Raw genomic sequence first — 69,932 nt, forward strand, 5'->3', positions numbered from 1 at the left:
CCACACCTGTATGCTCTCACTACTTAATCCACAGCTCCCACAAAAGTCCCGGACATAGTAGATGCTCAATAAATTCTTGTGCGGCAAGTGACTAAATGATCCCCACCTCCCACCTCCACTCGTCCCCCAAAGATAACCCAGTAGGATCCACGAGGCTCTCCAACTGAAACGAGGGGTTTGCAACCATAAAGCAATTTTACAGAGGCACGTCCGCAGCTCCTAGCTGCTCACTCAGTGTAGGAAGTTCTCCAATCACTCATCAGAAATCAAGTCCCACGGTCACTTTAGTGGACACTGTGGTGTTCCACTGGACCCCTGTCAGGGCAGAGGCACTTAACACATCCCCCGACCCCCAGATACCATGAGTTGGCTTCTGGCAGCTCATAGCACGTCCTCCTGGAATTGTCTACTGCCAATCCCTAAAGCTACACCCCCTCCTTGGGGGCAGCTACGTGCAATGTGGAGGACAGAGGCCAGACTGCTGCAACTCCGAGGGCCCAGCCCCAGAGCTTCCCATGGCATGGCCTGAAACTTTTGTGGCCACCACTCCCCAGCTCATCATCTCCCGCTGCTCCCCACACCCCTCCCAAGCGTGGGTCCTGAGAGTCCCCCCTCCCCAACTCCCTCTCAGAATCAGGCGTAAAACAGTCACCAATCTCCTTACAGGAGTTGGAAAGTCCAGACCCACGCAAAAGAAAACCTCTAAACCCGGTTTTATGAAGCCTTTCCCACTGGGGTTCAGTGGAAGTACGAAGCTTAGGGCTGTGTAAAGGGGACACTCGGCTTCTTTCGTGTGTGCCTGCCCCGGTGGGCAGGTTGTGGCTCCTGACTTGCAGTAGGTTGAATAATAGCCCCCAAAGCTATCAAGTCCAAATCCCTGGAACCTGTGTTAGCTCATCTAGAAAGAAGAGTCTTTGCAGATGTGACCACATTTGCAGGTGTGACTGAGTCTTTGCAATGGGGAGATTGTCCTGAATTATCTGGGTGGACCCTAAATGCAATCATAAGTGTCCGCAGGAGAGAGTGCCGTGATCACACAGGCAGAGATTGGAGTGATGCCGCCACCAGCCAAGGCATGATGGCAGCCACCAGAAGGTGGAAGAGCAGAGAAGCAGATTCCCCTCAAGATCCCACCCCCACCCCGAGGGGACACGGCCCTGCTGACACCTTGATTTCAGCCCAGTGAAACCAACTTTGGACTTCTGGCTTCCAGAGCCATGAGAAAATGAACTCCTGTTGTTTTTAGCCACCCAGTGTGTGGTGATTTGTTACAGCAGCTTAGGGGAACTGACTTGTGACCTCTGGGGGCAGGAGGGGAGTTGGGTGTTGGGGAGGGGAGGGAGCAGGAAAGTTTTTGCTCATGGGCACTGTCACAGACGGTCCCATGCTCTATGTATGGTGCTGGTCAAGTACATCAGCTGCTCTCTCCACGTGGGCTTCTCTGGCTCCATGAATGGGTGGGAGTCCTCACCTGCATTTACTTTGATGCAGGGGCTGCTGTAGCCACCAGCTTGTCTCTGGACCCTTTGCAGCCTCAGGCACTGTCGCTGCTCCAGACAGCTCTATCGGTCCAGTTCTGGGATGACCTCACACCAACTTCCTCTTGCACAAGGCTCCTTTTCTGGTCCACAAGAAATACTGTACACATTTTGCACCAGTGATTTGGGTGGGGACACAGATGGTTCTCTCCAGTGGGGCATGTTTTCACCAGGTTTACGAGCCCCCTTTCTCCCCAGTGTGAGGGCAGAAGCTTTGCACGTCCCCCCCCCCCAATCGTTCTCCATGACCCACGGGCAGAGAGCACCTCTTGGTGTTTCTGGGTATCTCAGGCTCTATGGAGTTGAGACCTGGCCTTAATTTTAAAACTCTTGAGTCATCACGTTTTATTTCCTATTAAGGATCCCAGGGTCCCTATGTCAGGGTCATAAAAGAAAACAAGCAGAAAGAATGCAGAGGGGACTAATGATTTCATTCCACAAAACCCATGGCTTATCCTGTGTGCCACACCCCGCTAGGTGGTCCAGGGCACAGCAGTAAGCAGGAAGTTGAGAGCCCGCTTCATGGGGCTTTGGGGCTGGTGGGCCGGAAATGATCAACGGACAGGGAGGATTTGCCCGCTTCTGGGCACATTGACACAACAGTCAAACCCTGTGTCCCTTTTGGGTTCTTGCACCCCCGCACCCCCCCCCCCCATCTGCTGCTTTTCTCTCAAAAGACAATATGAACAAGGATCCAATTCTTAGGCACAAGCAGGAACATCAGCCTTCAAAAAACCTCTGGTGCCTGACCTGTGGTGGTGCAGTGGATAAAGCGTCGACCTGGAAATGCTGAGGTCGCCGGTTCGAAACCCTGGGCTTGCCTGGTCAAGGCACATATGGGAGTTGAAGCTTCCAGCTCCTCCCCCCTGTCTCTCTTTCCTCTCTCTCCCCCTCTCTCTCCTCTCTAAAATGAATAAATAAAATAAAATAAAAAAATAAAACTTTTAAAAAAATAAAAAAAACCAAAAAAAAAAAAAAACCCTGGTAGCAAAATTTGCAATGTTCAGTTCAGCCATGGCAATGAGCAAATGAATGAATGAATAAATGAACGAACAAACGAGAGCTTGACCTCATGTACAAAGTGATTGTAAAACTTTATTGCCGCTTCTCACAGCAAAGCTGAGTTTGCAATGCCAGAACACATCTTGGGGTCGCTGGAGGGGACACAAGGGAAGGGAGCAGCCACTGTCTGGAGCCAGACACTGGGGAGCCAAAATGTCCCCAAGAACTCTTGCATTGCCACACTGCAGGAAACCGGAGCCTCTGGCCCGGAGCTTCCCAAGCGGGAGGACGGCTCAGGGCACCATGTGCCACCACTTGAAGGAGAAGGGCTGCCTGCGCACGTTGGTCCCGCAGTGGATCTCCCCGTGCTGCAGGTGGTAGCAGTAGAAGTCGTCGATGAAGGTGCAGTGGAGGCCCAGGGGCTCCAGCAGGGACCGCACCTTCTCCTCCAGGCAGCAGCGGCCGTGGATGACGGGCCCGAAGGGCTTGGGGATGCCCAGGTGCTTCCCCAGCACCAGCATGTTCACCTGCACAGGTGAGATCCCAGGTCAGGGGAGGCTGTGTGCAGCCTGCATCACCATCCCTGTGCCTCCTCCTCCTTCTGACCTTCGGGAATAACAGCTCCACTTCACAGATGAGGAAAACTGAGGCCCACATGGGTGAAGTGGACTACCTAAAACCACCAGCTAGTCTAGGACTTACAGTCAAGTCCTTCAGACTTCGGGGTCCAGGCTCCTCCCCCACCCACCATCACCTTCTGGCCAATTCTGTTACTCAGCTGAGCTTAGTTCAAATGCCACCCGCTTGTGAAGGTGCCCATGAATCCCCACGTTCCTCCTGTGTGTTCCCATAGCTCCAAGCACAGTGCCTGGCACATAGTAGGCACTTCATAAATATCTATTGAATGGATGAATGTGGTGACCTCTTTTGTAGCACTTTCTATCTGTTATAACTTATGCAAGTGACTGTGTCCTCCATTACATTGAGAGGTGACCTAATGAGATAGAAAGACCAGGAGTTTGGCTCTAGGCCAGTGTGGGTTTGAATCCCAGCTCTATCACTCAGCAGCTGTGTGATCTGAAGCAAGTCTCTCCCCGCCGCTGAACCTCATCCACAAAACAGCCCTACACGGTTCCATTGCTGTGACAATAAGGACACATATGCAGAGCACTGTGCTGGCACATAGTAGGGGCAGAGTCACTCTCCAGGGCTCAAGAGTCATTGAAGGGGACTCTCTGTCACCACTCAGACAGCGCATACTGAGTGCCCTGCCCTCTTACTTTCTCTGCCTATTCCACACTCACGCCCCCACCTCCCACTGTGGGCTCCTAGGAGAGTCCAGGTTTGTGCTGAGCCTTCCTCCAGGGGCCTCAGGCAGGGAAGGCACACAGTCAGCCCTCAGCATAGCTGATGACTGCTTTTCAGATGCCTCAGCCCCCAGCCGTGGCATCCGTTCTCTCTCTTGGCTGGGCTAAACAGGAGAAGAAACAAATGCTGGGGGCCAAGGAACCCTTTATTCTAAATGAAATCTCTTGCAGAACTTTAGCACATAAACCAGAACAAAGCTAAACCACTGGGTGTGAGGCTCTGCCTTGGAACCCCGAAGCCCTGGGGAACCCAGCTGGAAGACCACTGTGCGCCTTCCTGAACGTAACCCCAGCTCCAGCAGGAGAGGGTGGCTGAGGGCCCCCGCAGAACTGGGACGTTGCTGCCTGGCCCTGGGGTGTTCTTTGAAGAGACAGAGGAACAGGGCAGAGGAACAGGGAAAGACACAGTCAGTGATGTCAGATGGTGCTGGGGTCAGAGCTCAAAGTTCTCGACAAAGGTGGGACCCCCCCCCCCTGGAAGTCTACCCAATGGACAGGTGAGTGCCAACCCAAGCACTGCCAATCTTGCCTCCTCAGAGAGGCCTTTCCGGACCGCCCGGTCTGAAAAGGTGCCGCAACTATATGGTGAGAGTGTTTTGTCTGGTGCTTTTGTCTGCCGCTCCTACCTCACCCCCGGCAGGAAAGCCCACCCTGGCAGTGCATCCTAGTGGTTAGAGCATGGGCTCTGCAGCTGGACCCCTGGCTCTGAATCACACTTCTTGCCAGCTGTGTGTTCTTGTACCTGAGACCTGCCCTCTCTGTGCCTCATCTGTCAAGTGGGAGTGACGATAGTCTCTCGCTTTCAGGGTGCCTGTGAGATGCCCATGGGGCTCTGTAAGCCAGAGGGGACCATGAGAACCCCAAGGGGATGAGGAGACAACCAAGGCCCAAGGACCCACACCCAGAGCCCAGCTGGCCGCTTGCACTCAAGGATGCTGGCCAAGGTGGGCTGTCTCTGAAGGCCACTTCCTCACCATGTTTGGGAAAAGGGCTTCGGCCTTGAAGACCCCTGGGCTGTCGGGCTGGAGCTTGAAGAGCTGGGGGATGTCCACGATGTCCCGCTCCGTCAGGCCCAGCTCCCGCTTCAGCACCTCCCGGTTCCAGTCGATGCAGCTCTGGGGGGAGGGGCGGGGCGGGGCGGTGGGCGGGGCCAGCACAGGCAGTGTGGTCGGCCAGGGGAGGACCAGGGACAGGGTCAGGAGGGAGTGACGATCTCCTCCTTGTCTGCCCCCTTGCCCCACTCTCTCCTTGTCTTTCCTGTCACTAGGTCACTCACGCTTGGCCTCTCTCCTGCCTCTGTCTCTGTCCCTGTCTCTGAGTGGTTCACCTGTTTTTCCTGACTCTTTTCCATGTGTCACCTTGTGTGTTCCTGTGGTGGTGACTGAGCTGTCCCCTCGTCCTCACACCCACACATTTCCCCAAATCCCAGGCTGTGCACCGCTGAGCCAGCACGACGCCCCGGAAAGCTCTGCCTTGTGGGACGGGGACAAGGGCAGGGGTGGGGGTATCAGCTCTAATCTCAGGGAAGGGGGCTGTGGGTTGGGGGGCTTCAGCTCTGCCCAGGCTGTGGCATCGTCCTGGGCACCCAGGCCGGTACCTCCACATATGAGTTATGTTCTTTCAATTTCTTGTTTGACAGAATGTCCTTTATTTTCTGCTGTTTTTTTCCTGTCATAAAGAAAAACAAACAAAAAAGTGCAGATGAATTCAGAAGTCCACTTCCCTCATCCTAGTCAGCAGTGGGGACTCAATTTTCCCATCTATAAAATGGAGGAGCAATAATTTCTAACACACAGGTTTCTTGTGAGCTTCTGGGAGGCAAATGCCTTTAATAAAATATTTTATCAAGGTAAGTTCTCATTCAAACGGTCACTCTCACTCTTGAAAGTCTCTTATCACCAAAGGGATCTTGTTTACTGAAGAGCAAACAGAGGTCAGACCACTGCCCAATGCCACACGACATATTACAGATACTAGGTGAAAACTGTCAGCCACTGAGACTCCCCAGCCTCGAACCCTGGCCTGTATCTGTGGATTTCACTGAAAAAAAAAAGAAATTTTATACTGTTCTCTGGCCAGACTAAACTTTTCTTCAGTTTCTCGAAAACATCATGCTTCCTTCTGCCTCTGTGAGCCTTTGCATTCACTGTTCCCTCTGTCTGGAATATCTTTCTCCTTCTCATCCCACCACCTCAATCCCTTGGCCAACTGCTGCTCATCCCTCATGCCCTTGCTTGGTCTTTGCTTCCTCCAGGAAGCCTTCCTTGAGCTCTTCCCAGATATCCCACAATGCCCACTCGTAGTTGTTTTCTTTTTTTTTATATATATATATATATATTTTAATTAAATTTAATGCAGTGACATTGATAAATCAGGGTACATATGTTGAGAGAAAATATCTCTAGATTTTTTTGACATTTGATTGTGCTGTATACCCCTCCCCCAAAGTTAAATTGTCTTCTGTCATCTTCTATCTGGTTTTTTCGTAGTTGTTTTCTTGACTCACTTCCCCTGGACTGTGAACCCTGAGGGCCCTGTTCATGCAGCAACCCCAGCACTTAGCACAGTGCTTGACACATAGTAGGTACTCAGAAGATAGCCAATGCCTGAATGATTCCATCTGGCAATAGGAGACCACATGAAGGCCGAGGAGGGTATCCAAACGGAAGAATAAGGCATGGCCACTTACCCTTGATCCCGTCGAACAGCAGAGCCTCCCCGTGGCCCGCCTTCAGCTGCTCCTGGAACAGTTGGTAGCAGGACCTGGGGCTGGCCAGGAGCAGCCGGAAGCCCTGGAGGCGGAAACACTGGGGTCAGAGGCCAGCTTTGCCCATGGGGCTCCCAAGAAGGAGGGCTATGCAGAGGGTGCAGGGAGTATGGGCTTGGAGCTAGGTTGGCTGCCCCCTCCCTGCCCCCTCCTGGGAAATAGAGTCAGACATGTCAGGTCAGGCCTCCCAGGCAGAATACAGAGCCGGACTTGGGAACCCAGGAAGGAGGAACCCAGACTGCACCTTCTTGTGTACTACAGGAACGAAGCTCAGGAATTCGTCCACGTGGCCCACTGACAGCCAGTCGGAGTAGAGTTTCACAGGAGCCTGCACCCGCTGGGCAGCAAGGAAGTCCTGCAGGGCCTGGTGCATCTCCAGGCTCTTGTCGCTGCCCACACAGGAGAGAAGGGTGTTATGGGAGGAGGATGCGGGGAGGGGTCAGCAGGGAGGTCTCTGTGGGACTGGAGGCCTGGCAAAGGAGTCAGGAAAGGAATTCAGGAGCCTGGGCTGCCTTTAATTATATCCCTTACATGGAAGGAATTTAGGAATTTTTATCCCAGTTTTATTGGGGAAACTGAGACATGGAATCAGTGAGATAAATAGGACCAGAGCTTAGCCTCAGAAGGCACTGCCTGATGATTCAGCCTAGATGCTGGTGTGAATAAACATGGGGTTTGGAGCAGATCCCACCTGAGTTGGCGATCTCTTGTTAGCTGTGTGGCCTTGGGGATGTCCCCTCACCGTTCGGAGTTTCAGTTTTCTCTTTGCTCTTGCCTCCAAGGTCCTTTATGATATAGCCCTTTACTCTTCTTTTTGCTCAATCTGTTTTAGCCACCCTGGCCTTCTTGAATATGAAAAGTGCATCTCTGCCTCAGGGCCTCTGCACATGCTCCTTTGCCAGGAACCCTCTACCCCAGACCTTTATGCAGCCATGTCCTCCTTGTCATAAGGATCCAGTTCAATAGCCTCCTCTTCAGAGAGGCCCTCCCTGGTCACCCTAACAATGCCAGCTCCTCTACTGCTCCTTCCCTTTTTGTTCTCATCACTATTTGAAATGATCTTATTTGTTTACTTTTCTGTTTCTCCCCCACTACAATAGGGGCGGGAACTTGTCTGTCCTGGTCATGGCTACATTCCTTCCCACCTCCTAGCATAGTGCCTGGCACATAGTAGGTGCTCAGAAATATTCACTGGCTGAAAGAGTGTAAATGGCAGTGATGGAAGTTGAACTTGGGTCTATGGGGATCCTAAGCCTGAATTCCTTGCCTTATACTTTGATTCCTCTCACATGCCCTAAAGTTTGTTGAGCCCTCTTGGGTTGGGAGCAAGGAGGAAAGGTTTACACTCTGGCCTCTGCTTTTCCATGGCGTCCCCGGGTCCTGGCCACCCCTGGCTGCCCCCTCCTCCTTACCTGGGGTAGCTGCTGTCCCCGATGAGAATCCTGCCCAGTGGGTATTTCTTCTTCCCCACTGTGACTGGGGGGCTCACTTCCAGGTTCCCAAAAGAGTCGAGGCTGGTCACAACTTCGGGGGGGAGGCTTCGAGTCACGTAGCCAAAATCTGGACCCTGAGAATGGAGAAGCACGTGCCAAGAGTTAAGAGAACTTAGTCCCCAGTGGAAGAGAGGATGGGATCCTAGGTTAAAAGTTAACTTGGTCACAGGACAGAATATAGTAACCGCCAGCAGCTGGTCTATTGCAGGTCCCATGACTGTGGACTGTTGAAGGAACACTGAGTCAGGTGGGCAACAAAAGGCGTGAGCGTTTGGTGAGTCCCTCACGCCGGCCGGCTGCTTCGTAAACCTAGCTACGAGCCAGGGCATACTAATGAGGCCAGGGAATGTCACTGTCACCTTCATTTTGCAGAGAAGAGATTTCTCTTCTTCAGATCCCACAGCCAGCTAGTGGAAGAACCAGGATTTGAGCTGTCTCTATGGCAAGCTTTCTCGGTCCTCACCCTGACCTGGGGCTGAAACGAGCTTCCATGAACGGCTGTGATACCTCCGCATAGATTTTCATGAAAAGACTGGGTGGGCGAGGCAGCTCTTGCCCCCTATACAGTCATCCCTCGCCATATCGCGGCTCACTTTTTGTGGTGTCACTGTATTGAGGATTTTTAAATTGTATATATCTAATTTTGTATCGTGAATTTTTAGCTATATCGTGGAATTTTGCATTATATAGGCATTTTTATATATTTATTATTTTAATTATTTTTGCAGTAAAATAAGCATTTTCTAGTCTAAAAATTGAGAAAATATAAAAGAACATTAATTAAAACATTAAAAAATATTAAATCAAAATAAAATATGTAGTGTAAGCAGATGAATAGACAAAGACTCGCACATATGAAAAATGCATAGGACGTGTTGATAAGAGTGAGGGAGCCTGACCAGGCGGTGGACAGAGCGTTGGACTGGGATGCAGAGGAGTCAGGTTCGAGACCCCGAGGTCACCAGCTTGAGCGCAGGTTCATCTGGTTTGAGCAAAGCTCACCAGCTTGGACCCAAGGTCGCTGGCTCGAGCAAGGGGTTACTCGGTCAGCTGTAGCCCCCTGGTCAAGGCACGTATGAGAAATCAATCAATGAACAACTGAAATGCCACAACAACAACAAAAAAAACATGATGATTGATGCTTCTCATCTCTCTCCGTTCCTGTCTGTCCATCCCTATCTATCCCTCTCTCTGACTCTGTCTCTATAAAAAAAAAAAAAAAAGAGTGAGGGTAAGGTTAACAACAGTGTGGGAAAGGTTTATGAAAATGTGAGAAGGGTTTATAAAGCCTTAAAATATATATAAATAATAAAATAAATATAAGGTAGCTACTTTGTGGATTTTCGCCTATCACAGGGGGTTTTGGAACCTAACCCCCCCACGGACCACTGTATTTGTTTCCCACTGCAGCCATATTAAATCTCGTAGCTTAGGCCCTGGCCTGGTAGCTCAATTGGTTAGCATGTCATCCTGATAGGCTAAGGTTGTGGGTTCGATCCCTGGTCAGGGCACATACAAAAAACAATCAATGAACGCATAAATAGATGGAACAACAAATCAATCTCTCTCTTTCTCTTTTCTCCTTCTCTCTCTAAAAAAATATGTGTGTGTGTGTGTGTGTGTTTTAAAATCTAGTGGCTTAACACAATTTACATTTATCCCTTCACAGTTCTGGAGATCACAAGTCTGAAAGTTTCCCAGAGCTAAAATCAAGGTGTGGCCAGGCTGGTTCCTTCGGGAGATTCTGAGGGTAGAATCCATTTCCTGGCCTTCCTCAGCTTCTTGTAGCCACCATGGCTGGTGGCCTCTTCCTCCATCTCCAACCTATTCCCATCATCACGTGGCTCCTCCCACCCTGACCCATCTTTCTCCTTACAAGGAGCGATATGATTACATAGGGTCCACCCAGATAATCCAAGGTAATCTCCCCATCTCCAGATCCTAATTTAATCACACCTGCAATGTCTCTTCAGCATCCGGCCTTGGGGACTGGGATGTGGAGGTGTTTGAGGGGCTATCATCCTGCACTGGCTCTAGCTTTTCTAGACAACCGATGATCTGTACCCTGTGGCTTCATGGGGTCCACGGACACCCTGCAAAAAGATTCCAAACTGCAAGCTTGGGTGCATTTTTCTGGGAAGATAAATCTTCTCAAGGATGTCTGTGATTCCACAAATTTAAAAACCATCCTTCCCAAGTCTTGTCCTCCCTTTCTCTCTGAAACCCATGCCAACCTGACTTCTAACCTGTGTCATCAAAACTGCTCTCATTGAGGCCTTCATGGTCACACAGCTAAACCCAGCAGGTGAGGCCCAGGCCTTCTCTTCCTGCCGTCCAGCAGTGTCTGCGCCAGCTGGTCACACCCACGTGCTCCACACACTTTTTTTTTTTTTTTTAGAGAGGAGAGAGAGACAGAGAGAGAGAAGGGGGAGGAGCTGGAAGCATCAACTCCCATATGTGCTTTGACCAGGCAAGCCCAGGGTTTCAAACTGGCGACCTCAGCATTTCCAGGTCGAAGCCTTATCCACTGTGCCACCACAGGTCAGGCCTCCACACACTTTTTACTCTTGGCCTTCGGGACCCAGTGCGCTCTTGGGACCTACCTCCGCATTGTTTCTCACTCTCCTGTGCTGGGTTGGTGGGGGGAGGGAGAAGGGATAAGGGGTTAGGGGGGTGCAGGGCCAGCCCTTGTCTCCTTTTGTTCTCTGGTTTCACTCCCTCCTTTGGTGACCTCGCCCAGTCTCATGAAGTGCTGCCCAGTGTGCTGACAACCCACGATGATCTCTCCAGCCTGCACTTCTCCCCCACACTCCACACGTGGGTCCATGGTTGTCTGACTTCCCATGCAGATGTTCGCTAAATATCTCACACTTGCCCCAAACAGAACTGCTTGCTGATCCCTGTTCCCATCCCATCTCCTGTTCCCCACCACTCTCCCCCCCTGGGGGATGGTGCCTGCCTCTCCCAAAAGTCAGAGTCTGAGATCGCCTGTGCCCCCCCCCCGCCCCCACACACACAGCACTCAGGATGGCCTCAGGAAGAGGGCACTGAAGCAGAGACCTGAAGGTGGAGAAACAAGCAGCCAGACATGTGAACCAGGAAAAGCATTGCAAGCAAAGGGAACAGCATCGCAAGGGCCACTTGAGGTGAGTATAAGTTGAGCATGTTTGAAGAACAGGAAGGAGGCCAGGTGAGGGGCAGGGAAAGTGAGCCTTGGCGAGGTTGGGGAAGGAAGGGGAGGGGTGCTGCCTGTTGATGAGTTTCCATTCTATTCCGATGCTTTTCCCAAGTGATTCGAGTTGGAACAGTGCAGGTGCGCTTGGCTAAGAGGCCATTGTCTAGGTTTAGGTGTCTGTCTATCCATCCACAGGACTCTGGAGGTTTGGCTCATGGAGTCAGAGAATCTGGCCTTTGTCACACTTAGAATATCGAAGCAGGAGAGGAGCCCACTGAACAGAGTCGAACTGAAACCAGGAGAAGGGCCAAAGTCTCAGGGGCATCTGGCTAATGTTTCCTGTTGCTCCTCAAACAGGACGAACCTGATTCTGTAGCAGAGAGACACCGTGAACTGGACAGAATCTCTGCCCCTGCACCACTCAGCACAGGAGAGAAGCGAGGCTTGGACAGGCTGCTGAGTTAAAGTTAGGTTTCCTTTCAGAGCCTCCAGTGTGGGCGGAGCCACTTCCCCTTCCCTTGGGGTGCAGAGTGCTCTTTGGAAAGTGTAGGGAAAACAGCTGTGTTAGGCTCGCTTGCTTGTTTTCCAGCTGCAAGCACTTTGCATGATTAGTGTGTGAGTAGGTGGCAGGAAGCCACGTGTGTGAAAACCTTAAATAAGGCCACCAGTATGTTCCCTGGGTGTGGATTGCTTGCCCGCCGCTGAGAGAAGCAGGGTTGTCCCCTGCCTGTTTGTTTGCCGGCTGTTGTGAGAACCCAGCAAACGGGGATGCCTCAATGCCTTTCGGCTCTGTGGTTCTTCTGTGCTCTGCCCGAGTCCAGTGTGAACCTGCTTGGCCCTGGCCACCAGCATTGCACCTGGCACAGGGGGCAGGATTCAGTTTAGACTGGTATGGAACTGGCATCACAGAGAGCCATTTATTGTAGCAACCCTTGCACCCCATTCTTTCCTCCATTTTCCCTGGGTGCTTGGAGTCAAGGGGCTATGGAGGCTCAGAGTGCAGGCCTGGCCCTTCCTGGAACAGCACAGAGGCAGGGTGGTGAAGAGTGTGCTCACAGAGGCCCCGGCCGGGTGGATCAGTGGATAGAGCATCGACTCAGCACATCAGAGGTTGTGGGTCTGACCCCCGGTCAGGGCATGTAGGAGAAGCAATCAATGAGTATACAACTAAATGGAACAACTAAGTGAAACAAGTTGATGCTTCTCTCTTCTCTCTCCTACTCTCTCCCTCTCCCCTTTCCACTCTCTCTCAAATCAATGGAAAAATTAAAAAAGAAAAAGAGTGTGCTCACGGAGGCAGACTGGCCTGGTTTGAATTCCAACTTTTCCCTTCTCTTTCTGTGTGACCTTCGAAAGCTGCTTTACCTCTCTGAGCCACCATTTCTTCATCTATCAAATGGGCCCAGTGAGAGCATCTGCATTAGAGGTTGTGGGACGAAGTAAATGAGTCAGCGCATGCTCAGTAGTAATTCTCAGCTGAGTATGCACAAACCTGCCAAGCTAGTCGAGCGTGATTTAACAACATGTCAACCCACCCCCATCCCAGCACATGTAAAGTCTTTGGCTGATAAAGTCACACCTAGGAAATGAACACTCCAATCTTAAAACCACCCCCTCATCCCAGATAGAGCCCCCTGAAGGCCGGACCACACCCAAAAGACAGAGGCTCCAGTTGGATGCTGGGAAGGTTCTGGTCTTGGTTCCCCCTCAACGCCCCCTCACAGCAAGAGCATCTTCCGTGGAGCAAGCCTGCTCACGCCTGAACTACGTCCTCAGCAGGATTATCTTTTTTTGTTGTTGTTGTTTTCTTTTTCTTGGTTTGTTACAGGGAGAGATAGAGAGTCAGAGAGAAGGATGGATAGGGACAGAGAGACAGGAACAGAGAGAGGTGAGAAGCATCAATCATCAGTTTTTCCTTGCGACACCTTAGTTGTTCATTGATTGATTTCTCATATGTGCCTTGACCGCGGGTCTTCAGCAGACCGAGTAACACCTTGCTCGAGCCAGCGACCTTGGGTCCAAGCTGGTGAGCTTTTTTTTTTTTTTTTCCTCAAGCCAGATAAGCCCGCACTCAAGCTGGTGACCTCGGGGTCTCGAACCTTGATCTTTCTGCATCCCAGTCCGACACTCTAGCCACTGTGCCACCACCTGGTCAGGCTCAGCAGGCTTATCTTGAGGATAAGGTGAGCTCACAGCTGGAAAGGGCTTTGGAAAAGGAAGAACCAGCCCTCCCCACAGTTATAACACAAAATGACATGGCCCACGTGCGTGATTGCTGAGTGAACAGGAACAAAACACGGCCCACGAGTGTGATCGCTGTGTGAGCAGGACCCGCACCTGTGGGAGCCGGGATGCTCAGCATGGCGGGAGCGGGTGGAGGGAGACAGGCGATGAAGAAGGAGGCCTCAAGGCAAGGGGGTTTCAGACGCTGGTGTCCCCGCCAGCACCTACCAGCAGGCATTTGAGTGGGAACTCCTTCAGGTTTCTGTTCCTCGGAGAGTCAAAGACGACCGGCAGCGTCTTGTGTGGGGCTTGGATGTAGCCGATCTCTATTTCATCCTGGGCAAAGCGAGTGGGAGGGAGGCTGGTGTGCCGGCCGCCTGGGTCCTGGCAACCAGTGTGGGGATGGGGGGATGGACCACCTACACTGTCTGCCCCTTGTGGTCAAGGACAAGTTCATGCGGGATGCTGGGTCCCAGAGGAGGGACTCTGAGGGAGCCCAGCTTGTCCTGTGTTTGCACAAACGAGCTGTGAGATCCTGGAGGGCAGTCCGAGCAAAGGGACAGTGGTGTGTTTAAGGGGGGAGCAGGGTGAAAGGCTTGGCAGGGTCGAGTCTCCAGGCAAAGCAAGGGCATAGCAAGAAAGTCCGGTTTCGCTGGTACCACCTGATGCCAGGCGCTGGGGTGCTGAGATGAGTGAGGCCCAGTCTCTGCCCTCAGGGCACTCATGGCATGGAGGGGGAGCCTGGCATGGCTACAGAATGGGGATACAGGGTCACCTGTGTGACGGCAGGCTGGCGCCGGGGGTGGGCGCGGGCAGCCAGATTGGGGGGGGGCCTTGGAGGCAGGCTGCAGAGGGAGAGACAGGAGCCATGGACAGTGCTGGAGCAGGGGAGGGCCCGGGCTGGTCGCCCAGCCCAGAAGGCCGGCTGGGAGGAAGGGCCTCTGAATTCTAAATCTTTTTTGGAGGTCATCTGAGAGTTTTTAAACAAGAAGGTGGCTTTCATTCTGGTGACTGGGTGGGCGTACTGCAGCCTGCAGTAAATATCAATTGAATCACTTGCCCTTATGCAAGGATAGTCAGAGGCTCCCAACTCCCTGTCTATCAGAGGAAGGGTGGCCAGCAAGGTGCTGGGCTGAGCCCCCTGGGGCTAGGGTTCCCCAGGGGCCCTTGACCTAAGGGGCACTCATCCTAGGCATTCCCGTCTGCTCCCCCACAGCGCCACGAACCTGCATCCACCGATCCTGCATGTTCTCCTCCATGGGGCAGATGGTCAGCTTGCACTTGGCCTTTCTGGTCAGAGTAGTCAATGAATTCACAAAGTCCTCATTTTCAAATATCCTAGAAAGAGCAGGCAAGAAGGTCCTTAGTGTTCTGAATTCAGTGGCTAGTGTCCTTGGCCCAGATCTGAAGGGGCAAGCCAGACCCCTGCCAGGCCCCTGCCAGGTCCCTAGGGTCCCTAGCCTGGCCGGAAGTGGAGAGGCACGCAGTGGGTGCCCATGTGGCCTGAAGGGAGACGCCTGGCTTGTCCTATCTCTCTGCTCTGAGCAAACATCTCGTTAAACCTTTGTGACAGTCCATGAAAGGAACTAGTGGATACTGTTTCACCGAGGAGAAGACAGAGCCGGGAGGCCAATGTTCAAGGTCACGCCTCCAGGGACAGCACTGGGATTTGAACCCAGGCCTCTCTGGCTTACAGCCTGTGTCTGACCACCAAGTTCCACTCTGACCCCTTCTGCCCCTGAAGCAGACAGAAGAGGAGGAGGGAGGGACCCCCTGACACCCCAGCATACTTAATAGGGGCTCTTAGCCTGCAGACTGGACACTGAGGCTTCCCAGAGCAGCTTGTCAATTCAGATGGCCCATCCTCAGATGCAGGACCCAACAAGTCAGAGGTCGGCCAGGAATGTGCATTTTAAACAAGTCCCCGGGAAGTTTCTGGTTCAGAAGGTCCAAGGCCACAGTCTGAGAAAATCGTGGACTGGGGGTTCTCATCTTGCAGGTCTAGCAAACTCTATGGGCCCCAGGGGCTAAAAGCAGCCCTCAGCCTGCATCAGGGCAACAGGGCCGCAGCAGAAATACCCACAGTAATCTCCCCGGCCTCTGAGTGGTTCCAAAGAAGCCACAAGCCCTCAGCGCGTGGCACTAGGGATTATAACTGTTCCCCATTCACACGACAAGCACACAGTGGGCCTGCGGCCAGAACCCCGGGCTCCTGGCGCCTACCCCCAGCACGCAAGGCCCCTCACCTGCACACATACACCTCCTTCGCGGGCTGAGTGTTGGGGGTCATGATCCAGGGGGCCACACGGAAGACCACACTATCTTGGAACACCAGGTTCTTGGGGAACTCCTGCAGGGAGGGACTCTCACTGAAACCGGGGCCCAACACCTACCACCCCTCCCCTGATGCGCTCTGCACCCATCCCCAGGGGGACACTGCCTGGAAGCCCAGGTCCCCATCTGCTGCCCCCTTGGCCTACCGGGTTGGACGTGTCCAGCAGGGAGATGGTGAGGGAAATGAGGCCAGGGAAGTTGGCGTCTGGGAAAGCGAGGCCCTCCACGTAGAAGTCTGTGCTGTGCTGGCCTCCGGGGAGCTGCAGGGTGTACGAGGGCTTCTCGGGCCCCAGGATCTCTTGGTACGTGGGGCACTGTTTGCCTCCTAGGAGAGAGCAGGGGAGGCTCAGGTCGGCGTCCTGACCTCTGAAGACCCTGTCTTCTCCTAGGCCTGCATGTCACCCCTGGCATCCCCTTAAGAGAAAGAGACTAAAGCCTCAACTAGGACATAACTCCCCTACCCCGACCCAGCCTGGGGGTCCAGGATTGGAGTGACAGAAGTGTCTGAGTCACTTCCAACTTTATAGGAAGACTAATATTTAGTATGATCCATTCATCATTAGTAATTAATTAATTCATTCCTGAGCGCCTGCTCTCAGCTGACACCTGGGGAGACCAAGAAGGCAATCACAGCCCTAGTCTCCAGGGAATGCAGTCTCCTGGGTGAGTAGGTAGGAGCAACGACAGTCAAAATCACAGGTGGTAGTAAGTGTTGTGATGGAGAGAAGCCCAGAGGACCAGGGAAGGCTTCCAGGAAGAGGTGATGCCTTGGAAGATGTTGGTCAAATCACTTTGGTCTAGATCAGCTCACACCTCTGCACAAAACTCGCAGATAGCTTCTCCTACCTCCTTCAAGAGAGAAGTCATCCCATGCCCACCTAATCTGGCCTGGCCCCTCTTTCTTTTCTTCTCCACCCTCATCTACAGCCTTAACCTTTGCACGGTGTGCTCCAGACACACTGGTGACCCTGCATTCCTCCAGCCCACAAACACTCTCCTGCCTCAGGACCTTTGCACTTGCAGTTTCCTCTGCCTGGAATGTCCTTTTCCAGGATTTCCATGTGGCTGTTCCCATACCTCCTTCTGTTCAAATGACACCTTAGGGGGAACACCTTTCCTGATTACTCTCTGCCCCCACCCCCTGACTCCACCCTTCACCCACGTTCTCTTCCCTGTTCCAGTCCTCTCTGTCGCATTTAACGCCATCTGATGTACTAAGTGTTTTACTTAATGATTATACACACCATCTCTCTCAACCCTCTGAGATGAAAGCGACACAAGGGCAGGGACTTTATTATGGTCTTTGCACTGTGCCTCGTGCCTAGAACCCAGCCTGGCACTTACTTAATAGCCGGTGCTCATGAGCTGCTGAGAACTTACCGATGGCTTTGATTGGCAGGATGTTGGAGACCAAATGATAACCTAACACATGCAGTCAACTTGGATTCAAAAATCTCCTTAATCAAGAGTCATGTGTGTGTGTGTGTAAGAGAGAGAGAGAGAGACAGAGATAGAGAGAGACAGAGAGACACACAAAGAATGGCTATGGATTACAACAGTCCTTGGGAGGGAAGTTATTCCCTTCTCAGAGCTCACCGGCTCCAGACGTCATCTTGTTAGTCTGTTTGCATTTTGTCTGTGGGCCCTAAGGAGGTAGTGGGCACAGACGTTGTCCATCTTGCTTACTACTCTATCCTCGATTCCTAGAACCTGGCACACAGTAGATGCTCAGAAATTATTTGCCAAAAGGGGTGTGAAGGGGCTGTAAGGAAACATCGAAATGACGGCCAAGGACAACTCACGACGGGCTTGAAACACTCGGACTTTGTCCATCTCAGACTTGGCCACGTGGAGCACCAGCTGATGCTTGGTGAAGAAGTCTCGGGGGGTCTTTGTGCTCAGGGTCACCAGGGACATGTCCTGCGGGTCTGGAACAAGAAGGTGTGGCCTGGGACACAGGCTCCTGAGACCCCGCCCTCCCCACCACCAGACCACCCTTTACCATGTCAGCTGGTTTTATTTCCTTTATGCCCTTTCCAGTATTTAAATGATGTTTTTCATTTTGGAATCAAAATTAATCAAGTTTACGGTCCTCTCCCACTGGGATGAGCTTAGGATGTCAACTCTGCAGAGCTGGGACCTTATTTATCTCATTCTCTGCTCTGTCCCCAGCTCCTGGAACCCAGAAAACCTGTGTGCTAGAACAATGACTAGCACACAGCAGGTGCCTGGTGCTATTTGTGAAATGAGTAAGTGGAAAGGTTTCTCCCCTGGGCCTGAGTGGGAAGTGAAGTTTGTGAACCAACTAGAATAACGGGTGACAAAGGTGTGGGTAGAGCCAAGCTGGACGATAGCCAGAGGCTGGACAATAGTCACAGGGCTGAGGCACTGCGGTCGGCAGCGTTTGAACCCTGGCTGTGGGTGGGCTTAGGGGAGTTATTTCAGCTCTCGGGGCCTCTGTTTCCTCATCAGTAAACAGGGCTGAGAGTAGTGCCCACGCAGAGGGAAGAGTGAGGTCATCTGTACAAAGTGCTTATTACAGCACTGGGCATCCTGGGAGTGGCCACAAAGGGTACTGGCCATGTGACTATTAATTACTGTCTGCCAGGCACTGTGCAGAGGCTGTCTGCCCCCTGGCACCTGGCCAGGCCAAATGCATGCATCTCTTTCTACAATAGCCTACCAATTCCCTGGGAAGGTCACAACCAGTCCCCTAGCTGGCTGCCCTCACCCCCTTCACGCCCTTCTCGAAGGCAAGTGGAAGATGTGCCTTCCATCCTGGCCACACTTCAGGGGTGCGCCAGCAGGAACCCTGCCCCTACCACCATCCTTGTGCCCTTAAACCAGGCCTGGTACCGGGACCCCCAGGTCTAAATCCTGAGCCTACAACTTCCTAGCTGTGTGACCTTGAGGAAATGGCAGCTTGACTTCCCCATGCCTTGGTTTCCCCATCGAGAAGGCAGGGAGGAAGACAGGACATACTTCTTAGCCTTATGTCAAACAGTCAGATGAATGAATAACTCTGAAGCACCCGGCATACAGCAGGGCCTCTGAGCTGCTCGGACATGAACTTGGGGAAGTAGTTAGGCTTTCTTTTTGAATGATTTTGGACCCCAGGTTTGACCCAAGAGCGAGGTTTGGGTTGGGCAACAGGCCGGGGCATGGAAAGTGGGGCCCAGGGGAGACACTGGAACTTAGAGTTGGTCCTAATTCTTCTCCGGCTGCTGTGTGGTCTTGGGCAGGTCGCCTGCCCTCTCAGGACCCTTGTCTATTACTTCTCCTTCCTAGACAATGGACACGCTAACAAGGACATGCTTCCAATAACCCCGCTTTCTGAGGGCAGTGACAAGGTTCAGGACAAAGGGCTTTACAAAAAAGATGAAGCTCTACTCCCATCGTCCTTGGCGGTCTTTACCTTCTCTGCCTAGCACCTGGTCATCCACACAGTCCGTGGTGGAAGATTTGGAGTTGTCTTTGTCGCAGTTCACCAGCAGGATGGCGCCTTGCCCACGGGGGCCCCAGGTCCAGGTCCTCTGTGGCCACCCAGCAGAGATGAGACACACTTGAGAAAGCCCGTGCGTCCTGAGGAAGCACAACCACCTGGCCCCAGCGTCTCAGTAGCCTCACCCAATTCGTGTATCCTGCTCCCACATTAGGTCATTCTTTAGTCTCTCAAAATAGATTTCTGCTTGCCCCAAAAGCCATCAGCAAATTCACCAAAAATGCAATTCATCCACTTAAAAAAAAAAAAAAAAGGATCCCACAACAGTAACATTGTTTTTTTAACAGCTTTTAAAAACTATCGGACTGGCAAACCAAACTGAGCTACATATTAGTGCCAAGATTCTAATCTAAACAGTTACTCTTATGGGAACTCTTAATTACTCACTCACCAAAGGACGGGTACTGTTCTTAGCAGCCCGTTCCTATCTATCCAAAGATTAAAGCAAATGAAGGGGCCCCTCCCTAATAGTGGTGACGTCTTTTGTTGGTAGGGGCGTGTTCACCCTTGAGGAATGGCCGTGTTTGGGGTGAGAGGTAAGATCTATTCCATTTCCAGAGCTGTGATTCTTCCCCGACTTTGGACTGACCCAACAAAGGATCTTACTCCTTTGTCAAGTCATATCCTCCTAAAGGCTATGCAGCATAAAATTGTGCAGGAGGCTTTTGAGGGTTCAGGGACACCCCGAGGTTCATCCATGGACTTATAGTCACCACCACCTCTTTCTGTAACATATACTCCTTGTACCAACCTGGCTCTTTCCTTCCCTTGCCCTATGCCACTTCTCCCTTTGTCTATTATTCACCTCATGTGAACAGCATCTTGGGAATCTCTCCTACCAGTCATCAAAACCTGGGGTAGGGGACTTTTGTGCCAGGGTAGAGACCCGCTTGCAAACTTTTTCTGTTGTGCATTAACTGAGTGATAGTCATTTCCAGTTTGTAGGGCAACACAGTCTCTAAGCTCACAACTAGCGAAAACCTAGTTTTGTAAAAGAGATGGGAAATAGGTAAACCAAAATGGTAAGGGTGATTTTAAATGTGTCTTCCAATTCCAGTTAACATGTCAGACAAACCGCCATTCACCCTATCACCACCAGGGGGCGTTAGAGAAAAATTCCACGGAGTTACAGGGAGCCTTTCGGGTGTCAGTCAAGGTTAAGCACACCTAACGTACCTGGTTCTTCCTGGCTTTGGTCGGCTTCCCTTTGCCAGTGCGGGTGATGTCTGCACTCAAGGAGATTTCTGAAATTCCACCAAGTAAGAGGAGAGGGTTGGTAAGAGTACAGGGTGGGGGCGTTGAGCCTGGCCCCGATGAACAATCCTTTCCCCAGGAAACTGTACCAATGCCTCTCTCCCCTTCAGAGGAGACGCAGGTTCAAAGACACCTGTATGTCCCCCAAGAAGAAGTCCAACTACAATTCAGACCACAGAGGTGGGGCTTCTGACCACACTTATTCTCCTTGGGGGGGGCACACCACAGCTCTGATGCCAACCAAACCAGCATATCTGGCCACCCTCAGGGGTTTCAGAAAGAATTCCCGGCCTCTCCAATGGAATGTTTTGGTGTGACACCCCTTCAAGGGTACCTTGCCAGGCTCTCAAAGGCCTCTAGCCCCAACCCAGCCCCCAGTGACCTTGGGGTGGGCAGTGGTTACCTCAACCCCACCTGGCTCTTTCTTAGGTGTATTGTGACTGCTCTGGGGGGCAGACCATGGCCCCAAGCACACCCCACTCTGTCCAAGTGGCATTTCTAAATTCTTCCTCCCTTATTAGAATACATGAAAACACACACTGTCATTCCAATCACATAGAATCGTGGTATAGTGACCTTGCAAGCTCACAGTGTGGGATTGAGCCAGGTGACCTTTTAAACATGTCCATAGCCACGTGTTCGAGTGGGGCTAGGGCAGCATCATGCTCAGTGGCTAGGCCTTCCCTAACCAGCTGAGTGACCTGGGGCAAGTCTGTTCACCTCTTGTGCCCCCGGTTTTCTCATCTGTAAAATGGGATAATAGTACCAATTTCATTGGCTTGTTGTAAGGTTTAAATGTAAGATCTTATTAGCACAGTGCCTGGGATAGAGTTAGTGTTTTAGTATCACCACCATTATTATTGTTGAAAAATGTATTCATGAAATAAATGTATATTAAGGGGTGAAATTCATTAATGAAATGACACCCATAGCTTTCACATGCAGTTCATAGATTCAGTGCATTTTCAAATAATAATAATGCCATTGTATTATTGTTCAAGATGAGGTCAAGTTAAAAAATATACTTTAAAGCAGACTATTAAGGAAATATGAGTCTAGGTCAATCATTGATATGGCACAAATGGTGAAGATGGGACTTGGGGAACACTGGTCTATATTATTGCACAAGATAGAGTCTCATCTACCTTTTTTTTTTTCTTATAAGTAGTTGAAGGGTCTAAAGATATAGCGACCCATATGCTGAAAACTCATGTACCACTTGCTAAGTTGAGAAACAAAATATTAAGATGAAATTGGCCCTGGCCGGTTGGCTCAGTGGTAGAGTGTCGGCCTGGTGTGTGGGGGACCCGGGTTCGATTTCCAGCCAGGGCACACAGGAGAAGCGCCCATTTGCTTCTCCACACCCCCCCTCCTTCCTCTCTGTCTCTCTCTTCCCCTCCCACAGCCAAGGCTCCATTGGAGCAAAGATGGCCTGGGCGCTGGGGATGGCTCCTTGGCCTCTGCCCCAGGCGCTAGAGTGGCTCTGGTTGCGGCAGAGCGATGCCCCAGAGGGGCAGAGCATTGTCCCCTGGTGGGCAGAGCGTTGCCCCTGGTGGGCGTGCCGGGTGGATCCCGGTCGGGCGCATGAGGGAGTCTGTCTGACTGTCTCTCCCCCTTTCCAGCTTCAGAAAAAAAAAGAAAAAGAAACAAAATATTAAGATGAAATTGAAGCTCCCTGAAATGCTTCTCTCCCCAGTTGTGTTTTTGTGGTTCACTGACCGGGGAGGGAACATTTATGAACTACCAGATGTGTGACTGGCTAGAAGTGGTCCTTTTTTCTCTGCTCGATCTAACGGGTGCTCCAGAGTGTGGTTTCTCCTGGGAAAGGCTGTGTGTAGAAGGGGCCAGAGGCTGTGCTCCAGGATCCTGGTCACTTACCCACCCCGGTGATGTAAAGCAGGGCTTGGACTTGGTTGGTCTTGGGTCCGTAGTATGAAATCTGAACCTATAAAACAGCAGCAAACCGCCAATGACTTCTCTTAGTCATTCAACAAACACTAACTGGCCCCCTACTATGGACCAGATCAGGGCAGATTGCTGAGGAGACAAGGAGAGGTAAGAAGTGAACTCAGCCTCTCAGGACTACCCCCAACTGGTGGGAATAGAGGGGCAGTAGAACACTCCGATGACTGTAATGCATAGACGAGGGTCCTATGGAAGCCCGGAAATGGGGGCTTACACTGCTTACATGACCACAGATGGTCATGGGCCCATCTCTCCATGGCAACCCCAGAGAGTCCTGTTGAGCCCATCTACAGCCAATGAGGGTGCAGTGGTAAATGGTGGTGCCCCAAAAGGTATGTCCACATCCTAATCTCTGGAGCCTGTAAGTGTGACCTTACTTGGAAAAAAAAAAAGATCTTTGCAGCTATATGAAAGATCTTGAGATGAGTTCATCCTGGATTATCGGGCAGGGCTTCAGTGCAATGACGGGGGTGGTGCAGGGAGATCTGACAGGCTGAGGAGGAAGCAGTGTGACCACTCTCGAGACTAAAGTGATGGCCCCTAGTTTAGGAATGCCAACAGCCACCAGACACTGGAAGAGGCAAAGAACTGACCCCACTGGAGGTCCCCCGGAGGGAGCGTGGCCCTGCTGACACCTTTGCTTTCAGAGTGCTGTCCTCCAGAACTTGTTTTAAGGCAATTGTTTGCGCTGTTATGGTAGCCACCAGAAGCGAATACCCCAGCATGGACTGCAGCTGCCAGGGCTGCCTGGCTGGGGACTTCGGAGCACTCACCAGCATCTGTCATTGTTTACCGGTATGGTATCCAGTGCTCTTAGCCATAGGATGGAAGCTCCATAAAGGCTGCAGCCTCCCCTGTCTTATTTATTCCTGTATCTTCGGTGCCTGGCAGTGCTTGGCACGTACCAGGTGATTATGAAACATTTGCCAAATAAACGAATTTTATCAAAAATCCTGGCCTCAATATCCCCCAGCACCCCTATATTGTCTACAAGGATGCTGTAGCTGGTACGAGACATTGTGAGCTTTATGAGAGAGATGGGCGGGGCTGTGGGTCAGTGCAGGGCAGCCTGTGGGTGGCTGACCTGCTGAGACCTGCTGGCCCCGTGCACACAGCCCACCCCACGGCTGCCACACTCACCTTCTGGTCGCCCATGCTGCTGCTGGCAGTCCTCATGCTCAGGTTCACCTCCAGCCCGGGGTCCAGGGGCCACTTGGAGGAGCCTGACGAATTCTTCTTGGCTGGAGGATCATGGGCCACATCCACCACCACCCCTGGGGAGGCATTGATGCCAAAGCACGTGCAGCCCTGGGGGGCAGAGCTGTGGGAGACACAGACGGGGAGGACAGAGCGACACAGTGAGGCCGGGCCGGGTCTACCACGGCTATCCCCAGCGCTCTTCCTTTTCCCCAAAAGTGTCAACACCAGATAGCAGCTGCTCTGACCCTGACCAGGGGGGTTGTCAGGAGATTATGAGAAGCAGAAAGAAGTTTCCTGACCTAGAGAGCTGTCATGGGAACTGGGACAACACATGGATATGTGCATAGAATAGTGTGCACTCCCAGAGATTTACTACACACACACACACACACACACACACACACACACACACACACACACGGTTGTGCCTGTACAAAGAATCACACAGACTTCTGTTTCTGGAATTATGGCAGACCATACTCTGAAGGGCCTTTCTCCTACAAAACAACTAGATCTGGTTCATATATACTTTTCAAAACATCGCTGACATTATGAAAAGTAAGGAAAATCTCCAAGAAATCCCTTCTCTGCATGTGCGTGCACAGACGTGCATGCATGCCCAGGCACATGCACACACACACATATACATACACACTGCAGTAGTTAAACTGAAGAACACTAAAGACAAAGAGAAGCTAGCTCTTAAAGGTATCTGGAAAGAAAAGTCAGACCACCCACGAAGGAAGAACAATCAGACTGAAAGCAAACTTCCCAATAGCAACAATGAAATCCAGCAGACGATTGAGCTCAGTAGAGGTCAAGACAACCCGGGCACCACCGTCAGGACAGGAGAATGTGCCAAGCCTGAAATGTCACCAAGGCAACAAAATGCCAAATTCCTGAACAGAGAAGGAGAATAATGTAGCTACTAGTTGTGAGCTCGTGTCTTGACTAGACTCCCAGTGACTTTTTCTGCTTAAGATAGGAAAAGATATCTTTATAGGTTCACCTTTTGCTGTTCATATCCACATGATAAGGCAAAAACTGGTGAGGCTCCTATCAATCTATGAGAACTTGTCACTTGTTTTTTCTTATTTCTAAAGAAGAAACTGATTTGGGTTTCCAGTGTTGTTTTGATTACCTACCACATCTCTGGAACCCACCACCCCGTCACTTGAGAGAACAGGATCTTAGGTGAGGCAGAATGAGAGAACTGGCGTGTACGTATGGAAGGGAGAGGGTGTGTGGTTTCCTGTCGCTGCTGTAAGAAAGTACCACAGACCTCATTGCTTAAAATAACATGATTTCTATCTCTCAATGAAACTAAAAAAAAAAAAATTAATGATACAAACGTGTTATCTTACAGTTTGGGAGATCGGAAGTTTAAAAATGGGTTTCACAGGGCCAAAATTCACAAGGCTGAAGTCAAGGTGTCGGTGGGGTTGTGTTCCCTTGTGGAGGCTGGAGAGACTCCATTCCTTGCCTTTCGCAGCTTCTAGAGTTCACCTGCATTCCTCGGCTCATGGCCCCTTCCAATAATTACATCACTGCAACCTCTGCTTCCATAATCTACCTGCTCTCACTATGCCCCTCCCACCTCCCTCTTACAAAGACTCTTGTGGTCACATTAGCCCCACCCAGATAATTTCCCCATCTCAAGATCCTTAATCCTATTTGCAAGTCCCCTTTTCCCTGTGAGGGGACATGTGTACCAGTTTCGGGGGCACTGTTATTCCTATTTTACAGAATTTGGCTAGACTCTGAGGGGACCATGAAATGATGCACAAAGCAGGGTAAATAAAGCATTACTGCTATTGCTGTTTTCTTATGAAGAACAGCCACAGAAGTGGTGGGATTATCCCGGCATGCACAGACCCAGTGGGCTGAGGGAGAGGAGTGTGCAGGTTTCTGACTCGAGGCACTAGAGGTGAGGACGCTAAAGACTTCGGGACAGGGAGTATTATCGCCTGGGCGCGCTCTGCCCCACGTGGCTTCCTCATCAGGACAGGGAGAAGGGTGCAGACAGATGGGCCTGCCACCGGCCGGGGCTTTTCAATCACTGTCTTCAGCCCTCACAGACACCCTCTCGGCCAGATGGGGAAACTGAGGCTCAGAGACATGAACAGACTTATCGGTGCTCCCCACTGTCACATCAAGTGGTCTCCAATTGAGAAGGAGACCCCGGGAGGAAGAGGAGAAACCCACCACTGGCAGCTTCAGGATGCTCACCGTCTTCTGTGGTTGGTGCCTCCTGCACCCCCCGCCTGTTCTGAGCCTCTCCCAAGCCCTGTGGAAGCGGCATGAGCTCCACCAACCAGGCAGCTGTGCCTGGTGAGGCCAAGCCTGCAGCGCTCAGAGGCAGTGTGCTGGGGAGGCAGGTGGGTTTAGGATCAGACAGCGCTGGGTTTAGATCCCCTGGCTTTGCCACCTTGAACTTGCCTCACCTGGGTAGATGTTTTCACCTCTTGAAGCCTCAGATTACTTGTCTCTTAAATATGACAGTGTTTACCTTGTAGGGCTCCTGCGAAGATTACAAATCACCACAAAGGGCCTGGCACATAGTATACCCGGGCTCAGGATACTTACTGCCCTGGCCCCAGCCATGAGCATCACAGAGCGCCCTCGACAGGTTTCCATATTCATCTCAGGTCAGTGGGATTTTGTTTGAATGTAATCAAGGTATTTCCTGTTCCCGGGAAAGTGCTTTCCAAACAGAGTGAAAATCACCGGTAGGGTTGTAGGGGCAGCTCTGGGCTTGGTGCCCACGCCGTGTGGTCTGTTTCTGCCTCCACACCTGCGTGTCCTTTACCCCTTGGGGCTCTGAGCCCAGGGGCAGAGGAACACGACTCGAGCAGAGCCGTGCAGGCATGCGTGTGCTGGGAGGGGGTCACGGGGCTGTGCTGCTGAGAGGGGGTGCCAACCAGCTGTGCTTTAGGAAGAGAAGTCAGGCCGCAGTGAGGGTGGTGGCTGTGCAGGACAGGTGACAAAGGTGCTGGCTGAGGACTGCTGGGAAGGACTGGTTCGAAGTAACGGGAACGACTGGTCCAAGGACCGAAGTGGAAGGAGGGGTCTGGGACTCAGGCTGCCTGGGTTTGAATCCTGGCTCCCTCCACCCGACTAGCTGTGTGGCTTCAGGTGGGTTACATAACCTCTCAGAGCCTCGGTTCACCTCCTGTAAAGAGGAATAATGGCACTGCCCACCTCAGAAGGCTGCTGAATGAGGTTTGTGTAGGAAGCATGATGTGTCAGCCATTGTTCTGTACAACCTTCAGGGTGAGGAATGCCAGGGTGCCGGGTCTCACTGAAGGAGGAGCCCTCAGCTGACAGCAGGCTCTCCCTTTGTCCTTTACTCCTCACCCCCTCAGCCTCCTGCCTCCCCTCCTCATCCCAGGAAGCCACCCAGACATCGACTGCTGTTCGCCCGCTGCCCAGGTTCAGGCAGCAAGCGACACATCCAAGGAAATGTCCCAGATGTTCCTGCAGGTGCCAATCTAGGACCACAGATGCCCAGCCTGGGATGGAGGAAGCCAGGGGCTGCCCGTACTATTACTAACAACAACAACAATGAGGCCAACCACGTGTACCTGCCAAGAGTGTTCCTAAACCATCTGATTCAACCAGATTCTGACACAGGGCTAGGTACTGCCTCAGTATTTGTTGAATGAATGGACGAATATGCCCAGCAACTGAACTAAGTACTGAATAAACGCTTCCATGGTTTTTCACATTTAATATCTTTAACCATCCTACGAAATGGGTATTATTCCCATTTCACAGAAAGGGAAACTGAGGCTCAGTTACCCAAGGCCTCCCAGCTGGCCAACAGCAGGGCCAGCTTTCCCACCTCAGCCTCTCCCATGTCAGAGCCTGTCTCATCGCACCCATGCTGTCACACACCCACGAAGGGAGGCTTGGCTGGGCGGGTGGGGGAAGCACACTGCACTATGAACCAGGTATGGGTCACAATGCTCAGGGTCTGGCCTTGCTTCCAGGGCACTTGCTGTGTGATCTCAGGCAAGTCACAGACCCTCTCTGAGCTTCCATTTGGACATGCTTCATTTGTGGTGAGGACTCAAGGAACTCCCACTGTGCATGGCAAAAAACAAAAACAAAAACAAAACCACTGCTCTGAGTCTGGGCGTGTCCCAGGGCTGCTCAAGTCTTCTCTTTTCAGCTCCTCCCCCGGCAGCGGCCACAGAGGCTGGAGCCTGCAGCCCGAGCCAACCACACACTCAGCAGAGCCTGTTCGTCCAGTGTCACTGGACCTGCTCCCCGCCCCCAGGATGTCCCCTGCTCACCCATAGACATCTAGCTGAGTCTCGGTACCCAGCACACATACAGCATAGGTGGGCTGCTCTGGGGCCACATGGATCACTGTCCCCTGGGCCATCGTCCAGCCAGCTCGTCCCTGCGGCTGCAGGAAGCCCCTGGGCTGGCTCCTTTATAGTGCCCAGCGGAGGTCATGAGTCAGCACCTGTGGTTTGTGGCTTAGTGGTTTCGTCCTTCCCCTCTCAGGTCCAAGGCTTGTCCCCTCAGCTCCTCCCCTGCCCTGCGTCTGACCTTTGACCCCATGGGTGTTGATGCCGGACTCAGTGGCAGGTTGGCTCTGTCAGTTTCCCAGGAAGGGCAGAGGACTCCGGAAGCCTGGGGGTGGGGTTGCAGGTCTGGGTCCTCACACCCATAGCCCCATCCCCGCCTAGGGCCATGAACGGCTGGATCCAGTCCACCTTGCCTAACTATGCCAAACAGGGCTAGCAGAGAGGGAAAGGCAAGACACACAGGGAGGTTTCAAGATTTCCGGCAAGAGGTCACAGCGTAGGCTCTACATGCAAAGACTAGCCTAGCTTGGGACAGCTCTCCTGAGGCTGGGCCACCAACGCGGGTGTTTCTGTGTGCTGAGCACCCTTCCCTGCACTTCAGGTGGAATAACTCATAAGGCAGCTGTGACCTAGGCACTGTCATTGTTCTCTCATTTCATTCTCATGGCAGCTCTCCAATGTCAGGACCACTGTTGTTCCCATTTTGTGGAAGAAAAAACGGGCTCGGACAGTATACCTAGCTAGGAAGCAGCAAAGCCAGGATTTGAACCAAAGGCTTCCTACTCCAGAGTATGAGACGTATCAACTGTCTATCCACGTGGCATGAGCTTTCCCAACTTTATAACATCTGCTTCTTACTACAATACAAGGCATATATATAGGACCTTATTACTAATCATTTCATAGAAGGGAAAATAGAGGCTCAGAGAAGAAAGGAGGTGACTTGCCCAAGGTGCCACAGCAAGTGTGGTGGCAGAGTAGGAAGCCAGAGTTCCCTGCACATTCCAGGGTGCCTGCCTCTTGCCGGGGCCTCTGGGTGTCAGATTAGACATTGCAGGTGGGTCACACCTGCCAAGGGATACTCACTCGGCTACAGAGCTGTGCTCACACCTGGCCATTGGTGCCAGGCTCTCCCTGCTGTGAGGTGAGAGGTGAGGCAGGTGGATGGACAAGGTCCCAGCAGAGAACACCCAAAGGAGGCACACATGGGGATCTGGAGGTTGTGGGATTAGGCAGGCCTGAGTTCCAATCCTGCTTCATACCAGCATCCCCCTGAGACCAGCATCCCCCTGAGGGGGCATCGAAAGCCTGCCACCTTCCACTATGCCATCTTTGAGAAGAGGAAGGACTCCTAGCTGGATGAAGGTCAGTGTCCCTGCATTCAGTTTCTGGAGCTGGCTGCTGCTCTATCTTTGACCCCAGGTGTCCACATTCCTTCTCCCGGGAACCATGACCATGGGAATTTCAGCACCACAAAACTAAGGACGTTCCTTTGTTCATTGCTTTACCTCTAGTGCTTAGAACAGCGCCTGGCACAGATCAGGTGCACGAGAAATATCTTTTCTTTTTTTACACCAGCAGATGAAACAATTTTAAGAAATATGGTATTTTATTGAATTGAAAAACACCACTTATTTTAAGATACATTCCTTACACCAGCACCGTTCTTTGAAAAGACTATTTTCCCCCCATTGAATTGCTTTTGTGAATTTATCAAAAGCTCAGTTGGTCATACTTGTGCGGGGCCACTTCTGGGTTCTGTTCCATTCCATTGATCTATGTCTCTATCTGCCAACCAAACACAATCTCGATCACTGTAGCTAGCTCTTGAAATTGGGTAGACTACTTGCTCCCACCTTATTCTTTGTTTTCTTTCTTTTTTTATATATAATTCTTTTTTTCTTTTTGTATGTTTCTGAAGTGAGAATCAAGGAAGCAGACAGACTCCCTCAGGCGCCCGACTAGGATCCACCTGGCATGCTCACCAGAGGGCGATGCTCTGCCCATCTAGGGTGTTGCTCCATTGCAACCGGAGCCATTCTAGCACCTGAGGCAGAAGCCATGGAGCCATCCTCAGCACCCGGGAACTTTGCTCCAATGGAGCCTTGGCTGCGGGAGGGGAAGAAAGAGACACAGAGGAAGGAGAGGGGGAAGGGTGGAGAAGCATATGGGCACTTCTCCTGTGTGCCCTGGCCGGGAATTGAACCTGGGACCTCCACATGCCAGGCCGATGCTCTACCGCTGAGCCAGCTGGCCAGGGCCTATTCTTTGTTTTCAAAAGCATTCTGGCTATTATAGTTTCTTTGCAATTTCATAGAATGTTAGAACTATCTTGCTTATGTCAACAGAAAGTCTTGCTCAGATTTGGGTAGCAACTGCATTAAATCTAGACATCTAGGCAATTGTCTGGCACTGCCAAGCTTTTTCCTTCGACCACAGGACCCTTTGGTGCAAAGGGCACTCACGAGAGAGGGGCTTGCTTGCTGCCGGTTGGTGGAGAATAAGGGTCCACACTCTGCTTCCCTCTTTGGGGAAAGAAGGCAGGGATCAAGCCAAAGGCTCAATCTTTGGGGAAAGTAACCAGCTCGTTAGTTGAGAGTTTGTTGTTCTTCTGTTGAGTTTTCCAATCTATGAACATGTGTCTCTGCATTTGCTTAGATCTGTTTCAGGGCCTTTTGTAGCTCTCAGCATATGTCTTGCACATGTTTTGTGAGATGAACACCTAAGTATTTCATTTTGAGAGTGATTGTAAATGGCATTGCATTTTTAATTTTAGGGTGCATGTTATTTAGATGGGTGATGGTAATTCCTTCATTGGCTCTGCGTCTGGAGCCCTCCATGGGGCTGAAACTAACATTTTCCCACCAATTGCTTTACTGCTTGGTTGAATTCGAATTCTTTCATCCTCTTCCTCTCTGGTTTACAATTGTTTACATTTTATCCAGTTGGGCAATGTAGAGCTCAGGCAATTGTCTGGCACTGCCAGGGATTTGAACAGGGTTTTGGACCCAGACAGACTCCACACCCAAGCTTTTTCCTTTGACCACAGGACCCTTTGGTGCAAAGGGCACTCACGAGAGGGGCTTGCTTGCTGCCGGTTGGTGGAGAATAAGGGTCCACACTCTGCTTCCCTCTTTGGGGAAAGAAGGCAGGGATCAAGCCAAAGGCTCAATCTTTGGGGAAAGTAACCAGCTCGTTATTTGAGAGTTTAAAGAAGAGCCTCCTGCCCCCAACCCATGGCAGAGGTTCTGACTCTCCCTGCTGGAGAAAAGCAAAATGTCACCAGGGTTGGAGCCTTGCTTCCTGTTGACGGAAACCTTCCAGAGGGGACCTTGAATTTCTCACGGTAGGATTAGTGAGTTTCATAGTCTCCTTTTAAAAAGTATATGGAGGCCCTGGCCGGTTGGCTCAGCAGTAGAGCGTCGGCCTAGCGTGCGGAGGACCCGGGTTCGATTCCCGGCCAGGGCACATAGGAGAAGCGCCCATTTGCTTCTCCACCCCTCCGCCGCGCCTTCCTCTCTGTCTCTCTCTTCCCCTCCCGCAGCCAAGGCTCCATTGGAGCAAAGATGGCCCGGGGGGTTGGGGATGGCTCTGTGGCCTCTGCCCCAGGCGCTAGAGTGGCTCTGGTCGCAACATGGCTACGCCCAGGATGGGCAGAGCATCGCCCCCTGGTGGGCAGAGCGTCGCCCCCTGGTGGGCGTGCCGGGTGGATCCCGGTCGGGCGCATGCGGGAGTCTGTCTGACTGTCTCTCCCTGTTTCCAGCTTCAGAAAAATGCAAAAAAAAAAAAAAAAAAAGTATATGGAACATTTCGCCCTTCTTACTATAGGAGGGTGAAAGTAACAAATTTGGGAGGAAAGAGGAAAAATATCCCCTGATTCCATCAAACAATCATTTCTAGCAAATAATTTGACTTCTTTCCATTTCTTTTCATATATGGAATTTTTAATTTTATATCTTGTGGATTCTTCTTGTTCTTGTATAACTTTTACTTTTCTGTTTTAAATTTGTTCCAGTTATTATTTCAAAAGCAACATTATTTTTTAAGGAGAAAGATAAACTCCTCCCACCCACATCCCCACTGGTGACCTCTGTTAGCAATTAAGTGTGGCTCTTTCTAGATCGTTATAGATGACAGGACTTTTCCCCTCTTTGTTCTCATATTTAAATTTAAAAGATAGATTCAAAGCAAATCGTGCTTGATTTAATCCATTTCAATAGGTGATGATTACTAAGACCACCCCCACTTATTCACTTAACACTTGCCATCTTATAGATCACTTCCTTTTGTAGCCAGATTTTTTTTTTTACTTCCCACGAAAAGTATTTGTCACATTACTGTGAAGACCTTGGAGATTTTATCTATTGCATCAAATGGCGGTACCACAATTTTTCTATCCATTCCCATATATTTTTACATTTTGAGCAAGCATGAGTCTCTCTCTCTCTGACTCTCTCTCTTTTTCTATCATGAATCCCAAATAAACATTTGTCTGAATGGAATTACTTCCTTGTTTATTTTCCTAGAGGGAGAATTTCTGACATTTGAAACTGCTTTCCAGAGGTTTCCTGCTCACTTCCCCCTGGCCTTCCCAGCAACTTGTCTTTGTTTCTGCTATTTTGATGGTGGTATTCCGTGTCTATTGGGTTCCCAGTGAGTTCCCAATAAATGGTTCGGTTCCTGACATTGTGTTATATTAGCTCCACTTAGATCAGGAGAGATGTTAGGGAGGGAAAGGGCCAGAGCCCGGATCTGGGGCCCTGCAGTCAATCTGTGACTTGGCTTTTGCTGGCTGACTATGATGACATCTCTCTGGCAGCAACTTGAAGATTGGAACTAGAGCTCTCTTAAAGTAACATTGCCATGCACACTTGAACCTAGGCCTGGTTTGAAATAACACACGCCCCACATTAAGGAATAATCTTAGAGTGACCACTGTGTGAACACCCAAGTTAAGAAATAAAAAAGTCTTCAGTCCCTTTGAAGTTGCTAGGGGACCCCTCCCTCACTATACTCCCCTCTGCCCCTGAGCGAATAATCATGTAAACTTTTCCCATCACCACCCCCTTGGCTTTCTTTCTGATTTTTATTTTATTGTTTAGTTTTGCCTGCTTTGGGCTTTATGTAAGTGAAAACACATGTTATTCCTTTGTAACTTGAGTCTTCACTTGATGGGGTGTTTGTGAAATCACCCATGTGAATGTGCACGTCGTAAATGGGCCATCTTCATGGCTTTCTAATATTTCATCATATGAATAAACAACAACTGAGTTAGAGGTCCTGCTGGCAATGAGCATTGTTTCCAGTTTTGAATAATTGCATGCTGCTATAAATATTCATGCCTCTTGGGGCACAAGTAGAAGAGTTTCTCTTAACTGAATACAGTCACCCCTCGGTATCTGCAGTTCTACATCCAGGGATTCAGCCAACAGATTGAAAATATTTGGAAAAATATATGTTATGTGGGCCCTGGCCAGGTGGCTCAGTGGTAGAGCGTCGGCCTGGCGTGCAGAAGTCCCGGGTTCGATTGCCGGCCAGGGCACACAGGAGAAGCACCCATCTGCTTCTCCACCCCTCCCCCTCTCCTTCCTCTCTGTCTCTCTCTTCCCCTCCCGCAGCCGAGGCTCCATTGGAGCAAAGATGGCCTGGGCGCTGGGGATGGCTCCTTGGCCTCTGCCCCAGGCGCTAGAGTGGCTCTGGTCGCAGCAGAACGACCCCCCGGAGGGGCAGAGCATCGCCCCCTGGTGGGCAGAGCGTCACCCCTGGGGGGCGTGCCGGGTGGATCCCGGTCGGGCGGATGCGGGAGTCTGTCTGACCGTCTCTCCCCGTTTCCGGCTTCAGAAAAATACAAAAAAAAAAAAAAAAAATGTTATGTGACTGGTGACGTGTACTATGTAGTTAGGCCTAGGATGGTTGCTTCTGTACTGAATATGTACAGACGTGTTTCCTTCTTATCATTATGTCTTAAACAATACACTATAACAAGTATTTACAGAGCAGTTACATTGTATTAGGTACTACAAGTAATCTACAGGTGATTTAAAGTGTAAGGAAGGATGTGTGTGGGTTATATGCAAATACTAGGCCACTTCTTTTTTTTTTTTTTTTTTTTTTCATTTTTTCTGAAGCTGGAAATGGGGAGAGACAGTCAGACAGACTCCCGCATGCGCCCGACCGGGATCCACCCGGCACGCCCACCAGGGGCGACGCTCTGCCCACCAGGGGGCGATAATCTGCCCATCCTGGGCGTCGCCATGTTGCGACCAGAGCCACTCTAGCGCCTGGGGCAGAGGCCAAGGAGCCATCCCCAGCGCCCGGGCCATCTTTGCTCCAATGGAGCCTTGGCTGCGGGAGGGGAAGAGAGAGACAGAGAGGAAAGCGCGGCGGAGGGGTGGAGAAGCAAATGGGCGCTTCTCCTGTGTGCCCTGGCCGGGAATCGAACCCGGGTCCTCCGCACGCTAGGCCGACGCTCTACCGCTGAGCCAACCGGCCAGAGCCTAGGCCACTTCTTATAAGGGACTTGAGCATCTTCAATTTTTTAAAAAATTTATTTATTGATTGTCTTTATTTAGAGAGGATGAGAAGAGTGAGAGAGTGAGGAGCATCAACTCACAGTTGCTTCACTTTAGTTGTTCACTGATTGCTTCTCATATGTGCCCTGACTGGGCGAACCTGGGGTTTCGAACTGGCAGCCTCAGCATTCCAGGCTGAAGCTCTATCCACTGCGCCGCCCCAGGTCAGGCAGAGCATTCTGGGTTTTCGTATATATGGGGAGTCCTGGAGCCAATTCTCTACAGATCCAAGGGATGACTGTATCTAGGAATCAGGTTTCTGGCATAGGATGTGGGCGTTTTCATTTGCCTGGGTAGTCCCACACTATTTTTCAAAGTGGCTGTATTGGTTTTAGTCCCATCAGCAATATATGAGGGTTACTGTTCTTCCACATTCTTGCTGACAATTCTACTGTATGTGTTTATTTATTTTTGCCTACCTGATGAACATGTACCAGATGAATACCATTGTGGTTTGCATCTGAATTTTCCTGATTACTAATGATGTTGAATCTCTTCATCTGTTTATTGGAAATCTGTATTTTCTCTCTTGTGAGGGGCCTATTTCTAGCTCTATCATCTTTTTTCTGTAGGAGTGTTTCTCTTTTTCTTTTTTTTTTTAAGTGAGAGGAGGGGAAATAGTGAGACAGACTCCCACATACACCCCAACCGGGATCCATCTGGCAACCTTGTCTAGGGCCGATGCTGAAATCACCTGAGCTATTTTTAGTGCCTGAAGCCAACGCTCAGACCAATTGAGCCATCCTTAGCACTGCGGCCATACTTGAACCAATGGAGCCACTGGCTGCAGGAGGGGAAGAGAGAGGGAAAGGGAAGAAAGGGCAGCGAGAAGCAGATGGTCACTTCTCACATGTACCTTGACCGGGAATTGAACCTGGGACATCCATATGCTGGGCCAGTGCTCTATCCACTGAGCAAACCAGCCAGGGCTCTTTTTCTTATTTTTATTGCATGGTAGTAATTGTTTACGTAGCCTAGATACGGCCCACAAAGAACAAAATGATCAAGGAAAGGAATGAGGAACTTAACCATATTAAAATTAAGAACTTCATTTTTTTAAATGATAGATGCAGAAAGGAAACAGATAAGCCACCGGAGAAAATAATAGCTGTGATACCTGTAAGTGGTGATAGCCCAGTGTACAGCATTTATAAACCACTTCCACTAGTCAGTAAAGAAATGTCTGACCCTCTGGTTTGTAAAATTGGTTTATTTGTCTATCTCTGCATAAGTTCTTCATTGTCTTAGCTACTACAGCTTTATAATAAGCCATAATACCTGGTCAAGCAAGTTAGCTCATGTTTTCACCTTGAAGAATGACTTAGTGGTTCTTGACTCTTAACACTTCTATATCAGTTTTTAAGTCAGCTTACGAATTCTACACACGCAACACACACTCCCTATAGTGATTCTAACTGGGTTTGCATTCATTTGTAGAGTTGACATCTTCTCAATATGGAGTCGATGAACACTGTCTCTCTCTCCGTTAAGTTAGACCTCCTCAAACGGTTTTCAGCCCAGTTGTACCATCTATTCCATAAAGGTTCTGTACATCTGTTGTTAGGTTTGCTCTTTGTTTTTTTCACTTTCTTATTGCTGCTATAAGTGGTACATTAAAATGTTTTCATTCTCTATTTGCTATTGATATATAGAAATGCAACTTATTTTTCTTCTATTTTTTAAAAATTTTATTTATTGATTTTAGAGACAAGTTTCCTTTTCATGCTGTTATTGACAGGTAAAGAGTATGGAAGCTATTGCTATGCCCTTTTTTATTTAGAAATTAAATTTAATGGGGTGACATTGGTCCATAAGGACACAGGTTTTGCCTGATCAGGTGGTGGCGCAGTGGATAGAGCATCACTTGGGGTTTCAAACCTAGGACACAGAAGACCTAGGTTTGAAACCCCAAGGTCACCAGCTTGAGCGTGGGCTCATCCTGCTTGAGCACGGGGTTGCTGGCTCGAGTGTGGGATTATAGACATGACCCTATGGTTACTGGCTTGAAGCCCAAGGGCACTGGCTTGAGCCCAAAGTCACTGGCTTGAGCAAGGGGTCACTCGGTCTGCTATAGCCCCCCACCCTGGTCAAGGCACATACAAGGAAGCAATCAATGAACAACTAAGGAGCCACAATGAGAAATTGATGCTTCTCATCTCTCTCCCTTCCTATCTGTCCCTATCTGTCTCTCTGTCTCTGTCACAAAAAAAAGAGAGGACATATAGGTTTCAGGTAAACATCTCTATAGCATTTGAGCGGTTGACTGTATTATGTCCTTATAATTGTACATATCACGCCATGCCGCCTTGTCTATTTGCCAGGCTTGCTTCTCGACTGACCTGTGAGCTTCCCAAAGTCAGAGTCCACATCTGCTCATTGACTGCTCTATCCACAGAATCTGCCGCTGAGCTGGCCACACAGTCGAAATCACTGCGCCCACATAAAATAGGTGTGAGTATTACATAGCTATCTTGGAGACAGTGAATAAGGCACTGATGCTGTGGGGGTAGGGGAGGATAGAAAGTAAAGAAATGAACATTGGCTGCATGCTTCTGTCCGCCAGGCACTAGTCTAGTTCTCAAACAGTCCAAGAAGGGAAGCATCATCCACATTTTATAGACAAGTAAACACAGGCTCAGCCGCTGGAAGTCTCCCATCTAATTTGCTGCTTGCTGCAAGGTGGTTGAGGATGCTGACCACTCTGTGTGGTGGGAATCGTTCGGCATGCTGCTTTCCTTCTGGTTGGAAAATTCTGGTTCCCTTCTTTGCGTGGGCTGCTGGGAAGCTCAGATTCCAATTCTGACCTTAACCACATTCAGTAGTTTGATTCTCATGGTCATATTTATATGACCTTTCCCCTGACCTATATTTCCTAGATTTTTTCTACTTTGGTGTCTTTACTTCTCTCTGTATTTTAAACATCAGTGTGCTGACTGTGTCCTCGGTATAAGTAGCCTCAAATCCCTTGAGGATTATATCAACAGAATAAAAAAAAAAGGTAAATATAAGACTGAGCTGTCCACTTCTTGGGTAGTGTTACTCACATAAAAACTCATTTCTGAATGATGAGCTAGCTGCCCAGCCTTGTTCAGGCCCCAGCTTGCCGGAGTTCTGGGAACTGCCCGGGGTAGCTATAATTTCTGTGATTGTGATGTTTCAGATTAATATAATTAATACTGAGGTGTAGTTTCTCAGGATGCTGAGACTCGTTTAAAGACCCAGGAAGGGTTCAAAGAAGAAACTATGGAACTGACTTGAATGTCATCCTTCCACTCTTCAAAGGCAGAATTGCTTCAGGGAGAGGCTGAGCGGTGGTTTCTCTTCACCCGCTGGTTCGTGGTGGACACTCTTTCGAGTGCTCACAGTGTGTGCACCCGCGATGCTCACACCGGGCTTTCCGAGTGTGCGTTCTTTTCTAGGAATTCCAAGGGTGGTCCCTGCCCCCTGGCCTCCTACCAGCAGCTCTCTCGAACCCCAGCCAGCATCACAAGAAAGTGCTGGGGACCAGGAAGTCAAGGTCTGGTGTCCAGAACTGGGGTGATGCACTTTGGGGAATAGGGAGCCCAGCCCCTCTCCCACGCTGGGCCTGGTGAAAATTTGCCCACTGTTTGTTGGTGCTTCACATCGTAGGGGAGTGGTGGCCGCTGGTACATCATGATGGACAGACTGGAGACACCACAGCCCTCCTCCCAGTGGGCAGAAAGTGTTTCAACCTGCTGTATTAATCAAGGTTTTGCTGTCACCGAACTTTTTAATGGGTCCATAAAAGTTTGTAAGAAACTTTAACCTAAAAAAAAAAAAGTTAGGCCCTGGCCGGTTGGGTCAGCGGTAGAGCGTCGGCCTGGCGTGCGGGGGACCTGGGTTCAATTCCCGGCCAGGGCACATAGGAGAAGCACCCATTTGCTTCTCCACCCCCCCTCCTTCCTCTCTGTCTCTCTCTCTCTTCCCCTCCCGCAGCCAAGGCTCCATTGGAGCAAAGATGGCCCGGGCGCTGGGGATGGCTCCTTGGCCTCTGCCCCCAGGCGCTAGAGTGGCTCTGGTCGCGGCAGAGCGACGCCCCGGAGGGGCAGAGCATCGCCCCTGGTGGACGTGCCAGGTGGATCCCGGTCGGGCGCATGCAGGAGTCTGTCTGACTGTCTCTCCCCGTTTCCAGCTTCAGAAAAATACAAAAAAAAAAAATGTTTATCATTAGGAAAAAGTGCGTAAAAGACTCCTTGGGAGGCAGTGCAGAAAATGGAGGCTGCAGAGCCAAGTCCATCTGTCTTTTAGCTTCCTTGGGCAAGTCAGCTCAAGTTACACCCTCCCCATTACATGGCTGCAGTGCAGGCATGCCAGGCACTGTGCCAGGCACCCACTCAGACAGTCTCCTGCACAGGTCCCAGCACCAGCCCGAGATAGGTACTATTACATAGTATCCCCGTTTTCCCAGTGAGGAAGGTAAAGTTCAGAAAGGTTAAGCAACTTGCCCAAAGTCACACAGCTTTCAAGTGGCAAAGCCAGGAAGTGCACCCTGGCAGCCTGGCCCCAGAGCCCATGCTCTGACCTGTGGCACAGCCATTGCCGCCAATCATCTGGGCCCACAGGACGTGCTCAGCAAACAGCTACTGAATTAAATGGAAGAGTGCGCGAGGGCTGACTCCTGGCTCCCCATCTGCAGAGCTGCAACTCCTGAGCACCAGGCAGGTCCAGATTGGCAGATGAAACTCAACCTACTTCCATGTGGGCACATCAGTTGCTTCACTGCCACAAACAGGGAGGCAGGAAGGACAGAGACACACCTTCATCAGCCACCAGGCCCTTAAGGAGGGTCTTGTCTGCTCCCACTGGAGACACTCTTGGCTCACTCATCGCTCTGCAGGAAATTGGACTTAGTGTGGCTCTCAGCCTGCCGGCGAGCCCTGCATTGTTGTGGACCGTTAATGGCAAAAAGCCATTATAGATTCGAGGCTTGGCAGGGGGCTAAGTTCTACCCCCTCCATCTCCATATTTGGCTTTGATGCTGAGTGTTTGCACCCACTCCACTTCCTTCCTTGGGTTGCAGGAAGCAATATACATACCCTTCCTCTGACTCTGTTTGTTTCAGATGTTTGTAAATTTCACTAATGTATCCTGTTTTTGCCTTGGGAGAGTTCCTGTCTTAGCCTTTGATGTGCAACTTTGTATCAGGGTCCTTGATTTGCATAGGTCCATATAATAAAGCGAACTGGGGCTGTGAGGCACTGAGATGCTGCCAGGCAGTTTGAGGAGTCCTCCCTGTCCCATCGGTTTTGTTCTGACAAAGTGTGTTTCCTTAATTCTGCACCGTTATTTGGAAGCTGCGCTGGTCCGCGGCAAGTGGCGCCCGAACAGACGACTTGAGTACGAGGAAACTAAAACTGAAGGAAGGTGACGGAACTCCCCAAAGTGAAGTGCGCACAGTGAGTAAAGAAATTTTTGGGGGAAAGTGTAGTTGGGAGTAAAAGAATATGGGACAGATAGGGTCAAAAGTAAAAGACCTTTATGTAGGAATGTTTCTGTATGAAGACAAATCATTGTCTGAAGAGTATCAGGGTGAGCTGGAAACAGAGGGATGTGAATACAAGGATAACTTGGAGTCTTAGGATGACAGGGGGGATGAAAAATCCGTGGCTATGGCTGACTTAGCCGCGGGGCCTCCACTGCCCTCAGCTCCTTCCTACATTCAACCCTCTGCTCCTCCGTTCCCTTATCAGGCTGATTGCAGAGCCTATAGCTCAAAATCTGGGAAATCCCCTCTCCAACAATCTATAGACCAGGCTTGAAATGTAGGGGAAACAATAAATGATGGCTTTACCCGTTTTCCTGTTGTAGAAAGACAGGATGATATGAGGAGACTAGTGCGAGAACGTGAACCTGTACTTTTTAGAACTCTGAAAGAGCTTAAACTTGCTTGTGTTCAGTATGGACCTGTTGCCCCTTTTTCACTTGGTTTATCAGATACTATTAGGGCAAAGGCTCTTCCCCCAAATGACTGGAAGGTGATTGCTTGTGCTTGTCTCTCCGGGGGTGATTATTTGCTGTGAAAGTTGGGCTTTCATGAAGGGGTTGTTAAGGTAAGGGAGAAATCTCAGCATGGTCAACCTGAGCCGCCGGTTGCAGCAACTATAGAATTTGAGAGTGGAAAGGAGACTCGGATATTAGGAAAGTTGCAGCTTTTCCTGTCATGGTCTGATTTTCTTTAATGCTTTGGCTACAATCTTCTGAGCTATCATTTTGTTTCTTTCTTGTTCTTTGCCTGGAGGTTGAGGCAGGGGACCTGTGTTGGATCTGACTATGGAAAACATCCCAGCAGCTGCCAAGAGCAAATTTTCTCGGGGAGATTTTGTTTAGTCACATCCTTCAGTCCCTGTGTCTGAGAATGCCCTGACTAATATCAGCAGGCATCTTTCTAATCTGGATGTGCTCTGAAATCCCGGGTTTCTCTCTGGTTTGTCTGGTTCGTCTAATTCTTGTTTCTGTTTAGTCTTTGTTTAATGTTGTCAAAATGTGTCTGTTTTTAAGGCCTGAATTAAGGTTTTTTTGCATGCAAAAATTGGAAATGCTGGCTCTAATATTTAGAAAAAATAAAATGTTTTTAGAACTTGTAAGGAGCGCTTATTTAAATTTAAATAGAATAGAATGTAGATCTTTAAGTCTTACTGATTTGGCTAGTGCATTGTGAGGTGTGTTCAGAGTTAGGAGCCAAATAGCAACTTAAGTATTAGGAAATTCCTGCAAATCTTCTTTGTCATGCCCTTTTCACTTTAAATTTTTTGAATACTGATGTACAGGGTCATTCAGCAGCAGAGAGACTCTGGAACCCTGCAAGGAAAGCCTTCCCTGAAGTGCAATGGAGGGACCCACTCACAGGAATCTGGCAAGGGCCAGACCCTGTTCTCTTATGGGGCCGAGGATATGTGTGTGTTTTTCCTAGGTCTGCTGAAGCTCCTCGGTGGATCCCTGAACGACTGGTGAGACACCATGATTCGAGATGAGAGACTCAATTTACAAGAGCAATTGCATAAGACTTACTATGCTCTCTTCCCTTTCTCAATTATTATCTAATTTTTTTAATGTTTTAGATCATTTTATTATCCTGATCCATTGCTTGAAAAGAGGGCGAAAGGGGGGCCTGATTTGGGTATTGCTGAATAGAAATCTCATACGGCCGTCTTGAGATTTTTCTAGAGAGATCTCTGTTTAGTATATATCCTTATTATGGTCCTATTAAGGTAGCCCTACTTATGATCAAGCAGGCCATAGTTTAATCTCTAAAACCCCGGGTTTCACTCTTGATTTGTGTGATTGTATGTGAAGTCTTTGTTTAATGTCTAAGTGTTTTTGTTTATAAGGCCTGAATTAAGTCCTTACATGAAAAGTAATGATGATAATAGTTTTGGAAGTGCCGGCTGTAGTATTGAAAACAAAACGGGAATAATTTCATTCCCCTATATAAATATAATTTTGTTTGGAATAAGTAGAGCACGCTCATTTTGGATCCAAAAGACTTGCTGGTTTGGCCAGGCTGCTCCAGGCCGCAAGTGAAAGGCTTGAAGCAGCATAGATTTACATAATAAAGGTGTAAAGATTTTTTTGCTGTAGAAGAATAATGACGATCACAATGGGATTTTTCAGTTTTGATATGTACTCTCTAAAGTGCCTGTTAATTAATGTTAAGGGGGTGTTTTGATAAGTGTGGGAATATTGTTTGGAGGTGCTTTTACTCTATTTTTGTTAAAAGTTAACAAAGTCAAGAATTTCTTGCAATAGAAGTCAAAATATAGTAAAATGTGATTCAATTGTAAATAATATAAAAAGAAAGGGGGGGGAGTCGTGTCCTGGAGCTCTTGCAGGTCTACCCTGTTACGCTTTTTACTTCAAACAGTTTATCTTGAATGCTGATGTACAAGAGATGCCCAAATTTTTGTCCTGCAAACTACTACCCTTTTTTTTACTTTTATTTGATTCCAGCTAATGACACTGTTTTGTTCTTTTCTGAATAGCTCCAGATATATAGGCAGATAGGGACTCTCAAGCCCCTCAGCGAGATCTTCTGAGCATGGCTTTTAAGGTACCAAGAGGCCAAAAAAGCCCAAAGGAGATCAGGTAAAATACTAGCTCTTGGCATACGCCCTCAGAGGCTCCAACGCTCCAACTGAAACTTCATCAGGGCCCTGCTTCAATAGTGGAAAGGATGGTCATTTAAGCCAAAGCCTGCCAGGCTTACATGCCTTTGCTGTGAGGAAGAAGGGACACTGGAAGTTAGGCTTCCCCCTCACTCCTCTAAGGGAGGGTTCAGTCTCTTCCAGCCCTGCTCCAGCCACCTGTGACCTAACCTTGCCCAGAATACTGGGATTTGCCACTGAAGGCTAAAAGGTGCCCAGGGCCGTCGGCCCCATCTTCGACACTGTGGACGAGCCTGGGGTATTTCTTCCAAGTAGCTGGTAGACTGGTCTCATTTACACAAGGGTCATTTAAACTAGGTCTTGCCTGAATATTCAGGTTTTTTATTCTTCCCTCGAAGATCTCTGTTGTAGGTATTGATAGTCCTGTTTTCTGCTGCTTTGAATAATATATAGTCTTTCTTTTATTCCTCCTGCCTCAATGCCCCACTCATAGTTTAGGCTAGGACCTACTCCTAATTCAGAGCTCCTTTTTTCCTTTTTTGCCAATTTACAAATTTACCTCTGCCACCCAGCTTAGTGTATCCCAAGGTTCTCCTCACCACTCCATGGCTGTAAAGCTCCAGTATAGGACCCCTGGGTTCATCTTTCCAGTTTGAAGAAAACGGAAGCTCCATCTTCATGCGTGCTGCAGATGGCTTTTCCAGTCTACCTGGGTCATTGCCAGCTGGGAGCAGCGGTCATTGGGACTTTGATGCTAAATGCAGAGTGTGGAAGTGTGACGGCAATTTCAGTGCCATGACGACTTCTCCTGAAAGTGGACTTTTCCTGGACTCCTGCTCCTGTGACAGTTTTTGATGGACTGAACTGGGGTTGGGTTGCATTTGCAGAGATTTGGAATGGTGTTGATGCCAACTTGGACTTGGTGAACACTTTAAGGACATTACTCTTTTATAGATTCTTGTTGTATTAGCTTAAAGAGTTTGCTTAAAGGCTTTGATCACTGTGATGTATTGGTATACTTGTTTTGGGTATCTGTTAGCATTGGCTATACTAATTTTGTGTTTGTTTTGTATTTTTTCCATCTGCCTCCAAATTAGAAAATCAGATGAGTGCAAATCTCAGCACACAAATTAAAAAGAAAAGGGGGATATGTTGTGGACCGTTAATGGCAAAAAGCCATTATAGATTCGAGGCTTGGCAGGGGGCTAATTCTACCCCCTCCATCTCCATATTTGGCTTTGATGCTGAGTGTTTGCACCCACTCCACTTCCTTCCTTGGGTTGCAGGAAGCAATATACATACCCTTCCTCTGACTCTGTTTGTTTCAGATGTTTGTAAATTTCACTAATGTATCCTGTTTTTGCCTTGGGAGAGTTCCTGTCTTAGCCTTTGATGTGCAACTTTGTATCAGGGTCCTTGATTTGCATAGGTCCATATAATAAAGCGAACTGGGGCTGTGAGGCACTGAGATGCTGCCAGGCAGTTTGAGGAGTCCTCCCTGTCCCATCGGTTTTGTTCTGACAAAGTGTGTTTCCTTAATTCCGCACCGTTATTTGGAAGCTGCGCTGGTCCGCGGCACTGCATCACAGCCCGAGTGGGCCTGGGAGTGGGGCGGGAAGCAGACAGCGAGGAACCTACATGGGTGGGGCCTGGTGCTGCGTGACCCCTGAGGGTGGGACAACATGAAATGGACAGAAATGCAGGATGAGCTGAAAAGTGAAGGCTGGGACCTCGGATGCCTGCTCGGGGAGAGAGATCTTCCTTCTGGCCTCCACTCTCCCCTCTGGGTTTGCAGTGTCTAGCAGGCAGCAGAAAAGTCCTTTGTCTATAACATGGGCTTGACTCTGGGAGGCGGCTGCCCAGCCGAGGACTGCATTTCCCAGGTCCCTTGCCCCCACCTGTGGCCGCTGAGTTCTCACGGTTGCTGGTTCTGGGAGAAGGGCAGTTACCAGGAAGGGGAAGAGGCAGGGATGCTCAGCGGCATGGGTCACTGGTGGTGTGCCCTGGCTGCTTGTCAGACTCACCAGGCAGCTATGTCCAGACAGAATCTTCAAGGATGGGGTCCTCACCCTACTAGTTTTTTTAAAGCCTTCTAGGTGATTCTAACAAGCAGACGGGTTGGCTGCAGTGGCCGGTTACACTCCCAGGCTATGGAGGTCACTTGGCGAAGCTGAAACCTGTCTCCCCAGTGAACAACTCTGTGACCCAGGCAAGTTCCTTCATTCCTCCATGCCTCGGTTTCCTCGTTTCTAAAGCGAGGGTGGTAATACTCGCTACCTGTTGGCCTGCTGCAAAGAGCAGGTGAGATGTGTGTGCAGAGTGTCCGGTGCATGCCCGGCATGTGCCTGGCACATGGCTCACACTCACCATCACTACGCTGCAGGGGATGAGGGATGACACTGACTTTGCAGAAAATGACAGTTTTCACTGACTCTGCACAGTCACCCAGCATTCCTTCCTTGTCATCTTCCCCGGAACCTCAGCTGCCCCAGCTGCCCCAGCCTGTCACTCCCGCCCTCCGGGGCTGCCAGCCAACTGCAGGAGACCACAGAGTTGGGCAACCTCCTGCTAAGGCCCTGCAGGAGGTTCTTCCTAATTCTGAATAAAGGTGAGTCAGGTGGGCCCGGTGCCATCCAGAGCTGTAAATCCCCACAGGAAGGACAGGCCTTTGCTACCTGTCTGGGCCTGAGCCTCCTCCTGGATCCATCTCTGGACTCTAAGACCAGTGGGACCTCATCTGAGAGCTGCCAGAACAACCTTCCTTTCCCTCCCTCCCGCATCTGAGCCCTGAGTTTCAGAGGCTCTTCTTTGTCCCCCATTAGAATGCAGAAATTAGGCATTTATCTAAAGAGCAATGGCTAGAGGAGGGTGGGGGGTATTACATAACAATAGTCATCATTTATTGAGCACTTGCTATGTGCTTGGTACTGTGCTACTAATTGCGTCACTTATACCCCATGCAAGCTCTGTGAAACAGGTACAGTTATTATGCTCATTTTGCAGAAGAGAAAACTGAGGCACAAAGAGGTTGCATGCACAGCCAAGACATACCAGTTCAGCGTTGGATCATCTGATTCTGAGGCACATGACCTTTCCACTGTGCCATGTTGTTTTGCCTAGAAACTGTGGTGTGTGAGGCTGAGTGACTGGACGTGGTCTAGCCCCTCCTGCCAACATCCAGGTCTTCTTTTCATCCTACCTAAGCTAAAGCACTCTCCTACCCCCGGGCCTTTGCACAGCAGTTCCCAATGCCTGGAATCTTGTTCCCCTGCTTGCCCACAGCTCAGTGTCATCCTACAGTCTCAGCCCAAATGTCACCTCTCTGAGAGGTGGTTATCATCCTGCTAAAGCAGGTCCCCACCCACTTTGATCCCCGGTCCTCACTTTCTCCACCTCATGGAACTGTCATAATTTTTAGTTTTAGTTATTTATGTTTTTTTTACTGACTGCCTCCCTAGATGTAGACTCCCGAGGTTAGAGATTTTGCCAGGAAAACAGCCCATACTTACTGAATATTTATGTTGAATGAATGAGAGTGTTGAACAAGCTTTGGCTGGTATAACCGGTCCAGCCCAGCAGCCTTCGGGCTCTCTTAGGACACTCATCCTGACCTTCCCAGGGTCCAGGCTGACCTCTGTGTTGGAGGAACCGTAGTGTGTTTGCGGGGAGAGAAAGTTCCCCAACAAGAACCCTGGCCTCATCCTGTCTCCCAGGGGGCTTCCAGGTGCTGACAGGAACCAGGCAGCACAGCACAGGCAGTTGTCTGGGAAGCCAGTGGCCAGTGGAGGTGACCCTTATCCTTGGGCTTGATAAAGCAGCCCCAGAGCTTTCAAGACCAGCAGCCTGCACCCACAGGGCCCAGGTCTCAGCCCAGCATCTTAAGCCCCGAGAGACCCATTTAGAACAGCAACAATACGTGTGTGTTGTTTCAAGTCTGTGCTAATTTATTACAGGAGCAGGAGGGAACAAACATGCTGATGAAATCCCTTGTGTCAACAGGTGAAAGCTGTGTCCAGTGGCCCAAGCAAGGATGCATTTTGCTTCCTTTCTGCCCTGGAATCAGGTTCCTGGGCTGCTGAGTTATCTCCCCCATATCCCCACCAGCCTAGAGCACAGGAGGCCAACTGGAGAAGCGGGAAGTTTCCAGGGCTTTCTGCCAGGTCCATCCAGAGCCCTGTGGCCAGTCTGAGGGCACCTGGGGGTGAACTTTTTTTTTTTTTTTTTTTTTTGTATTTTTCTGAAGTGAGAAGCAGGGAGACAGAGAGACAGACTCCCGCATGCGCCTGACCAGGATCTACCCAGCATGCCCACCAGGGGGTGATGCTCTGCCCATTTAGGGCATTGTTCCATTGCAACCGGAGCCATCCTCAGTGCCTGGGCCAACTTTGCTCCAGTGGAGCCTTGGCTGTGGGAGGGGAAGAGAGAGACAGAGAAGAAGCAGAGGGGGAGGGGTAGAGAGCACTTCTCCTGTGTGCCCTGGCTAGGAGTCAAACCCAGGCCTTCTACACACCAAGCTGATGCTCTACTACTGAGCCAGCCAGTCAGGGCTTCTGGGGGTGAACATTTTTAAAAAGCCTGCTTGGAACTCATCCCAGTTCTCCCAATTTTCAACACTTGCTTTCTGGAAAGTCATATTCCCTACCCCAAACCCTTTCATTTTATCTTTTTTTAATTATTGTTGTTATTTATTGGAGTGACATTGGTTAACCAAACAGTTGCAAAAACTGGATTTTTTCAACATCTTCATTTCAACTTCCCCTGAAGTTGGAGGTGGCCTTGTTCTAATAAAGTCTGGCCCTGGGGGTGGGGGAATGGGGCATTGGGAGTCTGGCCCAGAGAATCCAAGCGAACTGTGGTGAGGAAGTGTAGTTTGGTTCCCGTTCCTCACACAGGACACCACTTGTTGTGAAGACAAATGAGCACTTGGAGACCAGGCAGAGTGCACCGAGGGACCTAGGGGAGACCGCCTCACTATCCTCTATACAGGTTTCATGAGAACGGCCCTGAGCCCCAGTCCCTACGGGTATTTATTGATCCACACAAATAGAAGCAGGGACGAGAATAAGGAAGTCAGGAAGGGGAATTTCTTTAGAGCAGACAAAAGGGTAAAGGAGTCGCTCAAATGTCCCCACTTACTGATTAATCAGAATTGTTCATTCTATCCCTGATGTAGTGCATCCAGCACTTTTGTCAATAAAGCCTCCGTGGCCTTTGCCACAGAGCACTGAACTCTGTCCCTGTTCTGTGTCCCTATTCGTCTCTACAAGGAGGGACATTTGGACAACACTGTGGCATCTATTCTGACCAACTAGAAGTAACGCAGCCCCAGGGCCAGCCTGAGCTTGTTTCTGGTCTGCGCCTCGGGCAAGAATGGGAGGGGTGAAAGGGTGACAGCAGAGAATGTCGTGGGGCTCTGTAGCAAGCCCGTCTGGCCTTTTATGGGCTCCCCATGGGCAGGAAGGGGATGTTGCTAAGGGCATACAGCAGGCCACACATTCTCCACACACATCAGCTTTGCCCATTGCCACACTCACATGCAACCTTCCGGCCACAGCCCAGCCACTTGCCCTGCCACGCTCACTCGGCTCTGGCAGCCCAGCGTTTGACCCCTGGGCTTGCATTTATGCGTCCATGCCAGCCGTAACTCATCCTGCGGTCAAGATGGAGCAACCGCAGTCTTACCGAAATCTGGGCTCACCAGCCCCCAGTTCTGCAGGGGCCAGGCAAGCAAATGCTTCAGCAGCAAGAAGCCCCACTGTTCTTACTGTCGTGTTCTAATCTCGAAGAAGGGCCCAAGTGAGACTGAAACCATTTGTGCTTCTGTAGATTTATTAGCCAGTGATGGAAACACAGCTGGACCCACTCAGAACACAGGCGTGACAGACACACATCTGGAGGAAACCACCTGCGCCCCCACCCTCTCTCCCCCTGCACTCAGAGCGGTTCATTCCCAGAGCTGCCCCGTTGTGAGCTGTCCCAGTGAGTTTGGCCCCTTAGGCCCCTCCTGAGGCATAACAGGACTCAATTCTGCCAGGGGTGTCCCTTCCTGCAGAGCGAGGCCCCAGGGCCAACGAAGAGCACCCCATGCGTCATAAAGGACGTTTTCACCCCTGCACCCACAGTCTTCCCAGTCTCCAGAAATTCCCCTGATACTTTCATCCCCAAGAAATTCCAGGAGGTTTCTGCACAAAGCCAGATTTCTGAATGTCAGATGATGAGGAATTTATAAGGCTAAGGGACAACCATCCTGTCTTCAGCGTGCACCCAAAGCACCTACTATGTGAAAACCCTTGCTGGGCCCTGGGCAGGGTAGAGAGTTCAAAACCCAGGCAGGAGCTCGGCAATTGGAGTGATGGTCCCACCTTGAGCTAAGTGGGCCCCCAGCCGCTTCCCTGTGGGTGAGGCTATGGGCAGAGTCTCTCCTGGGGGGAAGGATCTGACTTTGGAGCCTGCTCTCCTGCAGAGAGAGAGGCAATCAGACCAAAGCCAAATCATGGGCCTTCCTCCATTAGGACTCACAGGCCAAAAAGGCAGATGGGCTGCATGGATGTCTCTAGACCCCGAATTGAATTTGGTTCTAACTGGAGGATTTGAGGGTGGAGATGCTCAGAGGAGTCCCTGGGGGTCACGTTGATCTGCATGAGAGGCCACAGGAAAATGAGGTCCTTCTTCTTGGAAGGTCAAGAAGAATCGAGCCTGAGAACCAGATGGGTTGCAGGTGAGGCATGAACACTTCTAGGAAAAAGGCTTCGGAGAGGGATGGGTCACCCTCGGGATTCCATCTGGACATGTGGGGTCTCTTGACACTTATTCTTTGGGGCCTGGCTCAGTCTCCATCACCCAGGCCAATGTCCCACACCAGGGGGAGAGGATGGTGGGTGGCGCAGGCTCAGGGCACCATGTGCCACCACTTGAAGGAGAAGGGCTGCCTGCGCACGTTGGTCCCGCAGTGGATCTCCCCGTGCAGCATGTGGTATGGGGTGAAGTCGTCGATGAAGGTGCAGTGGAGGCCCAGCGGCTCCAGCAGGGACCGCACCTTCTCCTCCAGGCAGCAGCGGCCGTGGATGACGGGGCCGAAGGGCTTGGGGATGCCCAGGTGCTTCCCCAGCACCAGCATGTTCACCTGCGCAGGTGAGACCCAGGTCAGGGGCGGTACTTCCTCACCAGCCCCTCCCCCAGTGCCTTTACTATACCTGGTGGGACTGCGTTTGTCTTTTAGGCAGCCTTGAAAATAGCTACCCGCCCTTTCGTGCAGTGAGGGAGGAACTAGGACCGGTAAGAACTCTAGCCAGCTGTGCATTCCCATGGAGCATCTGCAGAGCTCACAATCATTTATTTCTCTGGTGACTGCTGTTCTTATTGAGAGATTGTGGGAGCTGCCATATTTGTGCTACAGAATCCCAACCTCCCAGCCTGTGGTCCAGGGTAGACATCTGAGCCAAGCTGGACCATTCATATTCTCTCTCTCGGGTACTTAAAGCTGACATGGTGGGAGGGTCAAGTCAGTCTCTACCTATGTCTGTATAATGTATGGCCATATTCATATCTGTCCCCAGGGACAGAGATGCAAAGGAGGCCCAGCTGGAGGAAGGGAGAGGGAGGAAGAGGGAGGGGGTGAGTAATGTAAATAGACACAGAGGTAAGAGTCGGTTCCAGGCCCTCCTGAAGCCCCTGCTACAGCTGTCCCTGCAGCTTTATAGTAAATCTCCTTCTCTGGCTGAAGCTGGCTTGGCTGTCCTTTGTCTACTGCAAACACAAGGATCTGAACCCATGCACAAGCTTCTGGGGGCACAGACATCACTGCAAGGCCGCCTTACCATGCAGGAAGGAAGAGGAGTGATGAGAGGCTTTGCAGGTGGAGAAATCAAGGAGGCCCAAAAGTTAGCCAGAAAGGGGAAGGAAAAAAGAGCAGGATGGAGCAATGGTGATGTGGACAGGCTCCCTGGGGGGCTCTGATAATAGGCAAGTGGAGCTCTTCTGGAGGATGGAAGTGAGAGGGGTGGAGGTGGGGAGATGATGGAAGTGGGAGGGGGGGAGGGGGGGAGATGATGGAGGTGATGGAGGTGGGGAGATGATGGAGGTGGGGAGGTGATGGAGGTGGGAGATGATGGAGGTGGGAGTTGATGGAGGTGGGAGGGGTAGAGGTGGGGAGGTGATGGAGGTGGGGAGATGATGGAGGTGGGAGGGGGTGGAGGTGGGGAGATGATGGAGGTGGGAGGGGTGGAGGTGGGGAGGTGATAGAGGTGGGGAGATGATGGAGGTGGGAGATGATGGAGGTAGAGAGATGATGGAGGTTAGAGGGGGTGGAGGTGGGGATTTGATGGAGGTGGGGAGATGATGGAGGTTGGAGGGGGTGGAGGTGGGGATTTGATGGAGGTGTGGAGATGATGGAGGTGGGAGGGGTAGAGGTGGGAGATGATGGAGGTTGGAGGGGGTGGAGGTGGGAAGGTGATAGAAGTGGGGAGATGATGGAGGTGGGGAGATGATGGAGGTGGGGAGATGATGGAGGTGGGGAGATGATGGAGGTGGGAGGTGATAGAGGTGAGGAGATGATGGAGGTGGGAAGTGATGGAGGTGGGGAGAAGATGGAGGTGGGAGGGGGTGGAGGTGGGAGGGGGGGAGGTGGGGAGGTGATGGAGGTGGGGAGATGATGGAGGTTGGAGGGGGTGGAGGTGGGGAGGTGATGGAGGTGGGGAGATGATGGAGGTGGGGAAATGATGGAGGTGGGAGGTGATGGAGGTGAGGAGATGATGGAGGTGGGAGGTGATGGAGGTGGGGAGAAGATGGAGGTGGGAGGGGGTGGAGGTGGAGGTGGGGAGGAAGGGGATGTGAAGGGGGAGCTGGGTGATCTCCAGCAGAGTTACTCAAAGTGTGGTCCTCAGATAGCAGCATCTGTGTCATGTGGGTCCTGGTTAGAAAGGTGGCAGTGTCTCAGGCCCTACCCCAGACTTGCTGAATCAGAACCCCTGGGGTGCAGCCCTCGTGATCCAGCTGCTCCAGATGCAAGTTCAAATTTTGAACCCTCGGGGCTTAGTCAAAGGCCACTTCTTCCGTGAAGCTTTCTTGGATTTTCAGTCCCACTTCTTGGGCTGGAAGTGCTTTGTCCAACCTCTGAACTACCACATTGTTTTATTATACAGAATAGATCATCGGGACAGGTCCTCAGAGAGAGGAAGAGTCTCCCCCTCTCTGGATGAGATTGGAAGTCCCTTGAGAGCAGGGAGCAGCCTTCATCGTCTCTGTGTCTCCCACAGGGTACCCTCCCATATGGGGGGTGGATGAATAGCTGTGAGCCAGGAGAAGGAGCAGAATGGGCACCTTTACACACACCACCTCATGTAACCATCCGTTCACTCTGCAAATATCAAGCGGGTCCCTGAGAGGGGGAAGGGCCCTTCCCTGATGGCCCTGGAGCAAGGGGCTTGGCCAGTGAGCACCTGCAGTGACCATGACAGCCAACTAGAAGCCCTTCTGCTGGCCGTTGTGGGACCCCTGCTTCTCTCCGCCACCCCACCAGCCATCGCAGTCCCAACATGGCACGACCAAAATCATGCCCCTCTGGAGAGCGGAAGCTTGAACCCTGATTTGAGGAAACCTTAAGTCACAGATGGTGGCCTCACCAAGTCAGGGAAGAAGGCCACCGCCTTCTTGCTCTGGGGCTTGAAGAGCTGCGGGATGTCCACGATGTCCCGCTCCGTCAGGCCCAGCTCCCGCTTCAGCACCTCCCGGTTCCAGTCGATGCAGCTCTGGGGGGACAGGGGGCAGAGTTGGGGAGCCCCGGCCAGTGTGTGTTGGGGGGGCCCCAAGGGGTCATGTCAGGTTAAAGAGAGCCGGCTGCCCAAGTGTCCATGGATTAAGTCTCCTCACAAACCTTATTTTTGTAACCTTTTGTCAAAACATACCTGTCCTGTGTCCCACTCCTCACAGTCCTATCCCTCCAGCAGGGCTCAGGATGAGAGTGTTCCAGAGTGTTCCACCCAGACCCTCTTCCCCTCTCTAGACCCCTCCCTCCTTAGGGGATCTCCTCCAGTCTCATGGTTTGAACACCACCTGGACCCTGACAATGCCCGTCTCTACCTCCCAGCTGCCCGCCTGCTCCTTCTCTCAGGGTTGCCCCCCCACCCCCGTCTCCTCTGGCCCCTCCCCCCTCCCAGTACAGGCCCTGTCCCTGATGCAATCCTTGCATATTTAACCTCATCTTGGCTTTTGTGCCTGGAGGATCCCGGACACACTGTGGCCTTCTCTGCCCTGTGCCCTGGAAGGCTGACCCTGGAGAATCAGGTCTCCCTGCCACCGGCTCTGGTTGGGTTCAGCCAATGGGGACACTGGCAGGAGGTGGGGGGCTGCTGGGAGAACACAGTGGGGTATTTGTCCCCCCTGCTCCCTTCCTGCCAGGTCACTGTGCATGCCGTGAAGGTCGCAGCTCCTGCTTCACATCCCTCTTTTCATAGTGACCTCTCCAGGTTCCAGTGACAGCTCGCTCCCCTAATTCCTTCAGGCCTAAGGGTGGTGACAGCCACCCTGTTTCAAGCCTGGGGAGACTGCACAGACTTTATCAATTTCCTCAAATGCTGCCTGTGCCTTGGTTAAACTATTCTCTAGTTATCCAGCTTGAGGTGCCCCGGGCATCCTCTGGGACCTACTGTCACTGCCCCCACTCTCCGCCACGATATAATGACATAGTCTCAGCAGCGGAGAGATCCCTTCAAAGCCTAAGTCAGGTCAGGTTTCCCCTGTGCTCAACCCCGCCTTCAACCCCCACCAACAGCCTCTAATCTCACTCAGAGCCATAGCCAACGGCCTGGTGATGCCCTACAAGGCCTTGTATGACCCTGCCAACCTCCTGGCTCATCCTCTTACACTCCAGGCCCCATTGTTCTACTCAGAGCCATCATCTGTGCTGTTCCCTCTGCCTGGAATGCTTGTCCTCCTCACATGCACACGGCTCACCCACTCGTTTCTCTTGGGTCAAAAGAGGGGGTTAGAGTCCCTCTATCTGGGCTTGTTCCAGGCTGAGCTTTCAGGAACAGAGAGCCTGACTTCGGTCCCTATTCCTGCCCACAGCCACACCCACCCTCTACTCACAGCCTGTGGCCCTGTACCTGCACAAACTTATTGTAGCTGATGAGGTTTTCATCGGAGAGGACCTGGTTGATGGAGATGGTGCTGACCTCCTTATTACCTGTGAAGGAGAGACAGAGACGCGAAGGGAGGGTCAGAAACAGTACCAGCAGTGAGGGCAGCCTACTGGCCTTGCTGAGTCAGAAGCTCTCTGGCCTTTTGGGCATTGGTAGGCAGTACCCAGCAGAACTCAATTTGGCCACTGTGCAAATCTGAGTGTGTGAAGAGTGGGAGGGGCAAGGGACCACAGCACTATGAACTTGAGACCTTTATTTGAGTTCACTGGAAGCGATAATGCCTTTTATTGAAAATTTACAAACCCCCTCCCCCCATGGCATTGGTGATGATTCCTCTTCTTTTGTCTAGTGATGGTGAGGCTGGGTCACCCACCAGCCCACCAGTGCCAGCCCTGAACACCATAGGACCCTGTCCCTACCCTCTAAGAGGTGAAGTATGGAGCTCCCTGTAGACCTGGCTCTTTTGCCTGCTTAATGGGGTGCCCAAGGAGCCGGGGCTGGACCGGGAAGGGGAGGTTAGAGCCAACAGCTCACAATCCTCACAGCTGCCATTTATAGCTTTTACCATGTGCAGACCCTACACTGAGCACCCCAGTTAGCCCTCACTGCCACCCCACAAGAAATGCGTTATTATCCCCTTTACAGATAAGAAAATTGAGGCTCAGAGAGGTAAAAGACTTGCCCGAGGTCTTACAGCTAGGACATGGGGGGGCTTATGATCAAACCCAAGCTCAATGCCCACAAAGGGCCTCAAGCCTCGACCAAGGGAAAGGGGACAGCTTCCTGGGCCCATCTGCTGGCTGGGCATCCCCTCTGCCCCAGCTGGAGTCAGACAGCTGGGGCTCAGTCCCAGCTCTACTGCCTTCCTGCTGAGGCCTCTGGGTCAGGGTCTTCCAGGCATTCTTGGGGGCAAAGGGGGGGGCATTGACAGTAATCCTCCCACACTCTCACGAGGTCAATGGGATGATGAGGGTGCAGCCCAGAGCCCAGGGCTGGGCACACAGTAGGTGACTACTGAGCCACATTGGACTTCCACGGTCACAGCCATGGGGGTCAGCTCCCCGGGGAAGCATGGTGGTTGTGTGTGGCCTGACAGCTGTGAGCCCCCCACACACTCTCCTTCCCAGCTGGGCATTTGGAAAAACTGCTCCGCCTCTTCCTGGGCCTCGTTCATGGCAAACCTGCTATTTCCGGTAAAGACAATGATGACTTGCCCCGCCTGGTACAGACAATTTGGATCTGAGGGTTTTTAAGGTTTGCTCTGGGCCCAGCGGAGGCTGCTGATGGTCCCTCTGGGAGTTTTGGGGCTGGAGAAGACTGTATTTCTTACACTTCACATCTGGCGCCCCAGGTCGTGCTGGGAAGGCGGGACGGTAGTGAGCATAGAGGGGACATGGGACATTATACTTGGGAGCTTCTAAGTTCTGCAGAAGATTTCCTCTCCAAATAGTTTGGTCCAGAGCATTATTTACCTGCCATGAGGCTGAGAAAATCTGCCATCCCACCAGCCAAGTTTAACTTGCTATCCCTCTCTCAAATCACGATGTGTCTTGCTTTAGGTGAGAGGTGAGGGGGGTTGAGAGCTGGGATGAGGGACCGTGGTACCCACCGACAACCCCTTCGAACAGGAGGGCCCTGCCGTGGCCCCAGTTCCGTTTGTCCTGGAAGAGCTTGCAGCAGGCACCAGGGCTGGCCAGCAGCATCCGGAAGCCCTGTGTGGGGACAGCAGGCTCGGCTGAGCTCCTTGGACTCAGTGTGGCTCCCGGGAGCTCCCCTCCCTCCCCGACCCAGGTGCTGGGAATGGCCAGGGCACCCAACTCCTTACCTTCCCATCGGGGGCAGGGACAAAGCTCAGAAACTCATCCACATGGCCCACGGCCAACCAGTCCACAAAGAGCTCCACAGGGGGCTGCACCCTCTGTGCGTGCAGGAAGTCCCGCACCACCTGGGTGACCCTGCGACCTCTTGACCTGGGGCCCAAGGGGTTAAAAAAAGTTGCTTAACTAAAAAAATAAAGTGAAATCTATGCAGAAATGGAAAAAAGAAGAGTTCAAGATTTCTATAATATCTACCCCAAAACATTGCATTTACTATTAAATATATATATATTTAAATTCTACTCAAGGTGAGTTCTCAAGGAGGCAGACACAGGACAGGTCAACCACACCACGTCAATCACACCATGTCAATCACACCAGCTCAATCACACCAGCTCAATCACACCAGCTCAATGACCTACCCAGGTCTCGCCATCTGGGCAAATCATTGGAACCCCTCTCAGACCCCATCCTCACATTCTCCAAGGGACTGATTTCACTCCTGTATTCCATCCCCCGTGGCTGGGTAGTCCTTCCCTGAGTTTATCTTACTTTCCCTCATGCAGCCTCAACTTCCTATACATCAGTGGGGAGGAGGTGAACAAGATCACCCCTGAGGGGCCTCATAGCCCAGGCATGTTATGGTAATGAATTTAAATCCCACTCTTTTCTGCCCGCTGAAAAAGGATCTAATGGTGTTACCCAAACTTCCTCTTTCTGTGGGACCAGACATTTGAGGGCAGTTAGTCCCCTCCAAAGCATCTTGAATCACCTGTCATTTGATTCCCAATTCTGTTCTGCTTTGTTGAATTTGGTTAGCTCTGTGTGTTGGTCTCTTGCAAAGCAAATAACCATTACCATATAATTCCTCCTCTTTCATTGGTACCAGATGTTACTCGTTGAGTAAAACATAGTCTGTTACTGTGTGTGTGTGTGTGTGTGTGTGTGTGTGTTACTGCCATCTCATTTTTCATGTGCTATACATCCCGTGTGCTGCTCTCAGGAAAAGATCTGATATCAGCCATTTACATCATAGTATAAACAAGCTCCGACTTAAATAGAATTTCTCCCAGGGCTGTTGAGACTTAAACCTTTTTCTTCTGTAACTATTAATTAATAGCAACATCTACTTACTTTATGAATTGGAAAAAGTCTAGTTATAGCTTTGCATACTGTGTTAACATTTCCAGGTTGCTCACCCTCTCTGGGCCCACTTGTAAAATAAAAGTGTTGAATGACCTCTTGGGCCCCTGCTCACTCTAGCCTTCTTGAACTCCCGAGGTGATTGTGGACAGTGTCTGGTAAACAGCCCAGTGCCTCCCTCCCATACCACTTCCAAGATTACAATTTTTTTACTCCTTCTTCCTTGTTCTCTTTGAGGAGTGGGATAGGCCCTCATTCCCAGTCACTATCGCCACCCCCGCCCTCAGCCTCCATCCCAGCAGCACCTCTCCCCCCTCCTCTCTCACCCAGGCAGGTTGCCCCCAATGAGGATCCTCCCCAGGGGGTACTCCTTCCCATTGGCCACCACTGGGGGGCTGACCTCCAGGTTCCCAAAGGAGTCCAAGCCACTCACAGAGCTGCCTCGTGGTTCCCGAGTCACGTAGCCGAAATCTGGACCCTGGTAGGGGAAACTGAGTCAGATTGGCTACAGGGGAGCAGATATGAATTCCTCAAAGATGGGCTGGGAGTGGCTGCCCATTCTTCAGATGGAAACACTGAGTCAAAGACTGGTATCTGAGCTAATCAGTATTTCATGTATGCACAAGGGCCAGAGTTGGGAAATACACAGGCCCTCGGGCCCTGCTGCCATATTAGAACATGTTATTCCCCACGGCCACAGGGAGACAGCAGAGAGGGCTCTGCTTGCTCCTGTACCCCTGTTAGACATAAAGCCCAAGGCCATGGCCACCACCTTATTCTCTGTGCTGGATTTTTGCCAAGTCCAGCCCAGGGAAGACATTTGGCTGCTCTAGAATGGCATGTCCCTGGGGACCAAGAGGCTGGTGATGGATGACCTCTGAGCCTCAGTCTTTCAACACCGGAAGAGGAGAGAACTTCCAGGCGACCTCTTAGAAGGGTCTTTAGAGGGGAGAGCCCCTACCACCTGTGCGATCCAGTGGGGGTGGGAGAGGCCTCCCCTTCTCTAGGCACCAATGTAACCTCTCCTCCTTCCTCAGGGGGCAACCATGCTGGCCAGCAACCATCGTCTTCACAGTTACCCTTGTTACCAGTAACAGTAGCATGCTCCCTTGGGCAGACACAGAGAGGCCTCACAAATCACTGTAAGCCAGGGCTATCATATCACTTTTACTGATGAGGAAACTGGGGCTCAGAGAGGGAAAGTGACTAACACAAGGTTACACAGCATGCAAGTGACAGAGCCGAGTCGTTCTGACTCTGAAACTTGTGTTCTAAATACCTGCTCTGCCCTGCTTCCCTTGTCTAGGACCACCAGATATAACAAATAAAAATACAGGATGCCCAGTTAAACTTGAATTCCAGATACACAACAAATATATTTTAGTACAGTGTTTTTCAACCACCGGTCCACAGACAGTCGGCCAGAAATCTCATGCCTGCCCGTGAACAGTCCTCAAAAGAGTTAACCACCCTGATGTTGTATGAAGATTAGAGACCCAATGATCTTAGTTAAATTCATTTAAACTCAAGGTGATTTCTGCCTTGGCAGTCCCAGGAATAATTCTACTATTTTCACCATCCCTAAAGTGTAAAAAGGTTTAAAAACCACTGTTTTATTGTGAGTATGCCCTATGCAATGTTTGGAACATACTTATACCAGAAAGATACTCATTGCTTATCTGAAATTCAAATTTGACTGGGCACGTCCTAAATTTTACCTGGCAACTCTGCTCCTGTTCTTAAAGATCATGGTTCCCAGGGCTGCCCCCTGTACTCCACACTCTGGTGTGACCCCCAGGGTAATGTCTCTCCACCCTCAGGGATGGGCTGAGCCCTAAACTACTTACCAGGATTCTTTTGTAAGGGAAGTCCTGCAGTTCCCCATTCCTGGGGGAGTCAAAGACCACCGGGAAGGTCTTATGAGGAGCCTGAATGTAGCCCAGCTCCATCTCATCCTGCCAATGAGAGAGACACCTCTCTGTGGACAGTCAACACCTTCCCACACCTTCTTGACACTGAGCACTTAGGGGAAGGCTGTTCCCAGGAGTGCTCTGCCTCCGGGAACTCTGCCCTTAGGGGTGAAGAAGGCAGGGGTCCTGATGCCTGCTGACTGGAGGAGGTGCTGGAGGCTCAGAGAGGGTGTGTACTCGCCTAAGGTCACACAGCAAAACTGACCGGAAATGAATAAGAACAAGGACATGGCCTTGGATGTGTCCCTGTGCTGAGTCAGGGCAGAGTGGACACTGAGAAGGACTCAGAGTGGCCTGAGTTGGACAAGTAAACCGCTGGGCATCAGTCAGCACCTCTGGCTTGCATACGTGGTCATGAGGAGTAGACAGCTGAACAGGGCTGAAGGGACCTGAGGAGGTTGCCTCCTTCTCAGACCCATAAACATGCCCAGGCTGATCCTGACCCCTCTGGTCCTGGAGGCAAAGATGGCCCAGCAGAGACAATCTAATACCCAACAAGAGGCTCACCATTCTGTGCTCTGCCCTAGGCTCTTTACGAATGTTAACTCCATTAATCCTCATAACACGCCTATGTGGAGGCGCTATTATTACTCCATTTACAGATGGGGAAAGCGAGGAACAGAGAGGTCTAGTTATCTGTCCAAGGGTGCACAGCTAGTCAGCAGCACAGCCAGAATGCAAACCCAGTTTGTCTTACTCTGGGGTCCTACCCTCAACCACCTCATTGGATGAACCTCCAGCCACAACAGCTCCTTAGTTTGGCATTCAAGGTCTCCCACCTCAACTCTTACCCTTCATGGAACCTTAGCCCTGGCCAAAATGAGCATATGACAGTCTCATGCCTCCCACCTCTGGGCTTTTGCACATGTTGCCAGGACCTCCATCCACTGAATCCCAGCATGGCCCTGACCAGCTCTTTGGCCCTGGGCATTTGCATCCCTGAGACTCCTCAGGTGGGTAATGGCAGGAAGTTGTCAAGAAGATAGACTGACACTAAGGTAATGAATGATGCATGGCCCGCAGTAAGCGCTCGCTGAATGGCGGAAACCATTACCCATCCATTTGCCAAATCTGGTTTGGCTCAGATGCCCTTCCTCCTGGAGGTCACCACTGACAGAGGTGATGCCACCTTCCTGCAAACCTGACTGGCACTTTGCTGGCACCCCTGCTCCATCGGATATTGCAGGAACAATAATTTAGCTCATCGGGGCTTCTCAGCTTCAGCACTATTGACATCTGGGGCCAGACCATTCTTTCTCGTAGGGGCCAGAAGCCAGTAGCACCACCACCCTCAGTGTGACAATTGGAAATGTCTGAGACGGCTAAATATCCCTCAGGGGACGAAATCACCATTCGTTGAGAACCACTGGTCCAGCCTTCTAAGGGCAGGGAGTGTGTGCCCAGCCCCGTGCCTAGTCCAACTCCTGGGGATGAATGGGTGTCAAATCCAGGGTCAGTGTGTTACTGGGTCTCCAGAAAGTTCTGGAGAGAAGGGACACTCTCTAGGTCTAGAATGAAAAAGAGCAGTGCCCGGAGGAGAATGCTCACAGCACCCGGGTCCTCCTGGATCTTTCCCCATTAGCCCCCCTGTCCCACCCGGTGGGGGCGGGGCAGCCTCCCCCTCCAGGATGTTGTCCTGGCTGGGCACTGCCCGGTGGCCATGGTACCTGGATCCAGCGGTCATTTCGGTTCTCAGTCTGTGGGCAAACGGTCAGCTTGCAGCCGGCCTTGCTAGCCAGCTCTGCCACTGCATCCACAAAACATGTGTTGTTCTTCACCCTGCACACAAGCCCGGGGAAGAGAGGCTCGGAACAGAACCAGGCCAGAGGGGCCGCCAGGGTCAGAAGGACCCACAGGGCTCCTCCCACTCACCGGCACACGTACACCTCCAGGGGCGGCAGGGTGCTGGGCGTCATAATCCAGGGCGCCACACGGAACACGACGGTGTCGGTGAAGATCGGGGACTCAGAGAAATCCTTTAGGGGAGGAAGGGAGGACAGAGCACTGGCCTTAGGGCCAGAGGCCTGGGTGATTTACAGACCTGGTGACCCTGAGCAAGCTATAAACTCCATACCGGTTTCTAGAGAGGAACCAGCAGGGTGGTGAGAATCTGTGATCCTCCACACCAGCTATGCCTGTCTCTCCCAGGAATAGAAGCTCTGTCACCTCCTCTGCCCAGTCACCCCCTACCTCATTGGAGTCATCCAGCAGGGTGACGTGGAAGAACACGAGGCCCGTGAAGTCGACGTCAGGGAAGGAGAGGCCCTCCACGAAGAAGCGTTCTTCGTCCCCTTGGAAGCGGGGCACCTTGTAGGACACCTTGTCCTGGCCCAGCACGTGCTTGTAGGACTCACACGAGTCCTCGGGACCTGGGAGGGGACAGAGTAGCAGCTGTGACTCCTGGTGGGCCTGGAGAGTAGGAGGAACGCAGGAGAGCTGTGTAATCTCACCAAAGTGCAGGCCAGACGATTCCTGTGTCTCCCCTCCCACTGACAAAGGGGAGAAAGCTGCTTAATACTCAGAGGGCGGGGCTGGGCGTGGGGACAAGTGGGCGCATCGAACAAAGTCAGGCGTACCCTGAGCTAGCAATTCCACTTCTACGTATCTTTCCTACAAAATCCATACACGGAGGTCTTCACTGGCTGTTTACGTGTTCACTGACCAAACATTGACTGAGCGCCTCCCATGGACCTGTGAGGCGCGGCTCCGGACTCAGGACACAGCCACCAGCCAGGTCGCTGCCCTCCAGGCACCTATATTGTAAGATCAACACTCCGAACAACCACACGTCTCAGGGGACCACATGGGTGGGTGACAGCACCTCCATGCTTCGGAATCCTGTGCAGCTGGGGGAACAAGGAAGCAGAACCAGACGCACACACAGAAGGGGTGTCGAATACACATTCAGTGGCAGGAACAGGTTGGAAAGCGGGATATGTACATGCCACACACACGCGTGTGCACACGCGCGAACACACACACACACAGAGGCACACAGGAAAATGTTAGAACACAAAGCCTTAACAGTGAACACATTTTAAGAGTCGGGTTTAAGGTTAGGGGTAGAGGACTCTTATCTTTTTACTCTTATATGATGTTAAATTGTTTAATCTTTTTTTTAATGAATTAATTTAACGTTTTGAGATAGAGGAAAGGAGAGAGAGAGAAAGAGAGGAGCATCAACTTTTTGCTCCACTTAGTTGTGCCATTGATTGCTTCTCATATGTACCCTGACCAAGGCTCAAACTGGTGACCTAGGGGGTTGAGCTGGCACCCCTGGGATTAAGCTGGCACCCTCGGGAATGAGCTAGTGACCCCAGCATCGATCAGGCAACCCCAGGATCAAACCAGTGACCCCAGTGCTCCAGGATGATGCTCTATCCACCGCGCTACCGGCCAGGGCATATTGTTTGATCTTTTTAAAAAGTGAGCATCTATTACTTATATACATTTGTATTTCTTTTCTTTTCTTTTTCATTTTTCTGAAGCTGGAAACAGGGAGAGACAGTCAAACAGACTCCCGCATGCGCCCGACCGGGATCCACCCGGCACGCCCACCATGGGGCGACGCTCTGCCCACCAGGGGGCGATGCTCTGCCCATCCTGGGCGTCGCCATGTTGCGACCAGAGCCACTCTAGCGCCTGAGGCAGAGGTCACAGAGCCATCCCCAGCGTCCGGGCCATCTTTGCTCCAATGGAGCCTTGGCTGCGGGAGGGGAAGAGAGAGATAGAGAGGAAAGCGCGGCGGAGGGGTGGAGAAGCAAATGGGCGCTTCTCCTGTGTGCCCTGGCTGGGAATCGAACCTGGGTCCTCCGCATGCTAGGCCGACACTCTACCGCTGAGCCGACTGGCCAGGGCTATACATTTGTATTTCTAAAAGGTCTTTTCCATCCTTGCTTGGACTTGTGAGAATGGCATTGTGGCTGTGTGAAGCAATGGCTATATGTTTTTTGGCAGGGGAGATGCACTCTGAATTGTGTAGGGACAATTGTCACAGTGCGTGGGACTGCCTTGAAAATAATTCAGTGAATAGAGAGGAACAGATGAAGCAAGAGAGGTGAAGAGTGATAACTGTTGATTCTGAGTGGTTGTCTTCTGGGTGTTTATACTGTCCTTTCTACTTCTGCATATGTTTGAAATTTTTGAGAGCAAAAACTTCATTCATCCAATAAAACAACCTTGGGCCAGAGCTCACACATCTGACTGTTCCCCTGGCCCCCAAGGCAGCCATGAGCCTGGGCAGAGCCTGCCCATTGGCACAAGGCAGGAATGAAGTTCCCTGGCAGTGGAGGGTGGGCGTGAACTCACCGCAGGCGTGGAAGACCCGTGCCCGCTTAGCGTCACAGCTGGAGGTATGGAGGACCAGTCTGTGGTCATCGAAGAGGGCAGCAGGGCCCTGGGTTCGCAGGACCATGACGGACATGTCTTCCAGGTCTGTGAAGCCAGACAGAATTTTGTGAAAGGGGCTGACACACAGTAGGTGCACAAATAATGTTAGCATCCTCTGCTCCCCTGGGGGGAGAGAAACGTGAGAGCTTATCTTTCCAATTCCATCCCAGCGTGTGTGAGAGTCTGCTGCCACTGGAGATGTTGGGAGGGGCAGCTGCCAGTCCAAGGCAGGTTCGGAGGACAGGGAGGGCGTATCTGGGAGCTGGAACAATGGCCTCAAGCTCTGCCTTCAGAGCTGTTCCTGTGGGTTGGAATCCCCGCAAGCTGACTGACCCTGGACACCCAGGGATGCGACCACTCCGGCCCCCCTCACCTTGCAGGCAGTGTACGTGCTGGTCACAATTGTCCTGTTCATCACTGTTCAGATCGTCTTTGTCACAGTTCACCAGCAGGATGGCTCCATACCCCTCAGGCCCCCAGACCCACTGGCGCTGCCAATGACAAAGTGGAACTGGTGACGGGACTGAGACCAGCCCTGCACTGCCCTGCCCATCAACCTCCCGGCTGAGCTCCTGACCCCATCCCTCCCCCTTCACCCTACCCTGTGAGCACCTCCTGCTCAAGAAATAGCAATGGCTCCCTACTGCCCGCCCCATCAAGTCTGAACGAGCAGCTTGTCTCCGGGGCTGCCAGCACGGTGTCTCCAGTCAGTGTCCGCTTTGTGAATGGGCAACTTCCTGATTCTAAATCCATCCATTCCCTTGGCTTTGGCTCCTGCTGTCCCCTCTACCTCAATGCCTCCCTTCTACATCCCTTTGGAGAGCAGCTCTACTTTCTACCAGAAAACCTTCCTTGCTCACCCAGCGCACCTTGACCGTCTTTGAACGCCTACTACTACATGGGGAATCACCACAATTCAGCCAGAAGTTCTTTATCAGTTTTATACTTGGTAGATTTCTCTTTCCACCAAGATCAATGGGTTAGTACACTATGGCCCACAGGCCCAATCCGGCTCATGGCTTGTTTTTGTAAATAAAATTTTATCGGAACATGGTCATGTTAATTTTTACATATTGACTGTAGCTGTTTTACACTGCCATGGCAGAATTGCATAGTTGCAACAGAGGCTATATGGCTTGCGAAGCCTAAAATATTTACTATCTTGTTTTTACAGGAAAACAACCCCTGACTTAGATCGAAAATCTGAAAGGGCTTTTCCCCTCAAAACAAGGCCTGGCCCAGGGCTAGGCAAGTGTGTGCTTTCTAATCCTTGGTGATGACTTTCTTTCTGGTAAAGATCCCCAGACATGTCTGGTCCCTGTTTGGCTCCCCTGACCCTGGCATCAGTGGGGAGGTAGGGGATACCCATAATGACCTCGCCTCTACTGACACAGCCTAGAGCAGTTCCAAACTCCACACCCCTTTCTGGCCCAGGCTGGATGCCCTACCTTGTCCACAGCACTGCTGCTCTGCCTGCCCTCACAGTTCAGGTCACAATCCAGAGTGATGTCTGCAAAGGGAAGGCAGCGGGTCAGTCAGTCACCACAGGCTCCCAAGGAGGTCAGCACAGGCCTGTGACCTCCACGCTCTACCTATGCTCTCAGGGCCTACCTGGCGCTGGGCAAATGAAAGTCATTTTCAAGAAGACCATGCGCAGAGGTGGGGGTATTTAGAGCCCCTCTTTCTGAGCTGGGGAAAGAAAGAGGCCTGGCAGAGGGAGCAGGGTCAGAGCAAAGGCCCAGGGTCAAAGGCTGCCTCCTCCAGGAAGTCTTTCCTAATCCCTCCCTCTTCTGCATCCCTACAGCCCTCACTGTCTGGGGCACGCCCTGTGTTGAGCTCGGGTTGCCCTAGACATTCTCTGTGTCTGTATGAAGATGCCTCATCTCCTTGGGATGGGGGACTGAGCCTGGACTTTGGTGTCAGACACACAAAGATGTGAATCTGGGCTCTGCCATCTACTGGCTGTGGACTGTCTGTCATCTCATACTCATAAAATCCCAGCCTCCATCCCACCTTCTTAACGTGTCTCCCTAGAACTTAGGGAGAGTTTATAACACAAATGGATCATTCAAGGGAGAGGAGTAAGGGCAGTGGGAAGGAGAAAGACTTTGAAATAATTCTGAACACGTGACAGGATACCCAACCACCACACAACATGTGAATATATCTCACAAACAGGCGGGCCAAAGGAGCCCAATGCAGAAGAAGGGGTACAACATGATTCCACCCACAGGAAGTTCAAAGAAAGACGAAAATAGACTATATTATTTGGGTGTGCATATTCAGGTGATAAAACCACCAAAAAAAAAAAGGGCAAGAAAATACTTATCACTAGGTATTGGTTACTCCAGAGGAAGAGGCCAGAGATCAGGGAGGGTGTAGTTGGGGGAGACTTTGTGGTGCTGGTCATGTTCTATATCTTGACCGGGGCGATGGTTGATCAAGTGTTCGCTTTGTAACTATTCTTTCATGTGCATGTATAAAATAAAGTGTCATGTGCTTTTCTGTGTGTGTATTTTCCAATGAACTGGGATGTGTGTGTGTGTGTGTGTGGTTGGGGAGGGGGAGGCAGAGAGATACCCAACCTCAGTCCTAACTAAAGGGAGGTGAATTAAAGCACCACGGAGATACAACCTCACTGACTGGCCAAAAGGGAGAAGGCTGAAGGTGCACAGGGTTGGCGAGACACTCCCATGCGCTCTTGGCAGGTACACAAAAGTGGAACCGTCTTTTGAGGGGAGCAATTTGACAATCTCTGGCAAAATTCACAATGTGCATTTCCCATAGTGCAGCAGTTCTGCTTCTGAAGATAGAGCATTTTCAACTGTCTTGCTACTTGCTCTCCACGTGCTTGAACCAATGCAAACTGCCACCCACAATGCAAGGGACTCCCCACTTCCACATCCTTGGCAACACTAAGTGAAGCATCTTTTCATTTGGGTTCTGGTCACTGGGGCTTTCTCATCTGTGAATAGCTTGTTCGGTTTTTTTTTTTGTTTTTTTTTTTTTTTGCTCATTCGAGTCATTTTTCTTTTTTTCCTTACTGATTGAAATTCTCTATAATCTCTGCTCTAAGTAAGCTGTAGGCATTGCAAATGTCTTAAGATCTCCCAGGCCAGAGCTGGATGTTTTAATCATCTGTTGTATAGAAATTTTCTATCTTAATACAGTCGAACTTATCAATCTTTCCCCTTATGATCTGTGCCGTTATTTTGCCTTGTTAAAGACAACCTTGACCTTGAGTTTACAGATATTCTCTTCCAAAAGGTATAAAGTTTTGATTTCACCTTAAGATTTTTAACCCATCTAAAATTTATTTTTTTATTATTATTTTTTTTTTTGCATTTTTTTTTTTTTCTGAAGCTGGAAACAGGGAGAGACAGTCAGACAGACTCCCGCATGCGCCCGACCGGGATCCACCCGGCACGTCCACCAGGGGGCGACGCTCTGCCCACCAGGGGGCGATGCTCTGCCCATCCTGGGCGTCGCCATGTTGCGACCCTCCTGGGTGTCGCCATGTTGCGACTAGAGCCACTCTAGCGCCTGGGGCAGAGGCCACAGAGCCATCCCCAGTGCCCGGGCCATCTTTGCTCCAATGGAGCCTTGGCTGCGGGAGGGGAAGAGAGAGACAGAGAGGAAAGCGCGGCGGAGGGGTGGAGAAGCAAATGGGCGCTTCTCCTGTGTGCCCTGGCTGGGAATCGAACCCGGGTCCTCCGCACGCTAGGCCGACGCTCTACCGCTGAGCCAACCGGCCAGGGCTATTTTTTTGAGTATAGTAAAAGATATAGTTCCAAGTTTATTGATTCTCATGTGATAGCCACATGAGCAGGGGGTCTACGTCCAGTTCTTTATCAGTTCCATGGTCTGTATTTCATCCTGCACCAATGTCACACTGCCTCAAGTACTACAACTTGGAAAAAAGTCTTTGGTGCCATGAATCCCTTCATCTTGTTCTTCCTCAAAATTGCCTTGGCTCTTCTTGCCCTTGGCTCTTCCATAGATTTAGAATCATCTCTGTGAAGTTCTATGTAAAAAGCCATGTTGGATTTTGGTGGGAGTGTCATTGAGTTTAGATTGTTTGATATTGTCCCATCAGCTGTTACATCTCCGATCTGTATTGTGTTTGTTTTGTCCTTTCTTTCTCTTTGGGTTTCAGTTTGGGTCACTGTTGCCCTATCTCCAAGTTCACTAATTCTTTCTTCAGCTAAGTCAAGTCTACCAAGAGGCCCATCAAAAGCATGTTTCATCTGTTACCATGATTTTTATTTCTAGCATTTCCATTTGAATCCTTCTTATAGTTTTCATCTCTCTGCTGCAATGCCCCATCTGTTCATGCATGTTAGCCACCTTTTCCTCTACAGTCTTTAACGTATTAATCATGATCGCACTTGCTGTCTGAGAGTTCCAACATCTGCATCATCTTGCATGGAGTTTATATATCAATTTATAGAGAACTGGGAAAAAAAATTAAGTTGAAAAAAGGAAGGTCCAGTTCCATGTCTATATATGCTTCCGCTTCCTCACAAAAGGGGGGAACAGACAGGTATGCATGTGTCTACTTGTATAAGCACAGCATGTTTCTAGAAGGGTGCTGCACCTAGGGAACTGGGAGTGTTGGCTTAGAAGGAGAGAGGTTTTACTTTGCAATTTATAGTTGACCCATGAACAACTTGGAGATTAGGACCGCCCACCTCGCACATGTAACTACGGTCAACCCTCTGCAGATTCAGCTTCCCAACCGTGGAGTTGACTCTTGAACAACACAGGTTTGAACTGAATGGGTCCGCTGAACTGCAGAGATCATTTGAAAAAAAAAAATCCATGTATAAGTGGACCCATGCAGTTCAAATCCATTTTGTTTACGAGTCAACTATATAGTCTTTCGTACTGTTTGAATTTTTTTAAATGTGCACTTCTTGCTTGAACTTAAAAAATAAGACTGATTGATTGTAGTAAAAACGATCCTTGCTCAGTCATTCTCAACCACTCCTCACCCTGCCCTTGGCCACTCCCTCAGCACGGCCCCAACTTACCAACACAGGTGAGGTAGAGCACCGTGTATGCCAGGGGCAGGGGCTTCTGGCTGGAGTAGTAGGAAATCTGGACCTGTTGAGAGATGAGACCGGGGTCACGGCAGCTGAAGCCAAGAGCTCCTTGGCTTGGGATACCAGGCAAACAGGGAAGGAGGTCTCGAAACCTCTGCGCACTAAACCTGAGTTTCCTAACTTGGCTCTTCCTTCAGCCTCCCTGCGCCATTTATTTTCCGTGCCTCAGTTGGCTCATCTGTAAAATGGGAACTATTTATGAGGGATTCTGTGGAGACTTGGGTCCCAATGATGTCGATGACCACCATATGATTTTGACGAGGCCCAGTAGCGAGCCTCAGTCCCACCATTTGTAAAATGAGTAGTTCAGACCGGGCAGGGTTTAGTGACATTCTCCAAGCCAGTGGGACCCTGGGGCTCAGACAGGCCTGGACTTGAGCCCAGCACCTCTGGGTTCTGTGACCTCAGTCAAAACCCTTCACCTTTCTCAGCCTCCTCAGTTTTCTCATCTGCAAAATGCAGACCATACAGGTTCCTCCTTCAGAGGATGACAGCACAGCTTGGAAATAGCACACATAAGAGACTGATTCCGTAGAAAGTGCCCAAGAACTATCAGCTGCTGTAACTGGTGACAGGTGGCACTGAGTAAGGGCTTGGATTCTGGGTGCAGCGTGTGTAAGTATCCTGGGAAAAGTTACTACCTGCTCTGGGCCTCAATTTCCTCAGCTGTAAAGTGGGGGATAATAGCAGCTCCTCCCCTAGAGGATTGATTACAGGCTGTGAGGATGGAAGAAGAAACTCATGTGACAATCTCCGCGTGGTGCCTGGCCCTCAGCGAGCACCCAGGAACTGTCAAAGGTGGGGCTGAAGATGGCAAGGACGATAGAGCAGTTGTTGGAGTTTGATGACTCAAAGCCACCTCCAACCCACGGCCCTCCTCTCGGACAGTCCCTTCTGACGTGGGTCCCTCAGCTGTCTGGTTCCAATGTCCTCATCTCAACCTGAGTGTTTAGGATCTTACATGAGCCACTCAACCTTCAGTCCTGGGAGCCCCTAAATCCTATAATTACCGATCCCCATGTGTCAGGCTCCAGCAATGAGGCTCGCCTCAAACATACAATTACCTGGGTCCCAGCTAAAGGCAGGGGAGGTGGAGGGGGGTCAGCCAAGGAAGTTAGGGAGGGGAGGGAGGTATCCACACAGTCCCTGGCCTCAGCAGGGTACCTCCCAGGCCGCTGGTCCTCCTGTCCTGCCCTGGGGACCCCATCCTGACCATCACCAACTCTGCGACTCACCAGATTTTGTGGTTTTAGGTAAGCCGTGCCCCTTCTTGGTCTCAGTTTCCTTGTCTGTAAAGTGTTTACACTGGGTCCCACCCCACCTGTCTCACAGAGCCCCGTGGAGAGGCTCAGTTCAGATACATGGATGGGAACTGGGGTAGGACTGATGCAGGGTACCCGCCCCCAGGTGTCAGGCAGGTCTGCGTTGAATTCTAGCTCTCCTCCTGACTAGCCATGTGGCCCCAGGACAGTTACTCTGAACCTTGGTAGCCCCGTCTGTGAAATAGGGATCAGACCCTGCCTGTCAGGGCTATTG

General features: G+C 50.9%; 2 protein-coding genes across 2 annotated transcripts in view; both read right to left on the minus strand.

Moving 5' to 3' along the window:
• Positions 1-2,629: 2,629 nt before the first annotated feature.
• On the minus strand, positions 2,630-28,226 carry PADI4 (peptidyl arginine deiminase 4). Its single transcript, XM_066265164.1, has 16 exons — positions 28,119-28,226; positions 23,761-23,941; positions 22,534-22,600; positions 20,578-20,645; positions 19,315-19,432; positions 17,702-17,827; positions 16,046-16,224; positions 15,812-15,915; positions 14,792-14,903; positions 13,794-13,901; positions 8,087-8,241; positions 6,919-7,063; positions 6,597-6,699; positions 5,505-5,575; positions 4,882-5,022; positions 2,630-3,067 (listed from the first exon to the last, which is right to left on the minus strand). The coding sequence occupies exons 1-16, from the start codon at positions 28,208-28,210 to the stop codon at positions 2,834-2,836; spliced, it is 2,004 nt and encodes a 667-aa protein (XP_066121261.1). The 5' UTR covers positions 28,211-28,226; the 3' UTR covers positions 2,630-2,833.
• A 20,472-nt stretch (positions 28,227-48,698) lies between these two features.
• The window catches only part of PADI3 (peptidyl arginine deiminase 3), a 29,280-nt gene continuing 8,046 nt past the window's right edge, over positions 48,699-69,932 (minus strand). The window contains exons 3-16 of the mRNA XM_066270310.1: positions 68,325-68,397; positions 64,740-64,801; positions 63,665-63,782; positions 63,211-63,336; positions 61,093-61,271; positions 60,775-60,878; positions 60,570-60,681; positions 58,780-58,887; positions 57,259-57,410; positions 55,798-55,942; positions 55,582-55,684; positions 53,937-54,016; positions 52,455-52,580; positions 48,699-49,957 (exon numbers count right to left, since the gene is read on the minus strand). Coding sequence (XP_066126407.1) covers positions 49,724-49,957; positions 52,455-52,580; positions 53,937-54,016; positions 55,582-55,684; positions 55,798-55,942; positions 57,259-57,410; positions 58,780-58,887; positions 60,570-60,681; positions 60,775-60,878; positions 61,093-61,271; positions 63,211-63,336; positions 63,665-63,782; positions 64,740-64,801; positions 68,325-68,397 — 1,722 coding nt within the window. The 3' untranslated portion in view covers positions 48,699-49,723. The remainder of the gene's footprint in view (positions 49,958-52,454; positions 52,581-53,936; positions 54,017-55,581; positions 55,685-55,797; positions 55,943-57,258; positions 57,411-58,779; positions 58,888-60,569; positions 60,682-60,774; positions 60,879-61,092; positions 61,272-63,210; positions 63,337-63,664; positions 63,783-64,739; positions 64,802-68,324; positions 68,398-69,932) is intronic.

This window comes from Saccopteryx bilineata, chromosome 3, assembly GCF_036850765.1.
Source record: "Saccopteryx bilineata isolate mSacBil1 chromosome 3, mSacBil1_pri_phased_curated, whole genome shotgun sequence".
In the NCBI taxonomy this organism is placed as follows: Eukaryota; Metazoa; Chordata; class Mammalia; order Chiroptera; family Emballonuridae; genus Saccopteryx; species Saccopteryx bilineata.

What these genes read in the sequence shown, in the direction of transcription:
- PADI4 (XM_066265164.1), bottom strand. Translation starts at nt 28,210, where the DNA reads ATGGCCCAGGGGACAGTGATCCATGTGGCCCCAGAGCAGCCCACCTAT. An exon ending in CCAGGTGCTAGGCAGAGAAG is followed by an intron (nt 17,828 to 19,314) that starts GTAAAGACCGCC and finishes TTCTTGTTCCAG; the next exon opens with ACCCGCAGGACATGTCCCTG. An exon ending in GCTGTTCGACGGGATCAAGG is followed by an intron (nt 5,576 to 6,596) that starts GTAAGTGGCCAT and finishes TCTTTATGACAG; the next exon opens with GAAAAAAACAGCAGAAAATA.